Source organism: Electrona antarctica (genome assembly GCF_951216825.1).
Source record: "Electrona antarctica genome assembly, chromosome: 16".
Taxonomy (NCBI): Eukaryota; Metazoa; Chordata; class Actinopteri; order Myctophiformes; family Myctophidae; genus Electrona; species Electrona antarctica.
In genome coordinates this window covers 8,403,865-8,475,953 of record NC_136797.1, presented here as the reverse complement: position 1 = coordinate 8,475,953, position 72,089 = coordinate 8,403,865, and the positions used below count along the sequence as shown (strand labels likewise).

The window sequence follows — 72,089 nt, the reverse complement described above, 5'->3', positions numbered from 1 at the left end:
GACTCTGAACCCCTAATTGCTCTCGATGAGCAGGTTCTTACATGCTTTCCTCCACCATTAGTGTATGGGTGAATGAATGTAATGCTTGTCTAATTTAAAGCACCATGGCGCTAAAATGTATAATTTACACATAGAAATATGCATTTAACCCATTTTGAGAGGGAACCCTTTTTGGTGGTTACATACATCATGTTATAATTTAGCTATTGAAAAATAGCAGATATACAAGCTCATAGCGCGCCACCGAGTGGCGCGCTATGAACTTGTAGGTCTGCTATTTTTGAAAAATCGTTAAAATGTGCCTCATTTCAGAAAATTGTCATGATTTAGAAAATGGGTTAATATCTGTCTCTCCATCTTTTTCTCTAATTGCCAGCCTAACTGTCATGATCTGTGTGCGTGTGTGCATCTGTATGTGTGTTTTCAGATTAAGCAGTCACGTATCCCAAACGCAGGTTTAGGAGTGTTTTACTGTGGACTCTCCAAGATTGCTGCTGGGACTCACTTTGGACCGTATAAAGGAGTCAAGACAGGCAAAAAGGAAGCTGTGGAGAGCGGATACTCCTGGGTGGTGAGTGTGCACATGTGAAATTGTTGCCTATTGGTGGCGCTATAGACCATATAAACTTCTCACGCAACCTTGTATTTGGCTGTTGAACCCCATCTGATAATGTTTTGTGTTTTGAGCTGTTGTAGATTGGTTATTTTTGAGAAAGATTTTTGAGAAAGACTAAAACTAAGGACATTTTCTCTATGATTCTTGTTCTAGTCATTTTTGTGTTTAGTTTTAGTTAACCACAATAACCCAGTCTGCCAAACATTGGAATGGAAAACTAAATGTATTCATTAATCAGATCAGATCTACAATAGGTCACTGCCCAGTGTAGATGTGTAGATATAATGATTTGTCATACAGTATTGCAGGTTAATATAGACAAATCTTTTTCGTTTTTGTCATGTCATGATGTCAGTATATACTTATTATTCATAAATGTCTTTGTTTGTCTTTAGATCCGGAGGAAGAGAGGCCATTATGACTACATCGATGCCAAGGACGAGACTCGGTCCAACTGGATGAGGTGAGACATCATGTTCTGGTTGTAGGCCTAGGCTAAACTCACGCAAGAATCCGAAAGAGCATTGTCTAACTCAGAGATGGATTTACTCTGCTCCACTGTAAGGGCTGATTCCGTTATGAGATAGAACCCGGAATCAACTGCTGAAAAGGCTTTAAATTTACATTCTTGATTGATATAATGGCTGCCGCACCTGGAGGTATCAATCTGTTCTAAACCGTGTTTATCCTGTAGTGTATCTATTTCAGTTCTTTGTATAAATTACATGTAAGTTGTGATATCTCTCCCTCTCCATGACTTCAATCTGTTACTCAGGGACACTTCTACGTCTAGACCATGGGCCGGGATGCGAACTGGGGGACCTTATGTTTCCCAGGCAGCTTCTCTGTGCTGATGCACGTATACCTGTAAAGATACAGGCAAATCCACTGACATGATCTGTGTCCGTGTGTGTGTGTCCGTGTGTGTCCCCGTGTGTCCCCGTGTGTGTGTGTGTGTGTGTGTGTCCGTGTGTGTGTGTGTGTGGCAGGTATGTGAACTGTGCCCGTAACGAGACAGAACAGAACCTGATAGCGTTCCAGCATCGAGGCCGGGTCCTCTACCGCTGCTGTCGTCCTGTGGACCGAGGAGAAGAGCTGCTGGTGTGGTACGGAGACGAGTACGCCAGGGAGCTGGGGGTCGTCTTTGATGAGCTGTGGGACAACAAGTGCTCTGCTACAGGTAACATGGAACTTGTATGTCTCCTTTAGAGGATGGACCAAGCAATAAAGCAAAGATGTGAGAATGTGGAATTACATTAATCTGAAACTGTTGATAAATGTTAATTGTGTCCCCCTTCTGCTTCCTCTCTCTCTCTCTCTCTCTCTCTCTCTCTCTCTCTCTCTCTCTCTCTCTCTCTCTCAGGAGTGAGGTCCAAGTCTTCTCAGACTCAGGTCTTCTCCTGTGCAGAGTGTCCCTACGCCTTCACATCTCAGCTCTTCCTCCATAAACACATCAAGAGGAGCCACAGCGACCTCTACTGGCAAATGGTGAGGAATGGACAGATCTCCACCGCAGCCTGTCAGCCAATAAGCAGCTCTGTAACCAGCCAGAAACAGGGAGACACAAACAAACCAAGACCTTACAGTCAGAAACAGTTTACTGAGACTACAACTCAAACAGCCGATGTAAAAACACATCAACCGCCTTATACAGGAAAGTCAACTCACGCATGCAATCAGGGTGACAAGAGTTTCAGTCACCCAAGTCGCCTGAAGAGACACCAGACTGCCACCCACACTGGAGAAAAGCCTTACGCCTGTACACAATGTGGTAAAAGTTTCAATCGGTTAGGTGGTCTGAAGAAACACAAGCTTCTCCACACTGGAGAAAAGCCTTTCCAATGTGATCAGTGTGACAAAGCTTTCACTCAGGCACATCACCTGACGTATCACAAGCGTCACCACACTGGAGAAAAGCCTTACGCCTGTAATCAGTGCGATAAAAGTTTCAGTCAGTTATCTCATCTGAACAGACACCGGCGTACCCACACTGGAGAAAAGCCTTACGCCTGTAAACAATGTGGTAAAAGTTTCAGAAATTCAGGTGATCTGAAGAGACACCAGCGCCTCCACACTGGAGAAAAGCCTTTCCAATGTGATCAGTGTGACAAAGCTTTCACTGAGGCACATAGCCTGAAGATTCACAAGCGTCGTCTCCACAATGGAGAAAAGCCTTACGCCTGCATTACGTGTTACAAGAGTTTCAGTGTGTTACATGAGCTGAAGACACACCGGCGTACCCACACTGGAGAAAAGCCTTACGCCTGTACACAATGTGGTAAAAGTTTCATTCATTCAGGTGATCTGAACAGACACAAGCGTCTCCACACTGGAGAAAAGCCTTACGCCTGTAAACTGTGCGACAAGAGTTTCAGTCAGATAGGTGGGCTGAAGAGTCACAAGCGTCTCCACACTGGGGAAAAGCCTTTCCAATGTGATCAGTGTGACAAAGGTTTCAGTCAGGCACATACCCTGAACACACACCGGCGTACCCACACTGGAGAAAAGCCTTACGCCTGTAATCAGTGCGATAAAAGTTTCAGTCAGATAGGTGGGCTGAAGAGTCACAAGCGTCTCCACACTGGGGAAAAGCCTTTCCAATGTGATCAGTGTGACAAAGGTTTCAGTCAGGCACATACCCTGAAGATTCACAAGCGTCGTCTCCACACTGGAGAAAAGCCATACGCCTGCAATACGTGTTACAAGAGTTTCAGTGTGTTAAGTCAGCTGAAGACGCACCTGGCTGTCCACACTGGAGAAAAGCCTTACGCCTGCAATACGTGTTACAAGAGTTTCAGTGTTTTAAGTAGTCTGAAGATTCACAAGCGTCTCCACACTGGAGAAAAGCCTTACGCCTGTAAACTGTGCGACAAGAGTTTCAGTGTTTTAAGAAGTCTGAAGATTCACAAGCATCTCCACACTGGAGAAAAGCCTTACGCCTGTAATGAGTGCGATGAAAGTTTCAGTCAGTCAGGTGATCTGAAGAGACACAAGCGTATCCACACTGGAGAAAAGCTTTTCCAATGTGATCAGTGTGACAAAGCTTTCACTGAGGCACATCACCTGAAGATTCACAAGCGTCTCCACACTGGAGAAAAGCCTTTCCAATGTGATCAGTGTGACAAAGCTTTCACTCAGGTACATCACCTGAAGATTCACAAGCGTCTCCACACTGGAGAAAAGCCATACGCCTGTAATCAGATGCGATAAAAGTTTCAATCATTTAGGTAATCTGAAGACTCACCAGCTTGTCCACGCCAAAGAAAAAACGTATAATGTGTAATCAGTGTAATATAAAACCTTTTTCAATCAGTGAAAAGCATATTCACACCGAGGGATAAACACTGTCCACTGTAAACGGTCGATGGTGCCAATGTATTATTGTTTTTTTGCCCACATCTTTCAGAAGCTACACTGGGCAAGATCTCAATTGACTGGGCCAATGGCACTTCTGGAATTTCTTTCTATTCAATAACAGTTGTGTTATAGTCACGGTTTGATAATTTGCTTCATCACTTTACAGATCAGCAGGTTCTCTGAATGCAATATTCATTTCCTGTAATGCTCCTCGGCCTATGGCAGGTGGAATGATAATTGTGTGGTTATAACTGTTCTGTAACAGCTTAGAAAATTAAAATGAATGTAATATAAATGTCTCATAAAAAACAATTAGCAAGGTGTAATTTTACAAAATAGGGCCCCAGATATCTTTACCCAGAAATGACTGATCTATAAGCTTCCTGTGATAACCATCACTGTGCGTGTACCCTTACAAGCAAACCAATCACTGGTTAAATTTGTAAAAAATAAACCTAAACTTAACTAAAACTAGAAGCAAAGTGATGAGGGGGGCATGGTTTAACCACTTAAGCCTGTCCTATATACTCCTTCGTAGGATAAATATAAAGAAATAGCATAGCTACAAGTTCCAGAGCTTGTGTAGGTATTCTATTTAGCAGTTAAATAAAAGGTTTGAGCAACTTTTGACACATTTTGAAAATTGTGATGTTGTCAAACATAAAATGGTGCATTTATATACATTTCCAAATGGATTCAGTCTGAGCAGAAGCAGGCATAAAACCTAAGCCCACTGGACATAACAAATGAATGACCAAGGCCTTTGGTGAACACATGCTTTTTCAAGGCTGCACTTAACCACTTAGAACCTCTATAATTAAATACGGTATAGTACTTAAAGGAGAAACACCAATTTCAGCTTAATTAGTCCTGGTTCCATTTCTGTCTACTTACTCTGCGTCTCCGAGGAGGGCTGTGGACTGGACAGTTCAATATAATGATGGCCCTGTGACTGACACTGTAGTGTCACAAACTTCACATCACTTTGTGGTCCATGGTACAATTGGCTATTCTTTCCAAAATGTAAAAAAAAAAAAGAATTTAGAGAATGATTTGAATTAATGTAAAGCATATGTATACATGCTTGAAAATTAGACATTTTTTGAGCTGTATGAAATACTTGCCATTTCCAAACAATTTGAAATGGCCATCCATGCATTTATTTCGTCACGGTTAGATTACTGCAATGCATTGTATGTCGGCATCACACCAGTCTTCTCTTAGGCGCTTGCAGCAGGTTCAAAACGCAGCTGCTCGCCTCCTTACGCGCACCAGAAAACGCGACCACATCACCCCCATTTTAGCTAGATTGCACTGGCTCCCTGTCAAGTTTCGAATAGATTTTAAGATACTTGTATTTGTTTATAAATCTTTACATGGTCTGGCCCCCTCATACTTATCTGACCTCTTGGATGATTATACTCCAGCTAGACCTTTGAGGTCTGCCGGCCAGCATGCCTTTGACTAGTCTGTTCCCCCTGCATCCAATCTAAGATCCAGAGGTAATCGTACTGTTCCCCCTGCATCCAATCTAAGATCCAGAGGTAATCGTGCCTTCACTGTTGCAGCACCAACTCTCTGGAATAGCCTCCCTTTTTATATTAAAAGTGCTCAGTCCATTGAACTTTTTAAGACTCATCTCTTTTCTATGGCCTTTGATCCTTCCTGATTTTTTTTTTTTGTCATTTGAACTGTTTAATTTCTTGTTGTAACTTGTTTGATGATTTTGTATGCATAACTGTCTCTAGATTGTATTGTGTAAAGCACTTTGGTCAATCTCGATTGTTTTAAATGTGCTATATAAATAAAGCTTGATTTGATTTGAATATAGTGGTTGCAACTGTATTAATTGATTGCACGAGTCCCGTGGTGGGAGTTCTGCTCTGGTTTTGGTGAAATATTAAGTAGTTCCGGTCATTTTGTGGGGGGCACAGGGGGCCACGCATTAAAAGTAATTTAATCCACAAAACTGTTGTGTCCATATCACTACGCCTGACTTGATTGATTGATATAAAAAGGGCCTGTCAGCTCAAACCCACAATGCAATACATTATTGTTTTCAAGAGTGTTGCACACAAATGTCAGTAGCATTACAAAGTTATACAAGAAAACCTACCAATTCCATTTATTTCCAAGTGTGTCTTATGTAACTATCTCCAGCAACGGTAAAATAATTATTTTGGTCAGATCTTGTTGGAGCTGGTCATTTTGAAAGTAGGGCACCCCTGGTCAAAAATACTTGTTACCTTAATGTCAACGAAGTCCACAAACACAATACCAGAGGGAGTTCAACAAACCACGTGCAACCCAGATTTGGCTCGGTGGTGGCTGCGCCCGGGGCGGCTCCCCTATTGGATTCGTCTATAGCTGGAAGCCTGGATGAGACGGGCAGTGACTTGGCCAATCACTGCTGACCCGCCAACTGGAGAGTGTAGTGGCTGAGGGTTGAAACACTCTAAGAAGGTTGGAGACCACCTGATGACCTCTCTTCCCGGCCAAGGCTTCATGCCTTCAGCCATTATAAATGGATTATAATCGCAGCTTTGATGTATTTACAAACTTTAAAAAGTAATAATATTCTATTACTTAGAATGAAGAGTAATATATTATAGTATATGTTATATTACATATTGCCTCCCGCCCAATTGTGTTTAGTCAGCTTCTGGTGTCATATCAGCAACAGCAGTAAGCATCATGACATGCAGCCTAGGATATAGATTTTTCTTATACTGTCTGGTCTAGAGGTTAACTTTATTTAGCAATGATATACAAGTATATCTATAATACATTTTATTGTAAACAATGTAATGCAGATTAAATGCACACAGGTACATTTAATATCTCTGCCAAATCATACTCCGTGACCCTGCTGAATAACTTATCTTTCGAGAGCGGGAGAGAAAACCAGGAATCCTAACAGCTGTATACTATAAAGTAAAGTTTTCCCTAATCTTGAATTTCAGGGTCAAAACGAGGTCTTGTGATTAAAATGGTGTCAGATTTGGAATCCTCATGGTTGACTTGTATGGAAAAGTGTCTTCATAAATCATACATGAGTCTAGGTCATCTGGAGGTCAAATCAATCATCAAAGCATCCTTGCCAGAGGATGGTCACAGAACCACTCATTACTTTGGTTATAATTAATATTGTTTCTTATTTTGGACAGAATTCCAAATATATATATATATATATATATATATAAACATTTCCAACCTTAATTTATGCTCGGAAGGCATTGAGGTTACCCTCATATATAATGATGGTGAGCAGACGATGTTAAACAGAGCAGCAGCAAAATATGAAACCAACATGTAGTCCAGGAAGGAAGTGAGACCAATGTCCATGACATCACTGGCACTAAAATATCTAAAAACACACAAAAGCCCCAGGAAAGTTTTTCTTGTCTCCCAAACATCATTAAAATAAGATCTGGTTGCAAAAGGGGTGTGAATTGGCCCTTTAATATCTAAGGGTCGCACGACAGACAGACAGACTTTTCTGACTGAGCTTGTAGATCGGCTACCCCCCCAAAAAACAAATTGAGAACGAGAACACTTAGTTTTGAGACTTTTGCATCGCAAAGAATATCTTTAATTCGCAAACGATGGAAAAAAATTCAAATATTTTTTGCTCAGTTTATTTTTTTTGCTTGCAAATATATATATGTTTTGCCTGCTGTTATTAGTTTTCATTCCAAATCATTTTTGCTACATTTATATAGCATATACATATATTCTCTCTAAAATCTTTGTTTGGCACAAATGTAAGAAAAAACCATAGCTACGCCACTAGGCTAGTTCAGACTAAATAATTTACATTAAACTAACTGCACATGTAAGGAGAATGAAACCAGCACACTGTATTTGCTTGCTCAATGAATGAATACTTTTATTAAAGAAGTTACAATATTTTGGTCAAAGACCTCCTTCAGGCATCTTCTGACAAGTGGAAACACCACACTTACACATACAGAGGGGTCGACAATGACTAATCCCCCCCCTCCCCACCAACACCTGGTGGAGATCACATTTAAATAATGTCCTCAATCACCGTTCAACTATCAATACAATACATTTTCAATTCAATCATCATCAATCAACTCAACATTAGAAGACAAAAAAATCACAGGCTTTTATCCTGTATGAGTCCTCATGTGAGTTCATAAATTAGTCATTTGTCCACAGCCTTTACCACAAAAGTAGGATAAGAGTTCACGATTATGAAATTATAACCGATATCCGATCTCCAATTATTTGCAGGGTCATATCTGCCGATACCGATTCCGATATTATACAGACACAGAACACAATGCACGGAAACAACAGCTAGCTCTAGGTAACAGCTTCCTACACTACAGAAAAGAACACATTCCAGGACAGACATTAAAAAATAGAAACATTAAGAGCTGAGAGGTAATTGTGTGCTCAATCTCTGTGGTTAAATTCAGAGGCCTACGGGCTATCATGCCTGTTCAAAGCAGCAGTTACGGTTGCACTACATTCCAGTAACGAGTGGTCGTTACTTTGATGTTAACAACGAGGCAATCACGTTCGTGTTGAAAACATATCCTCCGCTCCTCCCCAGTATAACTACTCTAAACTAATTTAGGATGTACAAGAAACCCTCTGACTGTTCTTATGTTTGTTTCCCGTTTGACTAGTACTGCTATTATTATTACGGCTTCTCTCTCTATGCACCGTGCTGCTGCATGCTCAAGCCTGCAGAGTCGAGACACAGCAGTGTGTGAAGGGGGAGGGCTAACAGCTGATGCTCTCAAAGAGACAGGAAGGCTGCATGGCCACTCTGCCAGTAGAAAGCTATTGACGGTCATGTTATTATTGCGTGAACAATATCGGTGTTCAAGCAAAAATACGTTATTTTGAGATCGGACTGATACGGCATAAACAGGCCGATATCGTCCGATTAAAAAATGGCGCTGATTATATTGTCCACCTTTAAGAAGGCTTAAGGCTTTCCCCCTGTATGAGTCCTTATGTGTGCCGTCAGCTTACTACTACTAACACAGCCTTTGCCACACACTTTACAAATATAGGGTTTTTCCCCTGTATGAGTCCTCATGTGTATCGTCAGCTGACTACTACTAACACAGCCTTTACCACAAACTTTACAAATAAAGGGCTTTTCCCCTGTATGAGTCCTCATGTGTAACGTCAGCTGACTACCACTAACACAGCCTTTACCACAAACTTTACAAATAAAGGGCTTTTCCCCTGTATGAGTCCTTATGTGTGTAGTCAGCTGCGGAGAGGGAAGTCTGGAGCACTCTGGTGGAGCTGTTGCCCCTGCAACCCGACTACGGATAAGCGGTTGAAGATGGATGTTATTATTGCGTGAACAATATCGGTGAGAATAATCAGAGTCATTTTGAGATCGGATCGATACAAATATAGGGTTTTTCCCCTGTATGAGTCCTCATGTGTACCATCAGCTGACTACTATGAACACAGCCTTTACCACAAACTGTACAAATATAGGGTTTTTCCCCTGTATGGGTCCGCATGTGTGTTGTCAGATCACTACTCTGACCACATCCTTTACCACAAACTGTACAAATATAGGGCTTTTCCCCTGTATGAGTCCTCATGTGTTGTTTTAAATGGTCCACTCTATTAAAGCCTTTGCCACAAACTGTACAAGAAAAAGGCTTTTCCCCTGTATGAGTCATCATGTGTTGTTTTAGCTCACTCGATCGACTACAGCCTATGCCACAAACTGTACAAGGATAGGGCTTTTCCCCTGTATGAGTCATTATGTGTTTTTTTAGATCACCACTGCTACTACAGCCTAACCCACACTCTGTACAAGAATATGGCCTTTCCCCTGTGTGCATCCTCATGTGAATTTTTAGTTCACCGTGCTGAACACAGCCTTTACCACAAACATTGCAAGTTAAGGGCTTTTCCCCAGTATGAGTCATCATGTGTTTTTTTAGATCGCCCTCTTGCCTCCAGCATTTACCACAAACTGCACAACTAAAGGGTTTTTCCCCTGTATGAATCATTGTGTGCAGCTTCAGGTGTTCCTTTCGAGTAAACATTTTCCCACACTCTGTACAACTAAAGCCTTTGTACCCTGTATGATTCATCATATGTTTTTTTAGCACATCATTTCGACTAAAGCATTTGCCACAAACTATACAAGGAAAGGGCTTTTCCCCAGTATGAGTCATCATGTGTTTTTTTACATCGCCCTCATTCCTCCAGCATTTACCACAAACAGCACAACTAAACGGTTTTTCCCCTGTATGAATCATTGTGTGCTGGTTCAGATTTCCCTTTTGAGTAAACATTTTCCCACACTCTGTGCAACTAAAGCCTTTGTACCCTGTATGAGTCAGCATGTGTTGTTTTAGCACAAACTTCCGACAAAAGCATTTGCCACAAACTGTACAAGGAAAGGGCTTTTCCCCTGTATGAGTCATTAAGTGTTGTTTAAGATGACCACTACCAAAACAGCCTAAGCCACACACTGTACAAGTAAAGGGTCTTTCCCCGGTATGAATCATTGTGTGCAATGTCAACTGATTCTTTTGATTAAACATTTTGCCACAATCTGTACAAGTAAACCTTTTCTTTCCTGTGTGACTCCTCGTGGAGTGGGTTTGTTTGGCCTCCTCCCAATCATCACTGTCCACTGAGAGGGGAGGAGAGAGAAGCTGGTCATCACAATTCAGCTGTGACGTTCCACAGTCCTCAACATCAGGTTGTTGTGCAGTGAAACCATCCTTACACACAGGGAGGTGCAGCAAGTCTGAGAAGAGAGGGGGGGAGAGGGTCACATTTGTGTGTGTGTGTGTGTGTGTGTGTGTGTGTGTGTGTGTGTGTGTGTGTGTGTGTGTTTGCGCGCGCGTGCGCACACGCACGCACGCACGCACACACACACAAGACTGTCACCACTGTAAATAAAACCATACATACCTAGCTGGTACAACTTTACAACAGGTTGCATCCGTGCATCAAACTGTCCACATCCCTCGTCCATCTCTGACTGTTCCTCTGACAATGTTGAATAACCTTCAGAGGCCTTCTCTCTTGATACTGTAGACCCCTCTCCCTTTGGTGGTCTATGGAAATGAACAGTAGAAACAACTTTTAGTTTTCATTCAGTGGGGGTGTCTCGATTTGCCTCATATACGATTAAATTCTCAATTTTAAGGTCACGATTCAATTTAAGCACTATATTATTATTAATTGTTAGGTAACTGAGTCTTAATTTCAATAAGTCCATAAGTTGTATTTGAATAATAACAGTTTACAGTAATCAATTCTACGTGGTTCAGACCTTCAGCAACTGTTCTCAATCTTCACATACATCACAGGCAACACACTTGCATGTGCTCAAATGCGATCTGGCCCTTATTTGAAAACTAAAAGATGTGTCCCAATCAATGACACAAACCTTGCCAGTTCGTACTGTACAGCTCGTACAGTACATACACTAGAATACATTTAGTTAAAAATCCACTTAAACATAGCCCGGATAGCCTTTGCCAAAAATAGCTGATCTAACCGATTCGATTTATAAAGAGGAAAACAATAGAAAAAACCTATCAATTAATAAATACTAGTCCTTCAAATATATGAGCACAAAATAATGTACAGTGTGGGTAATGCGATGTATACATCATATTATTGATGTAGGCCTATGTATCTGGAGGTGTCTGGTGTCAGAGGCACTTGCCTGTCGGGGAAGTAGTACAGGTAGTAAAAGGTGCAATTCTGGGGATATTGCAAAGTGTGGTTGGCTCGAAGCCACAGATGCCTTTGGATATATATGGATGAAAATGGAAGAGCAAAAAGTGTGCAAAATGACATTTACGACCTAGTACGGTTCAATATGGCAAAATGTAAAGTGGGATGTTATAGCGCCACCATGAGGACGACTGATGTAATTATTTATTACATTAATTTTATATAATAATTATTATGAACCTCCCCTCGAAGTGGTGTAACCCTTACGGTTTCTGAAAGAAGAATACTGTAAGTCTATGGAGAAAATGTATTCACTAATCTAACTTATAATTTAAGTTAAATCTAGGTGCGTTCAGAAATGCGCACCGGGAGCACACTGGCCTATTACTTTGTATTGGCTGTGCCTCAGTGTGCCTCTATGTTGAGATGTATTAAAAATGATCATTAATTGTCTGTGTATATAAATATATCATTGTCACTGTATGTATATTTATATATGCTTTTATACTGAAACCGGATGCCGGATGTGCCAATTGTGTTGACGGGTATATAATGAGTAAAATAAACACTCGCTTCTCTCAGCCATGGTCTAAGGAAGCAAACCCACATCTGCTCTCTGAGTCTCCTTATTGTCCCTCCGTAATGCTTCCGGCTAGCTTTGGTTGTTGTTGAATCTGACGCGATACGCTAGCTTTGTTCAACACTCTATCATTCTGAACGCATCCTAAGTATGTCTGTCTGAAGAACTGTCCTCACTGGCCAGGCCATTGCCTCTGCATTTTCACACAGACATTTACCATTACCGTATGAAGGTCTTAACGACCCCCTTTCTCACTTTATCAAACTGTATAGCCCCACGGGGGGCTAAGCCCCCTCAACCTGACCTCTTTGAGACTGCTATCGTCTTTCTTGATGTGATAATGGCTAATGGATAATGGCCATGGGCCATAGTTTCAAGGCAATTCACAAATTAACCTAACAATAGACCTGCCAAAGAAATTCTAATGACGTGTGCTATTCTTCATAATATGCAGAGTAACATTATTGTTAAACATCTGCCTAATTTACAAGAAGTCTAGACTAGAGAATGTAGAAGAGTTCTTATTTGATCAACCATGCCTGTTTTCTCTCCTAATGGTACCAACATCAAGCATGAAATTGTGGACAAAATCTTATCCAACGAGTCAACACTGCTACTTTGTAGCCAAGCGACTGGGTCGGGACCCATTTGTGGGTATCCCTTAATGACTTAATCCCTATATTTGTTGTTGTCAATTATACGCTTTTCATAAATTTAAACCATGATGATTTAAAAATAAATCATGAAAAATAAACAGAAGTACATTTCTAAGCCTATGGCTTGTTTCCATTGGGGTCCTTATACTCAAGTTTAAGAAGTAGTGAACATAGCAGCCCATCTACAAGGGTATTTTCACTCGCTTCATGGGGTGGGAAATGTGTCGTTTTGATTGATTGATTTATTAAAAGTTTGCAGAATTACAGTAGGCCTACATTTCAAGTACATCTCAATACAATAACTGTTAACTGTGAGTGGACGACACCATGAAGCATTACACTTTTTACAATAGGGCCCGCCATTTTCAATTCATCAAAACATTTAGAGACGTACGAATATACACATATATAATTATATATAGTCAAAACAGGAAATCATACTAGGTAAAAAGGTTAAAACGTTTTGGAACCAGCTGCCTGCACTTGTTCTACGTGGCTTATCTACAAGGCACACACCCGGGTCGGGACAAAACGTTTTTTTAAGGTCAACCACGCATTGGTAGTGGTTTACGTTAAAAACGCTTTGTTCCGACCGGACCCTTTGGTGTCATTTGACTCTAGTCTTACCTCGTGTTCAATTCATTCAACGCGATGCAAAATGTGTTTAACAAACCTGTCCTCCTGCAGTGTGTAGAATAGATAGTGTCCAGTCCAGCTGTTTGTTTCTCGGGGATTTTCTAGTAGCCTAGGAAATCTTATCTCTGGAGAGTGGAGACGTACGTGCTCGTGAACTCCAGCTCCAACACAAACTAAAGTAAGCTTCACGCAACAAAGGACCAAAACGCACAACAACAGCTACAGCTCCCCTTTCACTAACCTCAGGTCTAGGCGAGGCTTCCCTCCCCCATCCTCTCCCCTCCCCATCCCCCAACACCACAAAGCACACTCCCACCAACGCAAGGTTGCCATCGATTACAGCACACGCGCACGCGCACGCACACGACACACACACACACACACACACACACACACACACACACACACACACACACACAATTTACAATTTACAATTTACAATTTAGGCATTTAGCAGACGCTCTTAATCCAGAGCGACTTACAATAGGCAAGAACAAAAAGCATGGGAATACATCACATATGTAACAAAATGCATTTATCGCGAAACATGCGTAAGCTAAGACCGTGACTAGAACATATCTATATAATGACACTATACATATAAACTATAACTAGAACATATCTATATAATGACACTATACATATAAACTACACATATGTGCTATACTATGCTGTACATATATACTATGAAGTGCTATGACTACATACAATGCACTTATTGTGCTGTCTACATGACATGCTATAAGTCTGTTTCAAATGCTATATAAGTCTAAGAAGTGCTGTCTAAGGGGGTAGGGTAAGTGCTATGGGCCATGATGGAGTCTGAAAAGGTGGGTTTTCAGACTACGGCGGAAGATCGGGAGTGATGCTGCAGTTCTGATTGCAACGGGAAGTGCATTCCACAGTTTTGGGGCCAGAAGGGAGAAGAGTTTGGGACGTGTGGAGCGTTGTCCCGGCGTTTTTAGTGAGGGTACTTCCAGCTTCCCTGCGTTGGCTGATCTGAGTGCGCGGGAGGGTTTGTAGGGTTCAATCATGCTGGCAAGATATGGGGGAGCCATACCTTTGGTTGCTTTAAATGCCAACATCAGAGTTTTGTATTCTGTGCGGGCAGCGACCGGGAGCCAGTGCAGGGAGCGGAGCAGGGGGGAGACATGTGAGAATTTTGGCTGGTTGAAGACCAAGCGAGCTGCGGCATTTTGGATCAGTTGGAGAGGCTTCAGTGCACATGCCGGTAGGCCACACACACACACACACACACACACACACACACACACACACACACACAAGCATCTTACAGCATCTTGCAATGGGTCTGGTCTTCGCTACAGCACCAAGACACCCATGTACATCTAGCAATCAGGGGTGCCCAAAAGATAGATCGTGATCTACCAGTAAATATTTATAATCTATCACTTGAATTAAGGTGACTTGATTGATTGACATAAAAAGGGCCTGTCAGCTCAAACCAAAGTTATATACAAGAAAACCTACCAATTCCATGTATTTCCTGTTCCAAGTGTGTCTTATGTAACTATCTCCAGCAAAGGTATAATAATTATTTTGGTCAGATCTGGTTGGAGCTGGTCATTTTGAAAGTAGCTAGCTCTGAACTCTCAAGTCAAAAAAGTGTGGGCAGTGGGCACCCCTGGTCAACGAAGTCCACAAACACAATACCAGAGGGAGTTCAACAAACCACGTGCAACCCAGATTTGGCTCGGTGGTGGCTGCGCCCGGGGCGGCTCCCCTATTGGATTCGTCTATAGCTGGAAGCCTGGATGAGACGGGCAGTGACTTGGCCAATCACTGCTGACCCGCCACCTGGAGAGTGTAGTGGCTGAGGGTTGAAACACTCTAAGAAGGTTGGAGACCACCTGATGACCTCTCTTCCAGGCCAAGGCTTCATGCCTTCATCCATTAGAAATGATTATAAATATGTATTTACAAACTTTAAAAAGTAATATATTACTTATTACTTGGAATGAAGAGTAATATTATTTATTTTATGTTATATTACATATTGCCTCCCCCCAAATGTGTTTAGTCAGCTTCAGGTGTCGTAGCAGCAACAGTAGTAAGCATCATGACACGCAGCCTAGGATATAGATTTTTGAGTGGTGCAAACCACTCCAACAACTGGCTTTGTACCCGTGTTTGTTCGTACCAAAAAAACGAGCATGGTTGCTATGGTTAGCAACCATAGTGTACGTGTCCGTGCACAGGTGAGCATGGTTGCTATGGTTAGTGTGTGACGTCACTGACATAGCTGATCAGACTATAAAAGACCTTGCACCACTCAGTTCACACGGGTGTGATTTTATTCTTATACTGTCTGGTCTAGAGCAGTGTTTCCCAACCTTTTTTGTCCCAGGGCACACTTTTCATAGCCTAAAAATCTCGGGGCACACCTAGATATACGGGGGGTATGCATGTGTATGTGTATATATATATATATATATATATAGTAAAACGTCTACCAAACACATTGTACTTTTGACAGAGTAAAACTTCTTTGAACCCAATATACTTTTAAAAACACACATGACAGCACTCATCAAATAACTTTAAAGAGAAAGAAAGGGACATACAGTTTCATCAATTTATTTTTGAAAACTCAATATACAAAATATAGCACACACATGTTCAATTTGTCAATGCATTTGCCACAATACAATGGTCTTAAACTTGAGCACTTTGTATCCAGCGTTGCTGCAAGGAAACATGTCCAGCTTGCCCTTGCCTGCGGCTCCGTATTGTTGGCAAATCTAGAACTTCCTGTTTGAGAGCTAGCAAATTTAAGACATCCGGTTGCTTTCAGAATAAAAGTGTAGATAATTAAATAATTATTACATTACATTATTAGTATTATTATTACATTACAGTTATTGTGAAGACACATTATGTTTCTGTGTAAAAATAAGTAATGAAATAACGTAAAAAAGTTATCTAAATGGATAAATGCCCAAGTCCATGCACTGGAGTGGATGCTGGACAAAAATCCCTTCTATGTATCGACTAGTGTGACATATGCACATGTCCGGGGAGACCTCCTCTACAACACCACACCATCTGCTAAGCAGCAGAGGTGTAAAACAAAAAATTGCACGCCATACAGCGAGGTCAGAGGTAAAAAGAAATATCCCATTTCCAGACTAAAGTGAACTAAAGTGGACGCTGGACAAAAATCCCTGCTATGTATCGACTAGTGTGACATATGCACATGTCCGGGGAGACCTCCTCTACAACACTGCAACGTCTATTGTGTCTGCAATGTCAGGACTGTCTCTAATGCATTCCTCTGACTGAAAAATGAAAATGTTGAAAAAAATGATGAAAAATGAAAAATGATGAATTTTTTTTGAAAAATGTTGAAAATGTCACCCAGCAGCTCAGATTCTGCAACGTCTATTGTGTCTGCAATGTCAGGACTGTCTCTAATGCATTCCTCTGACTGAAAAATTATGAAAATGTTGCAAAATGTTGAAAATGTCACCCAGCAGCTAGAGGTTATCTTGACTTGGAAAATGATACGAGTATATCTCAAATATATTTTATTGTAACAATGTAATGCAGACTAAATGCATATGAATAACTTATCTTTCGAGAGCGGGAGAGAAAACCAGGAATCCTAACAGCTGTATACTATAAAGTAAAGTTTTCCCTCTACTGGATGGCAGGCATCCTGAATTTCAGGGCTAAAATGAGGTCTTATGATTAAAATGGTGTCAGATTTGGAATCCTCATGGTTGACTTGTATGAAAAAGTGTCTTTATAAATCATACATGAGTCTAGGTCATCTGGAAACAATCATCAAAGCATCCTTGCCAGAGGATCACAGAACCACTCATTGCTTTGTTTATAATTCATATTGTTTCTTATTTGGACCAAATTCCCCCTTTAAAAACAAAATATAATTATTATATATATATATATATATATATATATATATAAAAAAGAGAGAGCGAGAGAGACATAAGACAAATAACGTGGCTATTCAACATAAACATTTCAAACCTTAATTTATGCTGGGAAGGCATTGAGGTTACCCTCATATACAATGATGGCGGAGAGCAGCAGCAAACTATGAAACCAACATGTAGTCCAGGAAGGAAGTGAGACCAATGTCTATGACATCACTGGAACTTTTAAAATACAAAAATATCCAAAAAAAAACCCACATAAGCTTGTTTGTCTCCCAAACATCATTAAATTAAGATATGGTTGCAAAGGGGATGAATTGGCCCTTTAATATCTATGGGTCGCACGACAAACAGACTTTTCTGACTGAGCTTGTAGATCGGCTATCCCCCCCAAAAACAAAATCTGAGAGGAAAAACAAAACGAGAACGAGAACACTTAGTTTTGAGAAAGGCTTTTGTATCAACAAAAAATATCTTTAATTCGCAAACCATGGAAAAACATTCAAATATCTTTTTTCGTTTTCAAATATTTTTTGATGGCCGTTTTAACTATTATTTTTTGCTCTGTTTAATTTTTTTTGCCTTGCAGTTTTTAATTCGTTTTCAGTCCAAATTATATTTGCTCCGTTTAGATTTCTTCTCTCTCAAATCTTTTTTTGTTTGGCATCGGATCGATACGGCATAAACAGGCCGATATCGTCCGATTAAAAACATGGCGCTGATTATATTGTGCACCTTTAAGTAGGCTTAAGGCTTTTCCCCTGTATGAGTCCTCATATGCGTCTTCAGCTGACTAGTATGAACACAGCCTTTACCACAAACTGTACAAATATAGGGTGTTTCCCCTGTATGGGTCCTCATGTGTGTTGTCAGCTCACTACTCTGAACACATCCTTTACCACAAACTGTACAAATATAGGGTTTTTCCCCTGTATGAGTCCTCATGTGTACCATCAGCTGACTACTATGAACACAGCCTTTACCAAAAACTGTACAAAGATCGCAACATTTGGCCACACTCTGTACAAGTAGACCTCTTCTTTCCTGTGAGACTTCTCCTGTTGTGGGTTTCTTTGGCCTCCTCCAAATAATCACTGTCCACTGAGAGGGGAGGAGAGAGGAGCTGGTCATCACAATTCAGCTGTGATGTTCCGCAGTCCTCAACATCAGCTTGTTGTGCAGTGAAACCATCCTTACACACAGGGAGGTGCAGCAAGTCTGAGAAGAGAGGGGGGAGAGAGGGTCATCACATTTGTGTATAAAATGTGTGTGTGTGTGTGTGTGTGTGTGTGTGTGTGTGTGTGTGTGTGTGTGTGTGTGTGTGTGTGTGTGTGTGTGTGTGTGTGTGTGTGTGTGTGTGTGTGTGACAAGACTGTCACCACTGTAAATAAAACCATACATACCTAGCTGGTACAACTTTACAACAGGTTGCATCCTCGCAACAAACTGTCCACATTCCACGTCCATCTCTGACCGTTCCTCTGACAACGTTGAATATCCTTCGGAGGCCTTCTCTCTTGATACTGTAGACCCCTCTCCCTTTGGTGGTCTATGGAAATGACCAGTAGATTTATCAATTTTAAGGTCACGATTCAATTTAAGCACTATATTATTATGAATTGTTAGGTAACTGAGTCTTGATTTCAAAAAATAACTTGTATTTGAATAATAACAGTTTACCGTAATCAATTCTACATGGTTCAGACCTTCAGCAACTGTCTCTTGCTTTCATGTTCTCAATCTTCACATAGATCACAGGCAACATACTTGTGCTTGATTGTGCCCAATCAATGACACAAACCTTGCCAGTTCCAACAGCTCGTACAGTACATACACTAGAATACATTTTGTTAAATATCCACTTAAACATAGCCTGGTAAACCCGGATTTAACTGTCTCTGTACCTGTTCCACTGTCTTTCTGTACACCAAAGGCCTTTGCCAAAAATAGCTGATCTAACCGATTCGATCTATAAAGAGGAAAACAATAGAAACAAACCTATCAATGAATAAATACTAGTCCTTCAAATATAAGAGCACCAAATAATGTACAGTGTGGGTAATGCGATATATACATCATAATATTGATGTAGGCCTATGTATGTCTTTGGATATATATGGATGAAAATGGAATTGCTTTTGGCTCTCTGTTGATTCAACCACCCTCGACATGTGATTACAATTTGGGGTGGATTTGACATTCCATTTGTGATTTGTGGCATTTTTTGTAAAATAGGCCCCTCCCTCTACCTTTGGAAGCCGATTACGGTTTCTGCCTGTGGTGTTTTCATTGGATAGGTCCATAGATAATGTGTACCGATTTTTGTGAGATTTGGACAAAATCTGTAGGTGGAAGAGCAAAAAGTGTGCAAAATGACATTTACGATCTAGTACGGTTCAATAGTTATAAGGCAAAATGTAAAGTGGGATGTTATAGCGCCACCATGAGGACGACTGATGTAATTATTTATTACATTCATTTTAATAATTATTATGAACCTCCCCTCGAAGTGGTGTAACCCTTACGGTTTCTGAAAGAAGAATACTGTAAGTCTATGGAGAAAATGTATTCACTAATCTAACTTATAATTTAAGTTAAGTCTAGGTGCGTTCAGAAATGCGCACCGGGAGCACACTCGCCTATTACTTTGTATTGGCTGTGCCTCAGTGTGCCTCTATCATTCCGAACGCACCCTAAGTATGTCTGTCTGAAGAACTGTCCTCACTGGCCAGGCCATTGCCTCTGCATTTTCACACAGACATTTACCATTACCGTATGAAGGTCTTAACGACCCCCTTTCTCACTTTATCAAACTGTATAGCCCCACGGGGGGCTAAGCCCCCTCAACAAGGCAATTCAAACATTAACCTAACAATAGAGCTGCCAATGAATTCTAATGACCTGTTTTTAATATGCACATAATGCAGGAGGCAGCAGGACGTTGACGAGTACGCTGACGGGAAGATGGCCGCAGTCTGCAAATGGTCAATAGGCACACTAGCTATTTCATATAGGCTATTCTACAAACTGGTGTCTACTGTCTACAACTGCAATTCAAGGTAACATTCGTTCTTGCATTGAAGATGAGACCACGACTCCAGATTTAACAACGCAATAGTTGTATGAAATAAAAAATAACAACACTTAGGACTATACCTATCTTGCGCCACCCCTTAACCCTTATCCCTAAACTAATTTGCAATTTTTTACTATAGTTCAAATAGCCGATCTACAAGCTCACAATGTCTCTATGTAGATCGGCTAGTTGAACTATGTGTTTTTCAAAATAGTAAAAAAAAAAAGTCAAATACGTTCAGGGAAAAGGGATAGGGGTGGCGCAAGATGGAGCCCCTAGTGTGCCCCCTCGAAATTTTCGACTGCCCCTTAGTCGTTTCATCCTGGACTCTTGTGTAAAATGAAACCCTCTCCCAAGAGTAACATTATTGTTAAACATCTGCCTAAGAAGTCTAGACTAGAGAATGTAGAAGAGTTCTTATTTGATCAACCATGCCTGTTTTCTCTCCTAATGGTACCAACATCAAGCATGAAATTGTGGACAAAATCTTATCCAACAAGTCAACACTGCTACTTTGTAGCCAAGCGACTGGGTCGGGACCCATTTGTGGGTATCCCTTAATTACTTAATCCCTATATTTGTTGTTGTCAATTATACGCTTTTCATAAATTTAAACCATGATGATTTAAAAAGAAATCATGAAAAATAAACAGAAGTACATTTCTAAGCCTATGGCTTGTTTCCATTGGGGTCCTTATACTCAAGTTTAAGAAGTAGTGAAAATAGCAGCCCATCTACAAGGGTATTTTCACTCGCTTCATGGGGTGGGAAATGTGTCGTTTTGATTGACTGATTTATTAAAAGTTTGCAGAATTACAGTAGGCCTACATTTCAAGTACATCTCAATACAATAACTGTTAACTGTGAGTGGACGATACCATGAAGCATTACACTTGTTTACAATAGGGCCCGCCATTTTCAATTCATCAAAACATTTAGAGACGTAAGAATATACACATATATAATTATATATAGTCAAAACAGGAAATCATACTAGGTAAAAAGGTTAAAACGTTTTGGAACCAGCTGCCTGCACTTGTTCTACGTGGTTTATCTACAAGGCACACACCCGGGTCGGGACAAAACGTTTTTTAAGGTCAACCACACCAATGCATTGGTAGTGGTTTACGTTAAAAACGCTTTGTTCCGACCCGACCCTTTGGTGTGACTTGACTCTAGTCTTACCTCGTGTTCAATTCATTCAACGCGATGCAAAATGTGTTTAACAAACCTGTCCTCCTGCAGTGTGTAGAATAGATTAGTGTCCAGCTGTTTGTTTCTCGGGGATTTTCTAGTAGCCTAGGAAATCTTATCTCTGGAGAGTGGAGACGTAGGCTACGTGCTCGTGAACTCCAGCTCCAACACAAACTAAAGTAAGCTTCACGCAACAAAGGACCAAAAACGCACAACAACAGCTACAGCTCCCCTTTCTTCTTCTTCTTCTTTTTGTAGTTTTACGGCAGTTGGCAACCAAATTATGGTGCATTACCGCCATCTAGTGATCCATCTTCTTGGATCAACCGTACTATGAATCCTTTTCCCTCTATCTCCTCTCCCGATTCCCAAGTTCCCAACCCATATACCCACACACACTCACTCATTCTCTCACACCCCTTTACCTAAACTATATCCTGTCAAACACTCCTGTTTCCCTTAAGAACTCTAATAGAATTTTAACATGTCTTCTTTCCCCCATTCTTAAGAGTCCCTCTAATGTAATATCCTGCACCCCTATGTCCCTCATCTGAGACCTCATCGCCTCCCTCTCTGGCCCATACAGCTCCCCTTTCACTAACCTACCACTGTTTTCTGGCAAATCTAAGCTAGCAAATATAAGACTTCCGGGGGACGATCTCTTCAAAATAAGAGTACCCTCTAGAGTATTGAAAAAAAGATTAATTTGCACATTAAAACGATTAATTAAGCATTTAAACGATGCTATAGGACACACATTATGTTTCTGTGTAAAAATAAGTAATAAGTAATGTTTCTGTGTAAAGATAAGTCATTAAAAAGTTATCTAAATGGATAAATGCTATTCACTGGAGAGCATGGACTTTATAAAGTGGACACTGGACAAAAATCCCTGCTATGTTTCGACTAGTGTAACATATGCACGCGTCCGGGGAGACCTCCTCTACAACACCACACTGTCCACTAAGCAGCAAAGGTGTAAAACAAAAATTGGCACCAGGTCAGATGTAAAAAAACGTCCCTTTTCCAGACTACAGTGGACTAAAGTGGACGCTGGACAAAAATCTCTGCTATGTTTCGACTAGTGTGACATATGCACGCGTCCGGGGAGACCTCCTCTACAACACCACACTGTCCGCTAAGCAGCAGAGGTGTAAAACAAAAATTGGCACCAGGTCACAGGTCAAAAAACTTCAAAAAACGTCCCATTTCCAGACTACAGTGGACTACAGTGGACTAAAGTGGACGCTAGACAAAAATCCCTGCTATGTTTCGACTAGTGTGACATACGCACGCGTCCGGGGAGACCTCCTCTACAACACCACAGTGTCCGCTAAGCAGCAGAGGTGTAAAACAAAAATTGGCACCAGGTCACAGGTCAAAAATGTCAAAAGACTTCCCATTTCCAGACTACAGTGGACTACAGTGGACTAAAGTGGACGCTGGACAAAAATCCCTGCTGTTTCGACTAGTGTGACATACGCACGCGTCCGGGGAGACCTCCTCTACAACACCACACTGTCCGCTAAGCAGCAGAGGTGTAAAACAAAAATTGGCACCAGGTCACAGGTCAAAAAACTTCAAAAAACTTCCCATTTCCAGACTACAGTGGACTAAAGTGGACTAAAGTGGACGCTGGACAAAAATCCCTGCTATGTTTCGACTAGTGTGACATACGCACGCGTCCGGGGAGACCTCCTCTACAACACCACAGTGTCCGCTAAGCAGCAGAGGTGTAAAACAAAAATTGGCACCAGGTCACAGGTCAAAAATGTCAAAAGACTTCCCATTTCCAGACTACAGTGGACTACAGTGGACTAAAGTGGACGCTGGACAAAAATCCCTGCTGTTTCGACTAGTGTGACATACGCACGCGTCCGGGGAGACCTCCTCTACAACACCACACTGTCCGCTAAGCAGCAGAGGTGTAAAACAAAAATTGGCACCAGGTCAGATGTAAAAAAATGTCCCATTTCCAGACTACAGTGGACTAAAGTGGACGCTGGACAAAAATCTCTGCTATGTTTCGACTAGTGTGACATATGCACACGTCCGGGGAGACCTCCTCTACAACACCACACTGTCCGCTAAGCAGCAAAGGTGTAAAACAAAAATTGGCACCAGGTCACAGGTCAAAATGTCAAAAAACTTCCCATTTCCAGACTACAGTGGACTAAAGTGGACGCTGGACAAAAATCTCTGCTATGTTTCGACTAGTGTGACATATGCACACATCCGGGGAGACCTCCTCTACAACACCACACTGTCCGCTAAGCAGCAGAGGTGTAAAACAAAAATTGGCACCAGGTCACAGGTCAAAAAACTTCAAAAAACGTCCCATTTCCAGACTACAGTGGACTAAAGTGGACGCTGGACAAAAATCCCTGCTATGTTTTGACTAGGGTGACATACGCACGCGTCCGGGGAGACCTCCTCTACAACAGCACACTGTCCGCTAAGCAGCAGAGGTGTAAAAAAAAAATTGGCACCAGGTCACAGGTCAAAAAACTTCCCATTTCCAGACTACAGTGGACTAAAGTGGACGCTGGACAAAAATCCCTGCTATGTTTCGACTAGTGTGACATACGCACGCGTCCGGGGAGACCTCCTCTACAACACCACACTGTCCACTAAGCAGCAAAGGTGTAAAACAAAAATTGGCACCAGGTCACAGGTCAAAATGTCAAAAAACTTCCCATTTCCAGACTACAGTGGACTACAGTGGACTAAAGTGGACGCTGGACAAAAATCCCTGCTATGTTTCGACTAGTGTGACATACGCACGCGTCCGGGGAGACCTCCTCTACAACACCACACTGTTCGCTAAGCAGCAGAGGTGTAAAACAAAAATTGGCACCAGGTCAGATGTAAAAACACTTCCCATTTCCAGACTACAGTGGACTAAAGTGGACACTGGACAAAAATCCCTGCTATGTTTCGACTAGTGTGACATATGCACGCGTCCGGGGAGACCTCCTCTACAACACCACACTGTCCACTAAGCAGCAGAGGTGTAAAACAAAAATTGGCACCAGGTCACAGGTCAAAAATGTCAAAAAACTTCCCATTTCCAGACTACAGTGGACTACAGTGGACGCTGGACAAAAATCCCTGCTATGTTTCGACTAGTGTGACATATGCACGCGTCCGGGGAGACCTCCTCTACAACACCACACTGTCCGCTAAGCAGCAGAGGTGTAAAACAACAATTGGCACCAGGTCACAGGTCAAAAAACTTCAAAAAACTTCCCATTTCCAGACTACAGTGGACTACAGTGGACTAAAGTGGACGCTGGACAAAAATCCCTGCTATGTTTCGACTAGTGTGCCATATACACGCGTCCGGGGAGACCTCCTCTACAACAACACACCCTCCGCTAAGCTACTAGTTTGTGTATAAAATCTAATGGGTCATTGTGCATTCTTAAGGCCAAGTCTGGGATGCTATTCACTAGTTGTTGAGTGACACCACGGATTGTTTTGCAATCAAATGTGTGACCTGGATTTTGAAAAAACGCTTGAATGAGAGCTGCTAAATTCCCCGGCATAGATGACAACTGAACCATCGAAGTAGGCGTCAATGGTTTCAATTTATCTTGTACTACTTGTAGATGCAGTATAGATTGTAGAGTTGCATTTAGCCAACAATTATTTTCATTATTTGCAAACCTGCATATACTATTGCAAATTCCTGACTCTGTGCCTCTGATTTGTGGCTTTGTTTTGTCTGGCACACTTGCTGAGCTTTGGTTTTGTAAGAACATCTTTGAATGTGGGGATGGCCGGTGTTGATAAGAGCCCCTAAGTTGTTTTGGCAATTCTGTATGGCGTGCCAATTTTTGTTTTACACCTCTGCTGTTTAGCGGACAGTGTGGTGTTATAGAGGAGGTCTCCCCGGACATGTGCATATGTCACACTAGTCGATACATAGAAGGGATTTTTGTCCAGCATCCACTCCAGTGCATGTACTTGGGCATTTATCCATTTAGATAACTTTTTTACGTTATTTCATTACTTATTTTTACACAGAAACATAATGTGTGTCTTCACAATAACTGTAATGTAATAATAATACTAATAATGTAATGTAATAAGTATTTAATTAATGACGCTTTTATTCTGAAAGCAACCGGATGTCTTAAATTTGCTAGCTCTCAAACAGGAAGTTCTAGATTTGCCAAAAAGACGGAGCCCACTAACCTCGGGTCTAGGCGAGGCTTCCCTCCCCCATCCTCTCCCCTCCCCATCCCCCAACACCACAAATCACACTCCCACCAACGCAAGGTTGCCATCGATTACAGCACGCGCGCACACGCGCACACTCACACACACACACACACACACACACACACACACACACACACACACACACACACACACACACACACACACACACACACACACACACACACACACACACACACAAAAGCATAGCATCTTGCAATGGGTCTGGTCTTCACTACAGCACCAAGACACCCATGTACATCTAGCAATCAGGGGTGCCCAAAAGGTAGATTGTGATCTACCAGTAAATATTTATAATCTATCACTTGAATTAAGGTGACTTGATTGATTGACATAAAAAGGGCCTGTCAGCTCAAACCAAAGTTATATACAAGAAAACCTACCAATTCCATGTATTTCCTGTTCCAAGTGTGTCTTATGTAACTATCTCCAGCAAAGGTATAATAATTATTTTGGTCAGATCTTGTTGGAGCTGGTCATTTTGAAAGTTGCTAGCTCTGAACTCTCAAGTCAAAAAAGTGTGGGCAGTGGGCACCCCTGGTCAACGAAGTCCACAAACACAATACCAGAGGGAGTTCAACAAACCACGTGCAACCCAGATTTGGCTCGGTGGTGGCTGCGCCCCTATTGGATTCGTCTATAGCTGGAAGCCTGGATGAGAGGGGCAATTTGGCCAATCACTGCTGACCCGCCAACTGGAGAGTGTAGTGGCTGAGGGTTGAAACACTCTAAGAAGGTTGGAGACCACCTGATGACCTCTCTTCCAGGCCAAGGCTTCATGCCTTAATCCATTAGAAATGATTATAAAAAGGTATTTACAAACTTTAAAAAGTAATATATTACTTATTACTTGGAATGAAGAGTAATATTATTTATTTTATGTTATATTACATATTGCCTCCCCCCAAATGTGTTTAGTCAGCTTCAGGTGTCGTAGCAGCAACAGCAGTAAGCATCATGACACGCAGCCTAGGATATAGATTTTTGAGTGGTGCAAACCACTCCAACAACTGGCTTTGTACCCGTGTTTGTTCGTACCAAAAAAACGAGCATGGTTGCTATGGTTAGCAACCATAGTGTACGTGTCCGTGCACAGGTGAGCATGGTTGCTATGGTTAGTGTGTGACGTCACTGACATAGCTGATCAGACTATATAAGACCTTGTCTCAGTTCACACAGGTGTGATTTTATTCTTATACTGTCTGGTCTAGAGCAGTGTTTCCCAACCTTTTTTGTCCCAGGACACACTTTTCATAGCCTAAAAATCTCGGGGCACACCTAGATATACGGGCGGTATGCATGTGTATGTATGTATATATATATATATATATATATATATATATATATATATATAGTAAAACGTCTACCAAACACATTATACTTTTGACAGATTAAAACTTCTTTGAACCCAATATACTTTTAAAAACACACATGACAGCACTCATCAAATAACTTTAAAGAGAAAGAAAGGGACAGACAGTTTCATCAATTTATATTTGAAAACTCAATATACAAAATATAGCACACACATGTTCAATTTGTCAATGCATTTGCCACAATACAATGGTCTTAAACTTGAGCACTTTGTATCCAGCGTTGCTGCAAGGAAACATGTCCAGCTTGCCCTTGCCTGCGGCTCCGTCTTTTTGGCAAATCTAGAACTTCCTGTTTGAGAGCTAGCAAATGTAAGACATCCGGTTGCTTTCAGAATAAAAATGTAGATAATTAAATAATTATTACATTATTAGTATTATTATTACATTACAGTTATTGTGAAGACACATTATGTTTCTGTGTAAAAATAAGTAATGAAATAACGTAAAAAGTTATCTAAATGGATAAATGCCCAAGTCCATGCACTGGAGTGCCCAAGTCCATTCACTGGAGTGCATGGACTTTATAAAGTGGATGCTGGACAAAAATCCCTTCTATGTATCGACTAGTGTGACATATGCACATGTCCGGGGAGACCTCCTCTACAACACCACACCGTCCGCTAAGCAGCAGAGGTGTAAAACAAAAATTGGCACGCCATACAGCGAGGTGAAAGGTCACTGTTTTTTTTGGCAAATCTAAGCTAGCAAATCTAAGACTAAAGTAGAGGTTATCTTTACTTGGAAAATGATACGAGTATATCTCAAATATATTTTATTGTAACAATGTAATGCAGACTAAATGCACACAGCTACATTTAATATCTCTGCCAAATCATACTCCGTGACCCTGACTGAATAACTTATCTTTCGAGAGCGGGAGAGAAAACCAGGAATCCTAACAGCTGTATACTATAAAGTAAAGTTTTCCCTCTACTGGATGGCAGGCATCCTGAATTTCAGGGCTAAAATGAGGTCTTATGATTAAAATGGTGTCAGATTTGGAATCCTCATGGTTGACTTGTATGAAAAAGTGTCTTTATAAATCATACATGAGTCTAGGTCATCTGGAAACAATCATCAAAGCATCCTTGCCAGAGGATCACAGAACCACTCATTGCTTTGTTTATAATTCATATTGTTTCTTATTTGGACCGAATTCCCCCTTTAAAATAAATAAATAATTATTATTATATATATATATATATAAAAGAGAGAGAGAGAGAGAGAGAGAGAGAGAGACATGCTATTCAACAAACATTTCAAACCTTAATTTATGCTGGGAAGGCATTGAGGTTACCCTCATATACAATGATGGCGGAGAGCAGCAGCAAACTATGAAACCAACATGTAGTCCAGGAAGGAAGTGAGTCCATGACATAACTGAAACTTTTTAATACAAAAATATCCAAAAAAACCAACACATAAGCTTGTTTGTCTCCCAAACATCATTAAATTAAGATATGGTTGCAAAAGGGATGAATTGGCCCTTTAATATCTATGGGTCGCACGACAGACAGACTTTTCTGACTGAGCTTGTAGATCGGCTATCCCCCCCAAAAACAAAATCTGAGAGGAAAAACAAATCGAGAACTTTTTTCGTTTTCAAATATTTTTTGATGGCCGTTTTAACTATTATTTTTTGCTCTGTTTAATTTTTTTTTGCTTGCAGTTTTTAATTAGTTTTCATTCCAAATTATATTTGCTCCGTTTAGATTTCTTCTCTCTCAAATCTTTTTTTTGTTTGGCACAAATGTCCATAGCTAAGCCACTAGGCTAGTTCAGACTAAATCATTTACATTAAACGAACTGCACCTGTAAGGAGAATGAAACCAGCACACTGCATTTGCTTGCTTAATGAATGAATACTTTTATTAAAGAAGTTAAAATGTTTTGCCCAAATACCTTCTTCAGGCATCTTCTGACAAGTGGAAACACCACACTTACACAATACACATACAGAGGGGTCGACAATGACCAATCCCCCCCCCCCCCCCCCCCCCAACTCAAGGGTAAGGTACACCTGGTGGTGATCACATTTAAATAATGTACTCAATCACCATTCATCTATCAATTCAATACATTTTCAATTCAAACATCATCAATCAACTCAACATTAGAATGCCCCCGCGACCCGACTACGGATAAGCGGTTGAAGATGGATGGCTGGATGTTATTATTGCGTGAACAATATCGGTGAAAATAATCAGTCATTTTGAGATCGGATCGATACGGCCTAAACAGGCAGATATCGTCCGATTAAAAAAATGACGCTGATTATATTGTGCACCTTTAAGAAGGCTTTCCCCCTGTATGAGTCCTCATGTGTTCCGTCAGGTGACTACTACTAACACAGCCTTTACCACAAACTTCACAAATAAAGGGCCTTTCCCCTGTATGGGTCCTCATGTGTGTCGTCAGGTGACTACTCTGAACACATCCTTTACCACAAACCGTACAAGTAAAGGGCTTTTCCCCTGTATGAGTCATCATGTGATTTTTTAAATGGTCCACTCTATTAAAACCTTTGCCACAAACTGTACAAGAAAAAAGCTTTTCCCCTGTATGAGTCCTCATGTGTTGTTTTAGCTCACTCGATCGACTACAGCCTTTGCCACAAACTGTACAAGGATAGGGTTTTTCCCCTCTATGAGTTCTCTTGTGTTGGGTAAGCTGACCACTACTACTACAGCCTAACCCACACTCTGTACAAGAATATGGCCTTTCCCCTGTGTGCATCCTCATGTGTACTTGTAGTTGATACCGATTAATACAGCCTTTACCACAAACTTTGCAAGTAAAGGGCTTTTCCCCAGTATGAGTCCTTATGTGTTTTTTTAGATCGCCCTCTTGCCTCCAGCATTTACCACAAACTGCACAACTAAAGGGTTTTTCCCCTGTATGAATCATTGTATGCAGCTTCAGGTGTTCCTTTCGAGTAAACGTTTTCCCACACTCTGTGCAACTAAAGCCTTTGTACCCTGTATGAGTCATCATGTGTCGTTTAAGCTGATCACTACTAAAACAGCCTAAGCCACAAACTGTACAAGTAAAGGGTCTTTCCCCGGTATGAATCATCAAGTGTTGTTTAAGCTGACCACTACTAAAACAGCCTAAGCCACAAACTGTACAAGTAAAGGGTCTTTCCCCGGTATGAATCATTGTGTGCAATGTCAACTGAATCTTTTCTTTAAACATTTTGCCACACTCTGTACAAGTAAACCTCTTCTTTCCCGTGGGACTCCTCGTGGAGTGAGTCATCATGTGTTGTTTTAGCACAAACTTCCGACTAAAGCATTTGCCACAAACTGTACAAGGAAAGGGCTTTTCCCCTGTATGAGTCATTAAGTGTCGTTTAAGCTGACCACTACCAAAACAGCCTAAGCCACAAACTGTACAAGTAAAGGGTCTTTCCCCGGTATGAATCATTGTGTGCAATGTCAACTCCATCTTTTGATTAAACATTTTGCCACAATCTGTACAAGTAAACCTTTTCTTTCCTGTGAGACTTCTCCTGTGGTGGGTTTCTTTGGCCTCCTCCAAATCATCACTGTCCACTGAGAGGGGAGGAGAGAGGAGCTGGTCATCACAATTCAGCTGTGATGTTCCACAGTCCTCAACATCAGCTTGTTGTGCAGTGAAACCCTCCTTACACACAGGGAGGTGCAGCAAGTCTGAGAAGAGAGGGGGGAGAGAGGGTCATCACATTTGTGTATGTGTGTGTAAAAAATGGTGCATTTATATAGCGCCTTTATCCAAGGCGCTTTACATAGATTGTGCATTACATTCACCCATTCACACACACACACACTCATACACCGATTGCGGCGGAAGCCATGCAAGGTACCAACCAGCACATCGGGAGCAATTTGGGGTTCAGTGTCTTGCCCAAGGACACTTCGACATGTAGACAGGAGGAGCCGGGATTCGAACCGCCGACCCATGGATCATTGGACGACCTGCTCTACCTCCTGAGCCACAGCCGCCCTGTGTGTGTGTGTGTGTGTGCGCGTGCGTGCGTGCGTGCGTGCGTGCGTGCGTGCGTGCGCATGCGACAAGACTGTCACCACTGTAAATAAAACCATACATACCTAGCTGGTACAACTTTACAACAGGTTGCATCCGCGCATCAAACCGTCCAGATCCCTCGTCCATCTCTGACTGTCCTATCCTTCGGAGGCCTTCTCTCTTGATACTGTAGACCCCTCTCCCTTTGGTGGTCTATGGAAATGACCAGTAGATCTCTTGATACTGTAGACCCCTCTCCCTTTGGTGGTCTATGGAAATGACCAGTAGAAACAACTTTTAGTTTTCATTCAGTGGGGGTGTCTCGATTTGCCTCATATACACGATTCAATTCTCAATTTTAAGGTCACGATTCAATTTAATCACTATATTATTATAAATTGTTAGGCAACCGAGTCTTGATTTCAATAAGTAACTTTTATTTGAATAATAACAGTTTATCGTAATCAATTCTACATTCAGTTTCAGGTTCAGACCTTCAGCACCTGTCTCTTGCCTTCATGTTCTCAATCTTCACATACATCACAGGCAACATACTTCTTGTGCTCAAATGCGATCTGAAAACTAAAAGATGTGTCCCAATCAATGACACACACCTTGCGAGTTCCAACAGCTCATATACAAAGTGCATACACTAGAATACAGTTTGTTAAATAACCACTTAAAAATAGCCTGGTAAACCATCCTGGTCAGTGGTCGAGTGAAAATGTGAAGGATGATTTAACGACTAACTTAAAGCGTTAGTCTCTGTATTTGGACCGCTCTCTTTCCGTCTATACACCCAAATCATTTGCCAAAAATAGCGGATCTAAAAGCTTACACTCTTGTGGATCTGCTATTTTTGGCCCCACGGCTGGGGTTCAAGTGGTTAATATAATGTACAAAATCTGTACATGTACACAGTGAGATTTGTTTTTCTACCTACACATACGTCATGTCCTATATTCAACATACATGGGCCATTCGAGCTGCAAGCGGAGCCTGTAGCACCACCGTTGCCCAGGTGGAGCCTGCAGAACCATTGCGGCTCAATAATCCTACTGATAACTACTGAATGAAGTGTCTGTTGCAACGCACAGGTTCTGGATGGACCTAGTGAGAGCAAAACTGTGGAATGCACTCCCCGTTGCAATCAGAACTGCAGCATCACTCCCAATCTTCCGCCGTAGTCTGAAGACCCACCTTTTCAGACTCCATCATGGCCCATAGCACTTATCCTACCGGCCCGCAAAAACGTTATTTTTATTTACTATAAAGACGAGAGGCTGGTCTGCATTCGAGAGTAACATAGCTATAAATGCAACGCATTAGAGCTATGGGTCAGAGCTAGGGGCTCAGAGTGCTTCCACTAAGGAAAGTAGGCTTTCTAATGACACAGCCCGCCTTTGTATTGAAGCAAAAACGTTATTTATATGTTTTATCGCTCCCCGTTTGCAAGGCCCTAAAGACGAGCGGCTGGTCTGCAGGTCTGCATTCATACGAGCCCCGGGAAGTCATCGGTAACATAGCTCTAAATGAAACGGCATTAGAGCTATGGCCCAGAGGCAGCTGAGCTAGGACTAGCCCAAACATTTAGACTCTCGTAGAGGTTTTTTTCGATTCTGACGAATCTCTCGTCAGAATCGAAAAAAACCTCTACGAGAGTCTAAATGTTTGGGCTAAGCTAGGACATGTGTAGATTACACATGGATTTATGGCATATTTACAAGGAGCTACGGCTAGCTAGCTTGAACAAGGCATCAACCACTACGATGAAATGTGTTCTATGAGCAGGGCCTGGCTGGAAACAAGTTCTTGAGCTTAGCCCAGATACCCTGGGTAAATATAGATTTCATTTCATTTCATTTCAGCTCTTAGCTAAGCTCGCGTGTTCAATTCAACAAACATGATAACATCTGTTTACTACTAACCTGCAGTGTGTGTATATCAGTGTCCAGCAGTTAATTTGTTTTGTTCCTCGGAGAGTTTCTAGTAGTGTCTCAAGTTATCTCTCTCTGGAAGACGTTGCTCGTGAACTCTGCATGCATGCGCTCGCTAGCTTCGCGCAACAAATGAAACAGCTCCATAGGCACCACTTTCACCAAAACGGAAACGCACAATAGCTCCTCCTCTCTCACCGACGTCGCCTCTGATTGGCCGATTGCAGAGTGCACGCACACGCACGCACACACACACACACACACACACACACACACGCACACACACACACACACACACACACACACACACACACACACACACACACACACACACACACACACACACGCACACACACACACACGCACACACGCACGTTAAGTGCAGTTTTAGGAGGAATGCTCTCTGCTGTCAGGAACGCTGCTATAAGCAAGACCGGGTCTTTTTTTCCCAACCATTGACAAAGCTAGGAACATCTTTGAATGCAGATTGTGGCCCCTAGATGTGTCACATAAGTTGTGGCCCCTAGATGTGTCAGTGTCACACATGTTTTTGGGTTTTACTTATTGCTGTCTGTCTGAATACCCCCCAAAAAAGCAACAAAAAAAAGCATTAAAATGTTGACATATTATTGCTTGTAGCAGCTTTAAGGCTATGGGACTCTTGGCTTCCTGCCCTTGCATGAAATGCTTGCAGACCAGCTTCTCCACTGTAGCGAAAATATTAAGAAACTGGCCCCTGTAAATTAAGTCGGAGTTCCCACACACCACCACTTTCTTCCCATACTGTACTGTACCGTTTTTTCCCTTTTTTATTGTCTTTATATGATGGTTTCCTGTTTTTTTGTGTAGGCCTATATATACACACACATGAGAACATTTAGAGAAGTACAAAATATTTAAGTATGCTTAATCATATGGTTCGTCCACAAAGTACGTTTTTGTATTGACTTGTGCTTTCGTTTGAAATGTATTCTACATACTGTGACGTAAACCCAGATGAGTTCAATAAACATTTTTGTGGAAACCGGTTGCACAAAAAAAAACTGTTAAGTTATATAATTAAAAAACCTGAATGATCTTAACTCAAAAATACAAATTCATGAATTGAAGCATTTCAGTTAAATTAAAATACTTTAAAATCCTTACTACTACTATACTACGTACTATAACTAAGAATGTTATGTTCATTGCACATAGGTTGCAATATTGATTTAACTTAAATTATGTAGGATATAAATTATTCAAATAATTATTCCACAAAAATAAAATAAGCAAAGACCATATTACTTTCTTTGTAAATGTATTCAGCCATGAACTTTGGTTTAATAATTCCCAGAATCCCTCGCCTTTCAGCAACATACAGAATGTGTGTTTTTTTTCATGAACATTTTTTACTTTCACATCACATTTGTGAAAATAATGATTAATGAACAAGCACCACATTGTTTGTCTACTAATGTCCTGGGACATTACATTTTCACATAAACATGACAAAGTACGTCATCATTCCGTTTAACAAAACGCATTGAACATGAACAGTATCAGGGGTGATGCACACCCAGATTAGACACACCAACGGACCGACATGCGGAAACAACGGACATGCGGTTCGAACATGCGCTGCTCCCGTGCGTGCGGTTAGGGTTTGAGGTAGGTTGTCGGTCTAATGACAGTCGGACCAATAGTATGTCACTCTAAGCTAAAGCCCGTATTAGGGTCAATATTTCAATGAATCACATATACACTCCATGGTTTGACGAGATGATTGTTGCTAATCGGATGGAAGAATATCAAACCATGGAGTGATTCATTGACCCTATTACACAGAAACTAAGTACATCATTGGTTTGATATTGTTGCTATCAGGAGGAAGCTTCATATATATCCAAAACACCAAACGGTTGCTTTTTATTAGAAAACTGTTCTAAAAAGCATTTTAAAATAGTGAAGATAGCTGATCTACAAGCTCACAGCGCGGATGTGACAAGTTGTGAGCTTGTACATCGGCTATTTTCACTACTTTTGCGTGACACTTTCCTATGAAGAAAATATGGCCTTAAAACGTAAAAGTTTGGAAAATGAAGATACAAGGAATCCGCCCGACAGCAACAATACGTTACACACATTATACACAGACTGACTGCTCAGCAGAACAGTGACTTCAAATGGAACGTGCCTAAAAGGCAACAAAGCTTAAAAACATAAAAGGTGCACCAAATACAAACACGTTTATACCCATACAGTATGCTGCAGCCTATGCTCCACCTACTGTAAGAGCCTACAGGAATAAGTGAAGACGTGCATAAATAGTGCGCACACATACAGACCGGATTCCATGTCAAATTGGTTTGGGGTACTTTGATGAATTTTGTCTTTTCATATTGTACTCCCATCAATGCGTATGTAACAGACTGTACTGCATGAGTATATACTTTGTGTGTACTTGGTGTATGAACAGTGTGTAAACAGTGTGTTTATATAAAAGTATATCAAATAAAGCACACTGACAGACAGTACAGCAAATATTATAAACATAGTAACAGTAAACTACTGCTAAAGATAAAGTGCTTCGTGTAGAACTATTTAGAAGCCCTTTTACACGGTCAGCTGATCTGAGAATAACAGTTAAGGCTAAAGATAAGGTGCCTATGAACTATTGGAAGTTGGGAACCAACTTTATGCTGTCAGTTGATCTTTGTAAAACTCTGAAGGCAATTGGAAAAACACCAAAAGATGCAAATGAAGAAAAAACACCAAAAGAGGCAAATGAAGAAAAGTAAAAAATGAAAATAAAATTACAGCAAAACTTCATGTTGCTTTAACCTATTCTGGGTGGGAACCCCTTTTGGGGTTTCAAGCATTATGTTGTACTTTAGCTGTTGAAAAATAGCAGATCTACAAGCTTGTAGATCTGCTATTTTTAGAAAAATCGTGAAAATGTGTTGCAAATATTTGAATATATATTCTTTCAGAGCGAACGTTTTTTAACTCAAATCTTTGCTTACGAGGGGTTACTGGAATAACATATTTTCAGATGGGGGTCGGTGGCCAATTACATTCATTACTCATTTGTGGGGTCCTTGACATGAAATATTGAGCACCACCGATACAGAAACATGAGGTATTTCAGAAAACTGTCAGGATTTCGACGTCGAAGAGAAAATGTATTCTACTTCCAGCTGCTCTTTCAAGGATTGAACCTTGGGCGGCAGCGCACTTCTACCCAGGTTGAGCATCACCTGTTGTATGAAGTGGTATGTATTTTTCATGCGTATCGGGTAGTCCAGATGCAGGGCATAAATCAGACCGAAAAGAAGACAGAAGGCTTGAGGCAGGTCGGCCACCTCCATCACCACACTCCCTTCCAAGATGATCCCCACTTTGGATGGGCCGGGCTGGGGACTTTTAGAATCGATGATGAGGATTCCCACTGGTGTCTCACTGTATTCAGAAGATTCACTTACATCCTAACAGAAACAAAAAAAACAAGGACAGGACATTATCATACCGTTAGATAATGCTGTTCAAATATATAATCTAAAGAATTGCACAATATAAACGGCACATTAATTATTAAAAGGACTATAATAACTTGAAACAAGCAACTTGAAACATTAATTCACGCTTTTATTTCGTCTAGATTAGACTACTGTAATGCCTTATACTCTGGCATCGACCAGTCCTTGGGCAGACGACTGCAGCTAGTCCAAAATGCTGCCGCACGCCTCCTCACAGGCACAAAAAAGCACGACCATATCTCCCCTATCGTGGCCTCACTCCACTGGCTACCTGTCAAATTTAGGATTGATTTAAAAAAAATTATAATTGCTTTTAAATCCCTCAATGGACTGGACCCATCTTACTTGGCAGAACTACTTCAACACCATAAGCCGGTCAGAGCCCTGAGGTCAGCGCACCTCTCACTATTGACCCCCTAAACAGCCCTACTTAAAACCAGGGGAGACCGTGCTTTTACTGTGGCTGCCCCTATAGGCTCTGGAATAGCCTTCCTCTCCACATCAGATCCGCCCAGTCCATTGAGACTTTTAAGTCTCTGCTTAAAACCCATTTTTTCGACCTAGCTTTTAATCAAAACCTAGTTTAATTTTCAACCTTTTATTTTGAGCACCTCTTACCGTAGTGTCTATTATATTCATATGTACCAACTTGACATTGATGTATTGATTTTATTTGATTGTATTGCTATTGCTATATGTTTTGTTTTTTTTACTTGTACAGCACTTTGGTCGATGACAGTCGTTTGTGCTTTATAAATAGTTTGATTTGATTTGATTTGATATTACCGATAATAAATGTACTTTTTCATGAAATGACAAATATGGTTCTACAACTTGGTATCTAAGATAATCATCTGATATTTTTCGTCTTAAAAACACCTGCAGCATTTACAACAAATTAAGTTACTTACGGAGCAAAACTTGAAGAAGACAGTCGGATCGTCCCCCAAGATGACTGGCAGTCCGCGAAGACAAAGAGACCTGACAGCTGTTGGCTCTGTGGCCTGGAAGGCAGGTGGGTAGGCAGGCAGTAGGCAGGACATGGCAGGGCAGGCAGTAGGCAGGACATGACAGGGCAGGCAGGCAGTAGGCAGGACATGGGAGGGCAGGCAGGGTTGGTAGGCAGGACATGACAGGGCAGGCAGGCAGTAGGCAGGACATGGGAGGGCAGGCAGTAGGTAGGGTGGGCAGGCAGTAGGCAGAGCAGGCAGGCAGTGGTCAGGGAGACAGACAGGATTTTCACAAAACAGAGAAAACCTATCCAAAACAAACTGATATGTCTTAATCATTTCACCCAAAGGTTTTATTTAAAAAAGAAATCACACCTGTGTGACCTGTGTGAAGTGAGGGGCGCTAATATATTGTTATATATATTGCTATATATTGTTGATTAATTGCGACAGCAGGTTGCATTTACTATGACATCAGGGATCTGGGGGCGTTCCCATGTATGGGGAGTTTGAGTGACTGACGGGAAATGTACGCTTTCATGGGGGTGGGGAAATGATAAGGATAGAGGAGATATGAGAATAGTTTACATGAGAAGTCTGAAGTTTTCAAATGAAAAAGGAAAGGAACAGAGATCGAGGGAAGAGAGGAAGTAGACTAGTGTAGACAACTCACCTTGGTCTGAAGTAAAAGCTCAGTCAGACGTTTCTTGGTCCCGAAGAGGTCGATCAGCCTCGAGGACAGCTGGTCCAGCGCTCCAAAGAAGTCTTCTTTGAGATTTCTCCCTACCAGCCTGGAAAACTCGCACCAAATCTGAAACATAAAACATACTGTATGAGCCCATGGATAAAAATCTGTAACCCTCAGATACTAGATTTACAACTGATAGTAAATTGGCAAAAGCAAAAACCAGTACTTAATTAAAAGGGGACCACTTCACCAATTTTCAACCTATCTTCATATAATTGGTCCTCACTAATGTTCATGATAAAATGCCACAATTTTCTTCTACTCAGTCTGTGCCTCATGGAAGGGCTGTGGGCAGTTCAGAAACCTGTCCACCAGTGACATCGGACCAACATTATGAAGATAAGTTGAAAAGTGATGCAGTGGTCCTTTAACCGAAATGTATTTTGTGCCATGCATAAATGCATTTTGAACATTATATTTCAAAAACACAAGGCCACACAGTCTTATTTATTTAGTAAACATTCAAAACTTGTGTACAAAGACGCTAACGCACACCAAAGTCCTTGTAGCGGTGCCGGCCCACAGGAGAGAACTGCAGAGGGAATCTTGAAAAACATTAAAAAGAAACTTACCTGGCTTTCTGTGAAGAGAGCTGGCCATCGCTGTAACACCTGGCTGATTTCAGGCTTGTCTTTGATGATTTCTTTTCTCCTGAAAGCAAATGTGATGTCCATCTGTTTCTTAACGAGGTACCCATTTGGGTTTTGCGTCATCATTTCACCGAACAGAGCCTGGCGAATTTCTTCCATTTTGGGGTCGTGCTTCTTTTCATAGTGGGGCAGGAAATTTAGCTCCCCTTTCCTTGCCTTCTTGATGCCTTTGTGGGGAGGTTCACGGTCCTCTCCACCGTATCTCCCACGTTTACCGCCATTGACGGACACATCAATCCGACCAGTCCGTCGCAATTCTGATCTGTAATTTCCCATCTTATAGTCCAGACTGAACGTCCATGACATCCAGCTAAACTTTCCAAGACACGGGTGTCTTTCCAGTAAGGCCTTTGCAACCGCCTTGCGGTCCTTTTGCCCGGGGTACGGATCAAACGCATACATGGTCTGAGCCAGTTTATGCAGGATTTTGTGTTTCAGCTCCCTCTGCACTTTGAGGCAGGTTTGATCCTCCATGTACTGCAGGTTACCTTCTCTGAGTCTATACTCAACATCCACACCAAAATAGGGAATCTGAAATACCTCTGGCCACGCCGAGCTTCTAACTAGAGGGGAGTTGGACCAGATATCTCCGTCTGCCTGGCTGTACGCGTCCTCTGCAGTGATTGGATTATCGAAGGCAGGTTCTTCCTTGGTTGGATAATTTAAAACAGGTACTGCATCGATTGAAATATTTAAAACAGGGCCTGCACTGGTTGGATTATTGAAAACAGGGCCTGCACTGGTTGGATTATTGAAAACAGGGCCTGCACTGGTTGGATTATTGAAAACAGGGCCTGCGCTGGTTGGTTTATTGAAAACAGGGCCTGCGCTGGTTGGATTATTTAAAACAGGTCCTGCACTGGTTGGATTATTTAAAACAGGGCCTGCGCTGGTTGGATTATTTAAAACAGGGCCTGCGCTGGTTGTTGGTATTCTTTCCATCTGAAGTGTCGGTATTCTTTCCAGCTGAAGGGTTGGTATTCTTTCCAGGTGAAGTATAGGGATGACGCGCATGTGGGGGGTGCTGGTCGTGGGCCCCCGTGAAGAATTTCTGGAGTTCAGGCAGTCAAATGCGTTTCTGGTGGGGGGGGCGGGGTTAGGGTTGACGATTACAAAAACTCGTCTCTGACCTATTGGATTATATAAAGCGGGCACTGCAGTGGTTGGACTTGGATGATCTAAAACAGGCTGTGCAGTGGTTGGATTATCTAAAACAGGCTGTGCAGTGGTTGGATGATCTAAAACAGGCAGTGCAGTGGTTGGATGATCTAAAACAGGTTGTGCAGTGGTTGGATGATCTAAAACAGGCTGTGCAGTGGTTGGATGATCTAAAACAGGTTGTGCAGTGGTTGGATGATCTAAAACAGGTTGTGCAGTGGTTGGATGATCTAAAACAGGCTGTGCAGTGGTTGGATGATCTAAAACCGGTTGTGCAGTGGTTGGATGATCTAAAACAGGCTGTGCAGTGGTTGGATGATCTAAAACAGGCTGTGCAGTGGTTGGATGATCAAAAACAGGTTGTGCAGTGGCTGGATGATCAAAAACAGGTTGTGCACTGGTTGGATGATCAAAAACAGGCTGTGCAGTGGTTGGATGATATAAAACAGGCTGTGCACTGGTTGGATGATCAAAAACAGGCTGTGCAGTGGTTGGATGATCAAAAACAGGCTGTGCACTTGTTGGATGATCAAAAACAGGCTGTGCAGTGGTTGGATGATCAAAAACAGGTTGTGCAGTTGCCGTTGGTATCGTTACCAGCTCAAGTATAGGGATGACGTGGATGGTCGGCTTCCCTGGGAGCTCTTTGAGATCGTCGAGGTTGCACAGTCCCCAACCGGGATCGTCGTATTGCAAGGAGAAGTTGTTGTTCAATCGGAGAATGCCTTTGAGCCAGCCAATTAAATCTTCAACTGTGTCGGGTCCCGGTGTCATTGTCAGCTTCCGTATATCTCCCGCAGAGAGATACATCCTCATGGTAAATGGGTCTCGTACAGGCATCTGCGGGGGAACAGGGTCTCGTACGGGCATCTGTGGGGGAACAGGGTCTCGTACAGGCATCTGAGGGGGGACAAATAAGTAATTTAGCACAGGGTTTCTCAAAGTGAGGTCTGGGGGTCCAACAAAACATTATTTAACATAACGGCACACTCAGTTCAATCCCATTTTCTATTTAGGATATTAAAAGTAGCAGATCTGCCAGCTCACAATGCGTCACTAAGCTTATAGATTGGCTTGTAACAGTTTCAATAATTTACAAAATAAATGTGTACAGTACATATTTGAGTAGGGGTCCCGCAGCCAGATACATCCTTGACATGAAAAATCACACCCGTGTGAATTGAGTGGTGCAACTCCGTGTGGGGGTCCCCGGGGAGCCCGCGGAGGTTCCAGACCCACAGGGTGCCAGCCCGGTTCCGGCGAGCCACCCTGTGTCCGAAACCGTCGAGACAGTTACCGTGTGGGGGTCCCCGGAACATCCAGACCCCCAGGAATGCGCCCAGGGGGCCGGGCCCGGGCCGTTTACGGCAAGCCGCCTCGCGTCCGAAATGGTTGAGTAATGGTGAAAACCAAACAAGCTATTTTCGTGCATGGACAGACAGACAGACAGACAGACCGACCCAGGGACACACATAGCTGTGTAATGGAGTGGTTGCTCCACTCAAAAAAAGATGATTTAGCAAATAAATTGTTTCAGTGCTACCACGAGTTGTCGTTGCACCATGTATGCAGATAATGGGAAAACATCAATCAACTCTGACATCCTCACCACACAGGGACTGTAGAGTTGGTAAGATCTTAAATGCTCACAGTACCATTGAAAAATACTAGTATGAGGCCGAGTACTGGTTCTTATATGTCTGTCAGCAATACCCAAGATGGTGCATCTGTCAGGATTAGTGATTCACCGAATATTCGGCCGCAGAAAATATTCGGCAGAAAATGGCTAAAAATGCATTTTCGGCCTATTCGGTTTCGGCCCGAATAGGCAGAAAATATATCACCGAATAGTGTATACAATTAATGCATTCAAAAGAGCTGAATAAATGTTTTATGGACCCATAATAGTGATTATTATTTAAGTTAAGTTTTGCCATAACCATTTATTTTGCCATAAATCAGGTAGCTTTAAGGTACGGCCATGACAGCAAAGGTAGGAAAAAAATATATAATATTAATCATATTCGGATATTCGGTTTTCGGCCGACTGTTTCCTATATTCGGTTTCAGCCAAGAATTTCCCTTTCGGTGCATCCCTAGTCAGGATGCAATAATGGACAGAGACTTGACTTCCAGTATTCCACAGTATTTATATTCAGCAGTAACAAACAGAATTAATCTATAATTAGATACTGGTAATTTGACAAACAAATAATAAATACCACTCCATCACAATGAGTAGGATTATGCAAACTATATCATGGTAATAAATCACACCATATACTGTATTGGTTGTGTTCAATTTTTCACTTTGAACACAAGTGCATAATTAACATCCTCCAAAGATATCATCTGCTTTGTAGGGAACTGAATTGTCAGATATAATTGAAGGGATGACCCCTGGTGGCCACATAAAGGGGACAGAATCATATTTGGATCAGTAAAAACAACTGCCTGGAATGAATGCTATGAATTGGTCACTTTACTGGTGCCAAAAAACGGCGATACAAAATACTTCACTCAAAGAAGTAATTAACAAACCACCACAGTGGTTGCACACCGGCCGCGTTTTTCGGAAAACCGATGGAGAAAAGCCACTTAAAAATCCGAATCCGCGCTAGGTGTGTGGAGAGTGGAGACCTCTCCAGAGTCCGGACACGTATTGTGAGCATTATACCATGACGTTAGTATATCTTCATGCATCTCTTACACAACGTGGATCACTCATTACAGGGCATAAAACCTGACAATATCAACATATTCATTCATGCATTCACTTACTTTCGTCATTGACTCAAAGCCTGTGAAAAATATACTGGAGCTTAGTTCAGATGATACAAACGGCGGTAATATACTCAAAATAGTTTCAATTTACAACTTCACTTGGAACAAAAGGGGTCGAGCACATTCTCGCGGGCTCAGGGCTGAGGCACGTAACGTGACTACGTCACTTCTTGTAACTATGGTAACCTGTCCCAAGCATTAAAGGTACATACACCCATATGTAGTCTGGGCTCCTGGCCACTTTTAACAACCATGCTGTCATTTTATTTTGCAGACAAACATAATGTCTGTGTTATGGCCCCTACAGGCTGTAGGAGTTTTAAAGTTGTCAGCAAGTCATCAGATCGTTATGTATTTCACACTACAGGAGTCTTTAATATATATATATTATCTGTGTCTTTCACACCAAACGATCGATAGCCGACTAGGCATCACACACTGCAAGAGTTCACTCAAATGCGATCCAGACCTGATACCTATAGGCTATTTGTTTTTATTCCAATTGATTTTGACATCTCACGCACGTGCAGGATGCTGTGATACAAGCGTGAGACCGACACAGGACGCCTCTCTCACTTTCTCTGCGTGCACGCCACAGGAATAGCCAGGCTACACAGGGCGAAATGTTTGTGATAGCGTATAGCCTACGTGTGCTATAGCGAGACAGGACGTCAAATCTAGATTTTTATTAAATAACTCTGTCTCTGCACGCACGCACACGCACGCACACACAGTTAATGGACATGCCCTTTTCACACCATAACGATTCACACTTTCGATCCTGGATCCTCTCTCACCTCCTGCACCTGCCCATCATGGGACTCTTCGTCTCAGAGTTGAAAGAATCCATCACATTACCGTAATTTCCGGACTATAAAGCGCACCTGAATATAAGCCGCACCAGCTAAATTTAGGGAAAAGATTATTTAATATTTGAGTCATTATAATACTGATGCTAGATAAAACCAGGCTTGTTTCCATTCCATGCCAGCTTGGAAAATCAACAATGGTGGACATTGTAAACAAAGTGGAAATGCAAATTTGGAACTGAAGACTGAAGAAGAGGAGGAATTATACAAAATAGGGTGACATTGATGACATCACGATGAGGACAAAATCAGTTGAGCCGTTCCTGAGAGCAATTTCCATTAAAGCTGAAAATTGGTTATTTGTGGGGATAGAAAACGCATATGGGAGCCCCAAAAACATAAAAGAAATGTCCTTTAACATTTCAACAAACAAGTTGCATATTTACATAACTTATTCAAGTGTTACCATTTAGTGCAATAGTACGGAACATTTACTGTGCTGTGTAAACTGTACTGTATCACATAGCGTTTCAGACACACAAACTTTCATGTTTAACAGCATTCGAAACGTGTACACTGTGCAGAAATAAACGGTGCGTTCCCAGCGCACGTCCCGGCAGTGATCTACAGTATAGCCTTTATTTATTTAACCTTTATTTAACCAGTAAAATCACATTGAGACTATAGTCTCTTTTACGGCACTGGCCAAGAGAAGAGGCAAATAAATGTTACACAGCTCTGCCAGTAACAACAAATACAGGACATGACAAAGACAAACATATGACATCCGTAATACCAAAAACCTACTACCAGGGAGGCTCAGAGAGAGTTAAGTAGCTAACCAAATACAGACTAATAAAAAGACTAATAAGAACAATACATCATGAAACCACTAAGCTAATATAAAACTAAGATCACAGCATTTAAGTCAAAGCAGGAGCAATGGCTGGAGAGTGTGCCCAAGGCAATCCTCTTAAAAGTCACTAGGGGGATCAAAGAAGACAATTTTAATCTGGTCTGTAGATCGTTCCATGCCCAGGGCCCAAAAAAGGCAAGTTCTTTTTTTCCCTGCCTCAGATTTGGTATTGGGTACGACGTAGCGCATCCAGGCGTTCGATCTGAGGTTAAGCGAATTTTGGACTAGTTCAAATGTTGAACAAATGTAAGAATGTAAGCCTAGTACCATAACAAAAAACAAAGCTTACAGCGCTTGACGAGGCAATATCAATGGCTAAATTAAATGTGCCTGTAACACGGCAGCAGGCCTAAAGGTGCAGTAACACGGCTGCTTAAAATATAACCAGCCTACCAGAAAAGTCATTAATCCTCGTCTTCATCTTTTAGGCTAAGGTGCAGTAACACGGCTGTAACAAGAAAAGTCAGTCATTCATCCTCATCTTCGTCTTCTTCCTGCGTACTAAAACCACCAAAGTCCTCTTCTTCAGGGTCGGAAACGAACAGCCTCAGGGTGGCTTCGTCAGCCACTCTCCCAGTCTCTCCTTCGTTGTCGCTCTCAAAACCAAAGAACTCCTCTTCGTCAGTGTCGGAATCGAACATCCTCTTTAGGGCCTCGTCAGCCGTGGCGGCGTCCTCCTCTTCATCACGCAGCAGTCCAGCCTTTCGAAACCCATTGGAGATCGTGGATGTTCTTCTCCACGCTGTCAGGATCCACTGGCAGACTTGCGCAAAAGTTGCTTTTCGCATGCGACCAGTTTTGGTGAATTTCTCGCCGCTAGTCATCCACGCCTCCCACTGAACGCGTAGTGCCACTTTGAACGCACGATTCACACTGATGTCGAGTGGCTGCAGATGCTTCGTTGTGCCCCCAGGTATCACAGCTGGAATTGAGTTTGTGCCCTTGATGGCTGCTTTCACAGAATCTGTTATATGGGCCCTCATGCTGTCCAAAACGAGCAATGCTTTATTTTGGCGAAAGAATCCTCCGGGTCGCTTCCCGTAGCACTCATTCAGCCACTCCTTCATTACGCTTTCCATCATCCACCCTTTCCTGTTGACTTTAACGGAGATGCCGTTCGGGATCTTTTCTTTTGGCATAGTCATCCGCCTAAAAATCACCATTGGCGGAAGCTTTAATCCGGATGCTGTGCAGCCCAGAACACAAGTGAAATTCGTTCTCTCATGGCCAGTGGTTCTCAACGTGATGGTCGATTCACCTTTCTTGTTAACAGTCCTAGTGAGAGGCAGGTCAAACGTCAAAGGCACTTCATCCATATTTATGATCTCGTCCGGTCCGATGGAATATTCGTCTATCTTTCTGTGTGTGAATTCGCAGAAGTTTGTTATTTTTTCCTCGTAGTCGGGAGGGAGTTGCTGACACACGCGCCCTGATGGACAGTCCTTTTCGTTTCATAAATCTGAGACACCAGGATGGTCCACCTCTAAAATCTTCAATCTTCATTTCGGTGGCGACTGTTTTGGCTTTCAGTCGGATCTGCACGGTGGAAACACCACGGCCGTCTGCTGTTCAGCCAATCTGTGTTCAGCCAATCTTCAAGAAAGTCTTCAAGTTCGGGCCATCTGCTTTTATTACCTCTGAAAGCTTTTTTTGCCTTTTTGCATTGAGCCAGTTCTTCACGCTGGCGTCTCCAACGTCTCACCATTGATTCATTGATGCCAAGGGTACGTGCAGCAGCTCTATTTCCTTCTTTGACAGCCAGATCGAGTGCCTTTAACTTAAAAGCTGCATCATATGCATTTCTTCGTTTGTTTTCCATAATGAGGGTTTGTGCATGAAAGCTTCCTTTGCGCAAACTGTCTCGCTCTCGTAATGTCTGTCTTGCTCTTGTTCTGTCTCTCGTACTGCATTTGGTTCCACTTTTTCTTTCGTTGTTCGCGCAAACTGCCTGTCTCACTCTTTCCTGCTGGAGCCCGCCGCTTAAAGGTGGGGGACGTGGACCGGCCATAGATTTAGAAGGTCCCCTAGTGGCCGTTAGCTGTAAAAATCCATAGATTAGCCTCACCGCTGTATAGGCTGCAGGGTTTAAAGCATGGGTAAAAAGTAGCGGCTTATAGCCCGGAAATTAGGGTACATACCTCTTGTTGTTGAGCGCCACGACTGCTTGCCAAACAGAATCTGCAGGACTTCTCAACGCTGAAGCTCTCGAGGAATCCTGCAAGAGAGTGGGCACCAAGATTATCAGCGGCAACAAATAAGACTGTGGCTTTCACACTTGCACCAAGTTTCTCCAGGTAAACACTGTCCTACTCCAATACCTTTAGATCAAAGATAAGAGGTTGCAGAACTTTATCATAACCACACAATGTGGATGTATTACTCAGTAGGGCAAGCTGGATTGAGTTGAGGGTTGACCTATATTTTGCAGATATGTTCAGAATGACCCCAGTATACTGCACACATCTTATGTTTCAGCTTTGATGTCTCTACACACAGAGAAATAACAGGGCGGTTCTGTACCCCAAAAGGTACAAATGGCTTGTCACCCCCGGAGTACCCTAGTAGTAGTGATCGACCGATAATCGGTCACGGCCGATTATTGGCTTCGATATTCATGTTTTTTATTAATATCGGTATCGGTGGTAAAAGATAATAATCGGAAAAAAACGGCCGATTATTTTATTTTTCCTCATGCGCAAATATTGGCGCAACAACCTCTCTCACTAAAAATGTGCCGACCAAAAGATACTTAGATTGATTGAAAACAGACATCATGAGCCAATGAAACGAATGAATCCTCTGCGAGTGCGTCTTAAGGAGAGCGTCTGCAGTGCTGGGCAGTGGGCACAGAAAAAAAACAACACTGCATGTGCACAGAGCTGGGGACACCCTGCCGCTTTGTCGTGGAGCAACTGGCTGTTTTACAAGTAAGAGACACAATGATATAACCCTTCACAGCGTGCTTACACTTAACATATTATTATCTCGGAAATAATTAACTGTCTGTCTCGCTTTCTCTCTCTCAAAGAGACATGTGGAAAACTTTCCGACAGCCATGAGCCATCACATTCCGCCTTAAACACTCACCAGTTCAACTTCTCCAAGAAGCAACACGGAGCTTGTTTTTCAGGTAATCCGTTCGTTGTAATGTAACACATGTAAAATATAATATAGCATTATGTGACTGACTGCTGACTCGCTTTCAAATGTTTTATCTCGTCTCACAGGAGGGGAAGCCACGGTGTGCTGCAGTTCTACCGTCATCAACGGAGTGAAAGAAGGACATTCTTCTTCCACGGCTGTTTTTAAAGTAAGATAACTTGACTGAACTGCTTTGTTTATAAAAGCATGATTATCATCGACGCGTACATGAAATGTGCGGCCGGTCGAGCTTCTAGTCAACTGTGCAACAAGTAAACATTACTGGGGGCAGCCATTTTGCCCAAAATCAGACGAGGGAGCACAATTGTATGGGTCACGAGATTCAATGTAACACCGTTACATAGAACGTAGCCATGTAGTGTTACATATAAAATGTGACCTTATATAAATGTGCTACCCCAGGTAGCGCATTTATATAAGGGTAACATTTTCTATGTAACACTATGGCTACATTATTTGCAACGGTGATACACGAATCCCTGACCCATGCTGAAATCACAGTATTTGTATTTAGCATTTTTGGACATTTAGGCTGCCCCACAATATCTCAAAGACATATTTTAGTACTTTACATTTATAGTATGGTATAAATTAATTAAAATATAGTGAAATTAAAAATAGCCAATCTACAAGCTCACAATGTTTTAATTAGGCTTGTAGAGGGCCATTATCAGTATTATTATGTACTTGTTCATTATTACAAAAATAATCATTGACTCTCTCAACCTCCTGTTATTGTAGATGGCTCCTCCGGGACGGCGTATAAGTGTAGTCTGGGACTATTTCACTAAATCAGCAACAGGCACAACAATCTGCAATACTTGCAACGAAAACCCCAGCACAGGATCAGCTTTAAAAAGGAATCAGAATACGACAAACCTCTGGAACCATCTTCAAAACAGTCACAAGCCACTGCACAGTGAAGCTAAAAAGAAGGAAGAGGAAAATCAAAAGCAGAGACGGGCTGCTGCTGAAACTGAAAGTACCCCTTCTCGTTCTCAGCCTACCATTGAGGGCATGTTTGATAACCAAAGAAAGTGGGATAATTCGGATAACAGATCTAAAGAATATGACAAATTAATTATAGAGATGATGGTGACTGACAACCAACCATTCACCATGGTGTCTGATCCTGGCTTTAGGCGCTTAATGGCAAGAGCTGAACCCAGATACCTACTGAAAACCGACAAGTATTATCGTACATCTATGCTGCCATCTCTTAATGAAAAGCTACACGCTAAGGTTAAAGCACTGATCCAACCAGAGAATGCTGGTCACTCACTCGCCTTCACTACAGACTGCTGGTCTGGGGCAACTGAGTCACTGATGAGCCTAACATGTCACTTCATTGATCAGACATGGAGCAGAAAGCAGGTGGTTCTCAACACAAAGGTGATGGTGGGGTCCCACACACATCTTTATATTAAAGAAGTGTTCCTGGGCATGCTTGACTCCTGGGGTATCGACCAAGACCGTGTACTGCTCGTTCTGCGAGACAACGGAGCCAATATTGTAAAGGCAATGAAGGTTGCTGAACTGCCTGCCTGGAGGAGGAGGAGGAGGGTTACTGAACACAATGTTGTTGTTCTTGCATCTTGCTTTTGAAAAGCAATAAATGTTTTCCAATACATTTAAAGGAATTCTTGTGTTGAAAGTTATGTAATATATATATATTTTTTTAACTTATATTAATATCGGTTCATCATATCGGTAATCGGGCTTTTTGACTCTTCACAAATCGGTCATCGGTCATATCGGCCAAAATCCATATCGGTCGATCACTACCTAGTAGAGTACAGAAATGTACCTTTGGTATTGGTACATTGGTGTACCCTTCTTGGTTGTACCTCTAAATAACATTCCTGTACCCCTAGTGACAACTTTGTACCTTTGCCTATATCACTAAAAGAACATATCTGTACCCCTATAGTGACAACATTGTACCTCAAAAAGAGCATTTATGTACCCCTATACGGACAACATTGTACCTCTAAAACAACATTTATGTACCCCTATAGTGACAACATTGTACCTCTAAAATAACATTTCTGTACCCCTTTAGTGACAACATTGTACCTCTAAAAGAACATTTATGTACCCCTATACAGACAACATTGTACCTCTAAAAGAACATTTATGTACCCCTATAGTGACAACATTGTACCTCTAAAAGAATATTTCTGTACCCCTATAGTGACGACATTGTACCTCTAAAATAATATTTCTGTACCCCTATAGTGACAACATTGTACCTCTAAAATAACATTTCTTTACCCCTATAGTGACAACATTGTACCTCTAAAATAGCAATTCTGTACCCCTACTGGCAACAATGTACCTTTATGTACAAATACAAAATGGATTCAGAAACATGAACAACATTCAATAACTTTTTATTTGTCCCAAAGTGCAAGTCAATAACTTATGGTTGTGCAACAACCTAGTGCAAAAATGGTACTTAATACCTTGAGGTAGGTGCAACATGTACTTGAGTACAACATTAAGTGCAAACATGAATGAATTAGTACAATTCCCACAGCGCTTATGGGCGACTCACACGGTCGCAACAGATTGATGCATGCTTGTTGTATGAGATGTATAGCTGATGCAAGCTCGCAATGCATTTCCAATGGGAGTCACATGGTTTGACACAACATTTGTGTTGTATGAGGGGGAGGGGGGCAGTCGAAACACAGCCGAAAGCCATACAACAGCTTGTAGTCCAAAATGTTGTATCAAACCATGTGACTTCCATTGGAAATGCATTGGGGCGGCCAGGACACTTACATCTTGCTTACATCTAGCATGCATCAATGTTGTATGCTAGATCGAAAGGTGTGAGTGAGGCCTTACACAACACAAGATCAACAGTCTTGCATTGCTGAAACGCTGGGGGAAATTGTACTAAATTCTGTGACATCTGGCTATTCTGCACACGAACAACCTAGTGCACTTGTGAATAATACTCTTAAAGGACCACTTCACCACTTTTCAACTTCTCTTCCTATAATTGGTCCTAACTAATGTTCATGATAAAATACCACCATTTTTCCCTACTCAGTCTGTGTCTCATAGGAAACCCGTCCACCAGTGACATCATCGATGGTGAATCCAAGCTAATAGAAACGGCAGACTTTCTTTTCCTGAAAAGTTGCAATTCAAAAATTGAAGCCACCATTCTCACGATAATAAAAATCTTGTTTAAAAACAAATCTGCCTAATGATGATGTCACTGGTGGACGGGTGTCCGAACTGCCCAAAGCCCTCCTATGAGACACAAAATGTAGGACAAAATGGTGGTGTTTTATCATGAACATTAGTGAGGACCAATTATAGGAAGAGAAGTTGAAAAGTGGTGAAGTGGTCCTTTAAGGTTCTGTGCAACATGTACTCGAGTACAACATTTAGTGCACACATGTAAAACTATATAAAAAAATAAAATACAACATGAATGAGTACAATTCCCCCAGCACTTATACAACACAAGACTGATGCATCGAGCCTGTTGAGCCGTTCATTAACAGTCTTGCATTGCTGAAACGCTGGGGGAAATTGTACTCAATTCTGTGATATCTGGCTATTCTGCACACAAACAACCTAGTGCAAAATACTCAGAGCACTTGTGAATAATACTCTTAAGGTTCTGTGCAACATGTACTTGAGTACAACATTTAGTGAACACATGTAAAACTATATAAAAAAAATAAAATACATACAACATGAATGAGTACAATTCCCCCAGCACTTATACAACACAAGACTGATGCATCGAGCCTGTTGAGCTGTTCATTAACAGTCTTGCATTGCTGAAACGCTGGGGGAAATTGTACTCAATTCTGTGACATCTGGCTATTCTTCACACAAACAACCTAGTGCAAAATACTCAGAGCACTTGTGAATAATACTCTTAAGGTTTTGTGCAACATGTACTTGAGTACAACATGAATGAGTACAATTCCCCCAGCAATTATAAAACACAAGACTGACGCATCGAGCCTGTTTAGCTGTTCATTAACAGTCTTGCATTGCTGAAACGCTGGGGGAAATTGTACTCAATTCCGTGACAACATCCAGCTAGTCTACAAATTCCTTTCAAAAGATCTATACAAAATGTTTAAAAGCAACATACAAATTATCGTCCACTGAATATGTGTCAAGCGATGTGTGGTCCAATTCGTCTCCAGGTTTGAGCAACATCCAGTCACTGTCTACTTTTACATGATAGGCATGAAAATGTGAGTCAAAAGGACAATGGAAGCAACATTTTACTGCCAAGCACCCACATGGTATCAATGTTAAGAATGTATTTGATCTGTACAAATACAGGAATTCTTTCAACATGTAAAAGGTCTAATGTCAGTACATCTCCAACTGCATACTTGATGTTGTCTAAAGTTACTGCAGAGACACGTTGACTGACTTTGTCCTCCAATTCTGTAGCTCTGAAGTTAAACTTATCATTTGTTTTTAGAGCAGTCTGAAGAGTAATGGGTAGAGACAAAAATGGTGTGCTGACACTTTTACCAGGCACCTTTTCATAATCCCCCAACATGTTGGCAGCTGAAAATTCCCAACATTGCTTGAACTGGTGACGATTGCTTAGTGTCATAGCTATGTTTACAAAGTTTCGAGTGTTCTTAGCCAGGTTCTTAAAATATTGATGTTTTCCTTCAAATCTCATACACCAAAGAGAACGGAGGGGACCATACATTAACATAAGTCTTGGATAATGTATAAGAAAATGACATTTAGGTGACATTTCCAAATTCCGCTTTCATCTCAGAAAGGAATTCATGAATAAGTAACGGCAGACATGCTAGGTCATCTTTCCGCACCTTAGCTGCCATGACAACATCTGCAATACTTCGCAATAATAAGAACACATGCCAGTAACTGCTGCCAGGAGGAACACGGTGCCCCATTAGAAAAGGCAATAATCTGAAAAGACACCATTTTTGAGTAGCAGATCCTACAATGCCTGAAGTTTGGAGTCGTTCAGACAAAGGCACAGGCTTATTAGCCTTGTCATTCTGACCTATACTGATTTTTTTAAGCTCTTCATTTAGCTCAGTTATACTGATATGCTTTTTTCTCTGCGCCTCGCAAATAACATGCTTCATTGTCAGTGGAACAACTCCCTCCAACATATCATGCATGATGTCTGGGGGCAAAGACTTGGTCACATCAAAATAACCTAGTGAATCAAAATAACTATTGCCTTTTACACCATACACAGCTACATTGTTCTTGTTCTGCTGGACACACTGGAGATGATATTTGTGGACTTTCTGAAGCCACCTATCATATGAGCAGAGAGATTGTCAGCTGAAAAGGTTGCTAAAGCAGCATAAACTGTGTGCTCTGTTCCACGGACACTTACAATAAAGCCTTCAGTTGAAAGCTGTTTTAGGTCATCTAGCATTCGTTCTAAGATGGCATTCCAATATTTGGTCAGGGTTGAATATTGAACTAACATGGCTAAGTGAATGTGGCCGAGTTGAGATCGATACTTTCCACTCACATTTCCAATAGTGTAGTAAAATCCACATCGTTTATGCTTCCCTCTCTTGGCACCAAGAGGATTGACTACTTCATATTCATCTTCAAACAGATGGATTCTTAAAGCATCAGGATGCTCTCTAAAAACAGAATGCTCCTTAAAATAAAGACCATCTCTATAATCTGTCAGAAGCTCTTCATCTATGACCTGGTTATTTTCAGATAGTATTTGATCCCAGACATCATCATGAGCACAGTACTTCTTTAAAACTTCAGCAATGGGAACATAGGAAAATGATCCAACTTTTTGGCCAGAAGAGCCTCTCAATGTGTAGTGTACAGGTTTTGTATAGTTCAACTTAGATTTACAGTGTTCTTGAATCATGTGTGGAGAACGGACTGCTTCATAAGCGTTATCAAAGAAATCTGATGAGTGGAAAACCTGTTGAAGTTCGGGGCAATTTGAAATATCAAAACCACCTTTTTCCAGATGATAAGAAATAAATGAATCATAATTATCTTTGAAAAAACTAAACAGAAATTTGACATCATTTGTAATGTCTTGTTGGAGTGACACATTCAGAAGGTTTTTCTCTCTGCATTTAAGGACAAAGCCAAACCGATTATCTTTGAAATCCTCAAGTAGTTGATCTAAATTTGGCCTGGAATCAAATTCATCAGAAGCTATTGGTTCATTCTCCACACGTTGGTGTTCATCAGAAGCAATTAATTCATTCTCCACACATTGGTGTTCATCAGAAGTACTTGGTTCATTCTCCACACTTGGGTGCTCTACTGCAGGCTCTGCATAGACATTATCAATAGGCCTAGATCTAAATCTTGATTTGTGTTTTCTGTACACATGTCGTCTATAAGAAGGGAATTTGGTAAATGTTGACTGACAGTCACCTAAACCACATGTGATACTAAAATTTGGTTGATGTGCATGAACAAGTCCAATATGTATAATTAACTTTGAGAGAGTAAAAACCTTTCTAGTGCATTTTGGGCACTGGTAAAGACAATGCATTGTGATCTAGTACAGACGGTTGTGATATAGTACAGACGGTTAATTATTTGCAGTGCACAGAGCGTTAATCACACGCAGTATGGTTGTTGGAATGGCCTTGTCTCCCTCTTCCTTGATATTGACGATGCGCAGCTGAAGGAAAGTCAGAGTTTTTTTCAGACCTGGTGGGTATGCAAGGTTGAAAACAAAATACATACAGAAGGCTGTTATGAAGGCTTCATCAAGGCTTCTGCACTGGCACACGTCCGCACCGTCAACTTTCACCACACACCGCACCCGTCCAGCGATGGCCATCTTCCAGTCCTGGTCCATGACTTGTATGGTTGGATTGGGCGTAGCAGCATCCCCCTACATAAAGCAAAACATGCAAAATGAATATTTTCCAACATGTGTCAAAACTTGTTACATTAACCACTTTGCACCGAATCGTTATTTTTTCTGGGGACATTTGCCAAAAATATTGGCTCTACAAGCTCACGACTGACGCATTGTGAGCTTAGAAATTTGGTCAAGGGGAGGCAGACCAGACCAAATAAACTTTAACATGAAGTCAACATATTATTACCAAAGCTAATGTGTAAACAAACACCACATCATATACACATTGGAGAGGGTCACTGCTAAGGGTTCCTTGGCTTGAAAAAAAGACCCCTAGTTTACATTTTGTAACTTCGTGGCATTTATATAGAAAGAACAGATTTGTCATTTATGTTAAACACAATACATCTGGGTGGGGAAAGTGAAAAGGCAGCGGTTGCCTCTCTCTCATTACCACCACTGAACAAGGCCCTTAATCCAAACCGCTCCAGTGGAGCTGCTCAGTGGCTAGAAGGTCAGACTGTGGTTGTACCGGGCAGCTTCCAGCTATGAAAGTGTGTGACAAGAAGTACGGCTCCACAATTATATATATTTTTTTGTAGTAGGATCGGATGACCCATACAATTGACATGGGCTGCATACAGTGGAAGAGAGCAGTGGTTCCCAAATGCTGTGCCTAGAGGAGTACGCTGCTCACACAGGCTGTGTGGCTGCTCTAAACTGTTTACATGGTGATAGAACTGAAAAGCAGTGCAACACTGTGCAGGACAATCCAGATGCTCACCTCTCCCATCATGATGAAGACTTCAATTTTCTCTTTGAAGATGGACGGCAGTATGATCAGCCCGGCCCTGAAGTCGATTTCTGCAATGCAGTAAACATAGCAAGAGTCACCAATCACATCAAGTGGGGATGCACACCAACGGACCGACATGCGGAAACCACGGTCAGAAATGCGGTCGAACATGCACTGCGCCCATTCTTGTGGTTAGGTTAGGGTTTGAGGTAGGTTGTCGGTCTAATGACAGTCGGACCAATAGTATGTCTAAACTAAAGCCTGTAGCCTGTAGTGCTCACTACCTGGTAGATCTTCAGCCAGGGCATCCTGTCTTGCGGTGTTGAAGACTTCTGCGTGGGATTTTCCTGCACGTTTTAGAACTTCTGGCAAAATACCAGCGAAGCCCTCCCTGAAGCGATCACACAGACTGCTTGTGGCTGGATGGATTCGATCAACCTCATCAGAAAACTGTAGAAAACACAAGTATGATTCATATTCAGCAAATGCCAACTATTATATACACTCAATCTCACAGTCACAATATTTGAAATTACTACATAGATGGGTTTTCAACAGGGGGTCTGAGACCCCTAGGAGGTACTCATGAGTTACATGAGGTTGTTTTCATTTTGTTGCTATACCTCTGCACCCAATGTAAAGAGTAAAAGCGCTATACAAGTTTGAGATATCATGTCATGGGGAAAATGTACAGAAAATAGCAAATCTACAAGCTCACATCACAATGCGTTGCTGCGATATGCTGTGAGTTTGTAGATCTATTTTTGGCAAAGAGGTTTGGTTTTGATTTAAAAAAGGAATCAAAATGTTAAGATTTGCTAGCCATTGGGCTTGAAAACATATTTTTGTAACCAAATAAAGTTAATGACCCCTGATAGATTGATAATGCTGCAACATTCAGCTGTGCACTATACTTACTCCACCAGGAGCCCTTAGGAAGGGATATCTTTGGAGTAGATCCTCCAAAGACATCCCATCCATGATTTCACGCCGTCTCCAGGAGAAGGTTCGCACCATGAGATCTTTCACAGTTGGGAGATCTGGATGTGTCTTCTGGTATTCACTATGAAGAACGGCAACATGGGCCTTCACAGAAGTGGCATCCTCTCCGACAACCAGTATTTCCTGTGGAAAAAGCATAGACAGATGTGGATGAGTTGTACAGTGTACCGCCTGCTCCCAAGTATGCAAAGCCATTTTGTTATCGTTGGATGAGATTTTGTTCACAATTCCATGCTGTATTTATGTGGTAACCATACAAGAAATAACAGGCAAATGTAAAGAGTCAATTTGGTTACCAACTCTCCATCATTTAGCTAGGTTCAACCTGGAACACCCTCACCCTCAAAATATATAGATATGACAAATGACTTACAGATGTTTGATTAGCTGCTCGTCTATGCAGACTAGGTGTAGAGGGAGGTTGGGGCTTCTTTGCGTGGCCATACTTCTCTTTCATCTTTCGGACCTCGGTATTGCTGACCAGTGGGGCACGTTCATTTTTGCATTTTCTTTTTAGGGACGCATGCCAGGTTGTCTGGATAAAATGAAACACATTTGGCTATTAACCCCTTTTGGTGTTTTAAGCAATATGTTATACTTTAGCTATTGAAATATAGCAGATCTACAAGCTCACAGCTCTGTTCCGCGCTATGAACTTGTAGATCTGCCATTTTTGAAAAATCATGAAAATGTGGTGCAAATCTTTGAATATATTCTTTCATAGCGAAAGTTTTTACTCAAATCGTTGCTTCTGGGGGCGTCCCTGGGACAACATATTTTCAGATGGGGGTCCACGGCCAAATACAGATTATTCTGGCGATCCTCGACATGAAATATTGAGCACCACTGATATAGAACCATAGGTATTTCAGAAAACTGTCATGATTTAGAAGATTTTTTTAAAATTTCGATGTCAGGTCTAAATGGGTTAATAGTCGCATGTACATACACACACACACACACACACACACACACACACACACACACACACACACACACACACACACACACACACACACACACACACACACACACACACACACACACACACACACACACACATAAATCACTGAAGATTGAAGAGAATAAAACAACTTACATAGCCATTCCCCTCTGCATCTCTAAGATGCGGGTATTTCACAACCACTGACTTGGCAACCTGAACATACTCCGCTGGGGTTGGATACCTAGCCCAAAAGGCAAGAACAAATTCAAACTCTTGGTTTCTTAAAAGATCAGCTAACAATGTATGAATGCCAAGTACTAAAGTTATAGTAATGGTTAACAGTTGATACTTACATGTTGTGTGACATTAGTTGTTCATACAGCACACTGGTAATTTTGTGGCGTATTCTCGGCACTATGAGACGCGGGTCCCTGGCATCGAGCACCGTCTGAACATCATGGGGAAAGGTTGGACAGATGCCGATATGGTGTAGTCTCACACGGGCTGGTTCAACACTCCCACAGGCTGGTTCAGCACTGCAATGGAACAAGCAGATTTTCTTTTGTTAGTTTTATATTCTAGAGTGAATTTGTTCTGTGACGGTGTCTCCCAGTCTCTCCAGCTATTTTCAGGTTCTCTTTTTTTTGTAGGAGGGATATACAGTAGGCTGACAGGAAATGCGGAGAGAGATGGGGGGGGGTGGACATGCAGTAAAGGCCGCCAGGACCGGGGGTCGAACCTGCGGCACACTGCCAGTCAGGTGCCTGGACCGCTGATTCACCCAATATGTTGGCATACCCATTTAACCCAGTCAGGACAGGAACCCCTTTTGGTGTTGTTATGTTATAAACTTTAGCTATTGAAAACAAGCTTGTAGATCTGCCATTTTTGAAAAATTGTGAAACTGTGGCACAAATCATTGAATTCAACTCAAATCTTTGCTTCTGGTGGGGTCCCTGGAACTACACATTTTCAGATGGGGGCCCGCAGCCAAATACAGTTAATTCTGGGGGTCGTTGACATCAAAAGGGTTGAGCACCACTGACATAGAAACATAGGTTTTTCAGAAAACTGTTCAGCCTCAGATCTAAATGGGTTAAGCAGCATACAGTGACTGTGTAAGCACAACTATCTTATGGAGATGCACTTGCCTTGAAACCGTGGAAAGCTGAGATTGGGAGGCTTCTTCAGGCTCAATTGGCTGTAAACAAATCTCTGTCTCACCCTCCTTGTATTTTTCTACAAATTGTCTAAATTTAATTTGTTTTTTGAATGATCCAGCGAAGAGGAAGCCGATCATTTGTTCAGTTAGTCCACAGTCCACCGTTTCTCCGTCCACTTCATTCTCTGAGGGACACACACACACACACACACACACACACACACACACACACACACACACACACACACACACACACACACACACACACACACACACACACACACACACACACACACACACACACACACACACACACACACACACACACACACACACAATAGCTGATTTAATTAAATGCATCATATGACAAATTGTAAACATTGTATTTATTCACTTAATTAAAGCCATTTAAACACCTCCACACACTAACCGTTTCCCCACATAAGAACAAATTGTCCAGGTAGTTCAGTCTAGACAGACCAGACAGCACTGACAGGTTTCAGAGGCAAGCCCTGGTTATTTAAAGACTTGGTGAAATGGAAAAATACGTTTTTCACATTTATCCCCGTCATAATAGGAGATGAAGGAAAAAAAGCAGATAAAGAATGCATGTTGCAAGTTGAAATATATTAACAAAGCTCCCAACAGTGACACAGACACACGCACTGTGTGTGGGGAGGTTTTTTCCGATTACATTATGAAATATATACAAGGCCTAGCGAGGTCCATTGTACAGATATTGCAGGTAATCATTTCTTAACATAATTGCAGTGAAAAGCTATGGTAACAGCCTAACAGGGTGCTTCCATCTTTGTTTACCCCACATGAACGTGCAGAATGTAAGGGAAGCGATAGGGTTCACACACACCAGCGACCATATTTACAATATGAAAACTGTCGCCCACTTAGACAATGTAGGTTACACACGCTGGAATTAATCATGGAACCTGCAGGCATCATTAGGTGCATGTAATTCATTGTATATGTGGTGGACGTTCGTGGTTGTGCTAATAATAAACGGACATGCTGCTGCTGCTGATACTGCTGCTTAACGACGACACTGTTTGTGAACTTGTAACTAGATGTACTAGTGTAGTTCTGCATCTGTTGCATCCTCCTGTGTGAAAGCAGCATAACGTTGTGGCAGGATACGAACGTCTGTAACTGTTCTTTGAACGCGTTCGGGTACAACACAATTTGTTGGCAACCGAATGCATTACTGTGGTGGTGAGTGATTGCGTGGTGGCCCGCCGAACAATACGGACGCAAACCAGAATATCATGATACAACCCCGAAATAAAGACAGTGGAATGACGCTTTAAATATTATAAATGGACATGCTACTGCCGGTCTACTCCCGCGCGCAAGGAAACAAACCACAGTAACAGAAAAACAGACGTTTTGGCGCGTATCCGCCATTTCAGTTTCCCCCCTCCTAAACATGAAAGTGATATTAATATGATATATTACCGAATAAAGTAGTTGAAATCAATACATTATGCACATTTAACAACCCTGTCCGTCATTTCAAATCCAACCGCTATCATTTAAGGGGTTTTATTGATTAAAATGAACAAAATAACTCATTGGACTGTTTGTTCACGCCACCTGGGACAGCCAAAAACGAGATGTTGATGCTCAACATTTTATTTATATATGTTCCTAAACATGAAACTGCTTACTGTAAGTTAGTGCAAACATTAAATAAAGATACTTACCGGTAAACCTTTTTGCCTCGCCTTCTGAAACGTCTATTCCAGCTTCCGTGACTAGTTTGTGAATCAGTTCCTCTGTAGACAAGGTGGACAGCTTTCGTACTCCGTCTACTACTACTCCTCCTCCTCCTAATATGAATAGTGCCGCCATATTTCTGTGTTAGTTTGGTTGTCCGTCCGTCTGGCCGCCGCCCGGCTACAACGACCCAAACTCCCACTAACTAGCTACCGAGCCAAACTTCCCAAAGTCCCGACACAAACTTAAATTCACCGCGTAAAATAATGCCGCATGGCTGTCGGCTCCCAGACTGCTGTTCTTCAGGAGTTCAGTGGTGAAGATGCACTGTGATTGGCCAGTACAGCAGACAGCTGACTTGCATTCAGCCAATCGCTGACCATTTTGCTTCAAAGGCGGGTCTACAAGCTCAGAATGGGTACAAATATGTACCTAGGGGTCCAAAAACTAATTTGTACCATTAAAGGTCTACAGTTTTGTACCATATGGGCCATTTTAGTACCGTATATGGTACTCTACCAATGCACGGGGTACATTTATGACAAAAGTACCGTAAAGGGCACAAATATAGTCAGGTAATTTTTTTGTGTGTATGTCTACATACAATGCTATTTATGTTGCATGAATTGAGCCAAGATGCATACGCCTGTAAGGTCGTCGAGGCTAGGGCAAGTGCTACGGCAAGTGCTATGGGCTAAGATCCCCCCCCTGTTTTTCTCCTCCGGCCAGTGGGAGGCGAGCCTTGAGTCACGTGACTTTAGTAAGGAAGGAAGTACTAGTGTGCACACTACATAGTAGAGACAACAACTATAATAATAATAATAAGCAATATAAATATGGTCTGCTGCTGCTGCGACAGAGACAACAAGAGAGAAAGCATTCGGTGCCTGCTAAATTGGACCCGTGAAGACCTCAAGTGTGGAGCGTTTTTAAGCGAAGGTACTCTCCATTAACAGGTAATCAAGTCGTATCCATAACTATGGTCAGCGTATACTCACCAGTGTCACCACCACCCACCACATCCCGATCCCGATCAACATGCTGCCATGGCTCCAACTCCTCTTCCTCACACTCCATGAAAAACTCAGTGGCCAAACTGGCCATGTTGCTGCACGCACGCACACACACACACACACACACACACACACACACACACACACACACACACACACACACACACACACACACACACACACACACACACACACACACACACACACACACACACACACACACACACACAAAACATTTAAAACACAGATGGCAGGAAACATTATATCTTGATAGCAGATTGTTTTATGTTTTCCTTAATTTTTTCTCCCAATTTAGTCATTGTGCCAATTCCCAATTGCGCGCGCACCATGGGGCCCTGCAGCCCCCAGGCCAAGGGGCCCTGCAGCCCCTAGGCCAAGGGGCCCATGAAGCCCCTAGGCCAAGGGGCCCATGAAGCCCCCAGGCCAAGGGGCCCTGCAGCCCCCAGGCCAAGGGGCCCATGAAGCCCCCAGGCCATGGGGCCCTGCAGCCCCCAGGCCTAGGGGCCCTGCAGCCCCTAGGCCCATGAAGCCCCTAGGCCAAGGGGCCCATGAAGCCCCCAGGCCAAGGGGCCCTGCAGCCCCCAGGCCAAGGGGCCCTGCAGCCCCCAGGCCAAGGGGCCCTGCAGCCCCCAGGCCAAGGGGCCCATGAAGCCCCCAGGCAAAGGGGCCCATGAAGCCCCCAGGCCAAGGGGCCCTGCAGCCCCCAGGCCAAGGGGCCCATGAAGCCCCCAGGCCAAGGGGCCCTGCAGCCCCCAGGCCAAGGGGCCCTGCAGCCCCCAGGCCAAGGGGCCCTGCAGCCCCCAGGCCAAGGGGCCCATGAAGCCCCCAGGCCAAGGGGCCCTGCAGCCCCCAGGCCAAGGGGCCCTGCAGCCCCCAGGCCAAGGGGCCCTGCAGCCCCCAGGCCAAGGGGCCCATGAAGCCCCCAGGCCAAGGGGCCCTGCAGCCCCCAGGCCAAGGGGCCCTGCAGCCCCCAGGCCAAGGGGCCCTGCAGCCCCCAGGCCAAGGGGCCCATGAAGCCCCCAGGCCAAGGGGCCCTGCAGCCCCCAGGCCAAGGGGCCCATGAAGCCCCCAGGCCAAGGGGCCCATGAAACCCCCAGGCCAAGGGGCCCTGCAGCCCCCAGGCCAAGGGGCCCATGAAGCCCCCAGGCCAAGGGGCCCTGCAGCCCCCAGGCCAAGGGGCCCTGCAGCCCCCAGGCCAAGGGGCCCTGCAGCCCCCAGGCCAAGGGGCCCTGCAGCCCCAAGGACAAGGGGCCCATGAAGCCCCAAGGACAAGGGGCCCATGAAGCCCCCAGGCCAAGGGGCCCTGCAGCCCCCAGGCCAAGGGGCCCTGCAGCCCCCAGGCCAAGGGGCCCTGCAGCCCCCAGGCCAAGGGGCCCATGAAGCCCCTTGGGGGGCTTATGCTGTCAGCAGCATAACAGAGCTCAGCTGTAGACTATTTTGTCACGTTCGCGCAAATGAAAGACTGGATTATTATTTCATGTCAGCATGCAAGTACAACTATCAGAGGATGTAGCCCAGGTAAAGTAATCCGTCACTCTACAAGTTTAACTAAAGTGTTTACCATCTGGCCAAAGTCATTTGATTAGCCTGCAGGCTGCAGCTTTTTTGATTGATCATTTTATTAGACAATAAGATGCAAAACAGTACAGGGTACAGTAACGCACCTTGCCATCCGGGTCCCATGCATGCATTCACAACAACTCCTACAGACATAAGCCTTTTTAATCATTGTCACATGAAACTATAGTCTATACCGTCATATGCATACATCTGTTCAGATTCTGTTGGGCGCATTATCAAAACATTATAAAGTAGCCGGCGTATGTGTGTCAGATTGTGAAAACCAGTAGGACGCCTGAGGGCCCGCCGCCCGTCTAGAGTTTGAATGGACAGGTATCAGTCAAAACTCAAAAGGGAGACATCTAAGAGGAAGGATGGATGAGGAAGGATCAACATATGGAATGTCAGAACAGGTTTTTATGTCATATATATCCATATATGGAGATCTAAGGGTTTGAGGTCAGATCTAGAGTTTCTGGCCAATATTGATAACATCAGGGATCTCCATATATGGGCTTAATTGCGACAGCAGGGCGCATTTATTATGACATCAGGGATCTACATCACTGATTGATTGATTGAAAATTGTATTAACAGTTTGCAGAATTACAGTACATTTCAAGCACAAACTCAATACAAAGGCTGTTAACTGTGAGTGGACGACCCAATTAAGCATTACACTTGTTTACAACAGGGTCCACCATGTTCAATTCATCAAAATGATGATGATATCACTACTCACTAGGCACCATATATGGGTGCTTTCCCCATGTATGGGGATTTTGAGTGAGTGACTGACTGACGTATGATTGATTTCATAGTAAATGCGACTTGCGGTCGCAAATAATAATAAAATGATTGAAAGAAATAACTAGTGTATTGTCTGCTAGCGTGCTGCTTGCTTATGTTATGGATATACATAGTGTTGACTTTGTCATCAGTAATTCAAGAATAAATACTTGCACATGCACAAATAAATTGCATTAAACCATGCTGCAGAGCAGGTCTTGCCGCAACCCTATCGATGTTTGGAATTAAGCGATAACACTCACAACCAGTTGATATGGGACACTGGACACCAGGACCCATTTGTGGGTCGCCGACACATTTTGTGTCACAAATATCCCTTTATTTTTGGTTTGTCATGGTCATGTGACATGTCTTGGTTTTTTCATGAATTAAACCCAAATTCAATGATTAAATGAAATCGTGAATAAATACCATTTTAAATCAAAGAAATTCCATAAATTGGAAAATTCAGTTCAGTTCAGAGAGGATAAACCCAAGAAAGTCTATGGCGTGTTTCCATTGGGGTCCTTGTACTCAAGTTTAAGAAGTATAGTGAAAATAGCCCATCTACATTAAGGAAAGGTATTTTACTATATTTTCACTCGCTTGGGTTCTGGGGTGGGATATTTCTCTTTTGGGTCTCGACGTGGAAAAAAGGCCAACAAGCCACAGGCTTTCTTGGGTTTCGCAGACTTGGTATTAAACTGTACACGTTGAATCCCAAATGTTAATACATATTCAAGTTAAAACGTTTTGGAACCAGCACGCCGAGTGGAATAGCAAGCGAGTGGCGACACAATTTGATCTCACCGCAAAGCGGGTGGCCTATGGGCTACCAAACATTGGAACTATCCCATTGAGATAGAACGAGCACTTCCATTATTACATTTACAATGGGAGTCAACGCTAGTGTCGTCACTCTCATAGTACTAGCAATGAGCTACGGCTAGCTCTTAGCTAAGCTCGTGTTCAACTCAAAAAATCTCTGTTGTGATTACTAACCTGCAGTGTGTGTGGATCAGTGTCCAGCAGTTTGTTTTGTTTCTCGGGGAGTTTCTAGTGTTACTAAGTTTAAGTTATCTCTCTCTGGAAGTTGCTCGTGAACTCTGCATGCATACGCTCCAACACAAACTAACAACAAGCTGGAATTAAAGCTTCGCGCAACAAAGAAAACATCACCATTCACCAACACTTTCACCACCAAAACGGCAACAAGCCAACAACTCGGCAAGGCAGTGATGGCACAATAGCTCCTCCTCTCTCTCCGACGCCGCCTCTGATTGGCCGATTGCGGCATGCGCGCGCGGGCTACCCAGAGTGTAGAGTAGGATAGTAGCGACACGCTTTGATCTCGCGCAAAGCGGGTGCCTATGGGCTATAGTTCCAAACATTGCTCCTATGGCTGGAACTGTCCCATTGAGATAGCACTTCCGCATTCCTTTGTAACAATGGGAGTCAACGCTAGTGTCGCCACTCTCTTACTAGATTACTCTGGGGACTGCCCCCCATAATTCCCATAACGCAGCAACAGTGATCATGGGCTGTAGCCTGTAGGGATGTATACATTCCAATCTATAGCTGGGTCCCAATTCGTTAAAATCGTGCACTTGGTGACAAGTTTTTGATTTTTGGCATGGTGTTGTTAGGTATGGGCATAAGGTTTTCAAAAACCATCGCAAACGAGTTGGGCGTGCCCCCTAGTGGTTCGTTTGCAATGAATCTAATATTAAATGGGCCAGTGCGTCTCTCTGTGTCCCTTTATTCCTATGGAGTTCTGTGTCAGCGAGTGTTTGGATGTCAGACTAGGCCAGCTTATCGAGGTCTGTGTCAGGCATGCCCAAATATGGAGTGTTGTGTTGTGAGGTCAGAACAGGCCAGCTCCATATATGGACCCTGGGCAGGCGAATTTGAAGTCAGTGGGGCTAACTGTTCTAGTCGAGTTACGTGGATTACAGACATAGGCCTACACAGACTTGGTGCAATTATAGTTAGATAGGCCTATAGCATTAATTCCTCCAAGAATGATTAACACATTGCTGAACACATTCTTGTAGACTGCAGTCTGCATTCATAATGTTTCACCATTTATGCTTTTAGTGTCTTCCCACCATGTGAAAACATATGTTACCAGTAACACCAGTATTAGTAGGGTTAGGGACACGTTTACCACCTGGCTAAATAAACAGCAGGCAGCCCTAACAGTGTTGTACTGTGCCGCGGCACACAGGTTGGGAAACACTGCTAGCACAATGATTCCAAAACCGTAGGCGCCCTCTAGCGGCCTGGATGTGAAACAGCAACCACGCTGAAACCATAGCACCAAATGCAAAGGCATTGAAAATGTCTGTTACATTATGTGAAAATGAAAGGAATGAGTGACACTACTCAATAAACTCCTCAGTGAACTCAATGAAAATTAAAAAATAAATAAAAATAGAATGAAATGAAAATGGTTGAAAATCACTGCTAGAGCCAAAAAGCTCTTCTCTTATGGGGGTCCTTGGCATATATTTTCAAATGGGGGGTCCGCAGGCTAATGAGTATCATTTTGGGGGTCCTTGACATGAAAAAGTTTGGGAACTCCTGGCCTAGGACATTCCTGTATTAATTCACAGAGGCTTTTATGGGGTTACTTGATTGGAGTCGTCCTGAAAAGTCCAAAAAGGAGTAGGAAGAAGTCCAAATGTATCTAATCCAATTCCTCTGCAATTTATGTACAATGTCTGTATACTATTTAGGTCTATAAACATAAACCAAAAAATAATTTACAAACCAAATCTATCATCCAAACAAAAATGCAATGAACAAAAACCTTAATAACAGTAATCCATCTAAACACACAATTATGTTAATGCCCTTAAATATCCCTGAACCTCATACAATTTCCATATACATTTTTTAATTGGTTTGTGCTTGAGTTTTCACATACTGTTCCACAGTTTAACACAGATTGAAATACAAAGTTTCCATTGTAGTCTGTAGTTTTTAAATGTAACTTCCCCCTGAAAACGAAAGGGCACCATTTTGAATATTTCCTAACATTTGGTTATTCCTATAGCTGTATAGATAGTATAATAATATTGAGGGCTACTAGGTCCTACAGTATGAGGAGTGATTCCATGGTATAGAAACAGTCAATCTAGAAATATTTAAAAATCTAAGAATAATTTATTTACTGTGTGGCATTAGTGGGAATAACCTCATCACTTAAAAAACAAGCTTTATATACACATTTAGATACTCTAGTGTACTTTATACTGAACTTGTGTGTTGATTTGTACAATACAATACAATACAATACAATACAATACAATACAATACAATACAATACATGCACTTTGGTCTAGTATAGAGGTCCTCGAGGCTCGTCCCACTGGGAGGAGACCCCGGGGTAGACCAAGGCGCAGTTGGAGGAATCACATCGACTCACTGGCCTTGGAACGCCTCGGGATCCCCCAGGAGGAAGTTACTGATGTTGTTACTGGAGTTAGTCGGGCAGCCAACAGGCTTCTTTTGTTTAAAGTGGGAAATTTGGTGTATAGTCTTTTTTATTGGCCTAAAATATTGTCTATATACACATTCATGAATCCACTTGCTGACTGGCTGTCAGTACTGAGCAATTTTTTATAGGGGTTTATATGTGACCCTACCATTAACATCCTGTATAAGGGAAAAATGTCAAACTTTCCTTATGCTCCTTGGGCAATTTTTTTTTGTTTTTTTTGTGCAAAACTAATGCTTGGAATGGATTCAGAATCATGACAACCCCCTAGTTTGACATGTCACATGCTACTTAAAGCATAAGGAAAGTTTGACATTATTTTTACTTATATAGGATGTTAATGGTAGGGTCACAAGAAACCCCTATATTTAAAAAAAAATCACACCCGTGTGAACTGAGTGGTCTTACCATGACGTAATGAAATCATGTCTGACGTAATGAAACCACACCCGGGTGAACAGGGTGAACATAGCAACCATGCTCATTTTTTCTGCACTAATGTCTGACGTAATGAAATCACACCCGGGTGAACAGGGTGAACATAGCAACCATGCTCATTTTTTCTGCACAACAAAGCCAGTTGTAGGAGTGGTTTACACCACTCAGATTATATATGGTCATATTATTGTGTTTGTTTTGGCTTGTTTTTCTTGATTTGGCTTTAAGAGTTGGCTTGTTTTTGGAGGTGGGTTGGCTTATTTCTCTCACACAATGTGGCAACACTGAAGTCAAAACAAAAACAAAGACAACGTTGACATTTTTTATTAAAAATAAAACGCATGAGTTTTCCTGATGTCATAAACGGTCAGAATCAGCTTAGTGTTCTAAAAGAGTGACAATGTTACGTTACAATGGAAGTCAATGAGAGCCTATTTTTATTTCTAATATGTACTATTAAACTGCACAACGGAGCGAAATAATCCATGGAACGGACTAGTTTGCTCATAAGAAGGTAAGAAAACAAACCCTCTTTCTGAGGTCCACACATGCTGTACAGCAAATATATTTATTGACACTGCTTAAACATTTTGACCAGCATTGCAAGCGTGACCAGTATCCTACCTTAGTAACCGTCGCTAACGTGGTATTGGCCAACAACGGGCTTGGGTGGGACTTAGCGAAGAGCTAATTAGAATAAAAACAGCATTAGAAAAGCACCTCGACAATGATAAATTAAAAAGACCCAAAAAGGTCACTAACTGTACCTAAAATCTGTTCCCCCCCTGCATGAGTCACTACTTTGACTATACGACATACTGTACAGATAAAGAAGGCTTAAGGCTTTTCCCCTGTATGAGTCCTCATGTGTGCCGTCAGCCGACTACTACTAACACAGCCTTTACCACAAACTGTACAAATATAGGGTTTTTCCCCTGTATGAGTCCTCATGTGTGTCGTCAGCCGACTACTACTAACAAAGCCTTTACCACACACTTTACAAATATAGGGTTTTTCCCCTGTATGAGTCCTCATGTGTATCGTCAGCTGACTACTCTGACCACATCCTTTACCACAAACTGTACAAATATAGGGCTTTTCCCCTGTATGAGTCCTCATGTGTATCGTCAGCTCACTACTCTGAACACATCCTTTACCACAAACTGTACAAATATAGGGCTTTTCCCCTGTATGAGTCCTCATGTGTGTCCTCAGCTCACTACTCTGAACACATCCTTTACCACAAACTGTACAAATATAGGGCTTTTCCCCTGTATGAGTCCTCATGTGTGTCTTTAGCTCACTACTCTGAACACATCCTTTACCACAAACTGTACAAATATAGGGCTTTTCCCCTGTATGGATCCTCATGTGAGTTCTTAGATGTGTCATTTGCGTACAGCCTGTACCACAAACTGTACAAATATAGGGCTTTTCCCCTGTATGAGTCCTCATGTGTGCCGTCAGCTGACCACTATGAACACAGCCTTTACCACAAACTGTACAAATATAGGGCTTTTCCCCTGTATGGGTCCTCATGTGAGTTATTAGATGAACCATTTGCGTACAGCCTTTACCACAAACTGTACAAGTAAAGGGCTTTTCCCCTGTATGTGTCCTCATGTGACGTTTTAAATAATCTGCTCTATTAAAGCCATTGCCACAAACCGTACAAGAAAAAGGCTTTCCCCCTGTATGAGTCCTCATGTGTAGTTTTAGCTCAACCGACGAACTAAAGCCTTTGCCACAAACTGTACAAGGATAGGGCTTTTCCCCTGTATGGGTCCTCATGTGTCGGGTAAGCTGACCACTAGTACTACAGCCTAACCCACACTCTGTACAAGAATATGGCCTTTCCCCTGTGTGCATCCTCATGTGAACTTTAAGTTCACTGTGCTGAACACATCCTTTACCACAAACTGTACAAATATAGGGCTTTTCCCCTGTATGGATCCTCATGTGAGTTCTTAGATGTGTCATTTGTGTACAGCCTGTACCACAAACTGCACAACCAAAGGGTTTTTCCCCTGTATGAATCATTGTGTGCGTCTTCAGGTGTTCCTTTCGAGTAAACATTTTGCCACACTCTGTACAAGTAAACCTCTTCTTTCTTGTGTGACTCCCCGTGGAGTGAGTCATCATGTGTCGTTTTAGCACAGATTTTCGACTAAAGCATTTGCCACAAACTGTACAAGTAAAGGGTCTTTCCCCGGTATGAATCACTGTGTGCAATGTCAACTGATTCTTTTGATTAAACATTTTGCCACAATCTGTACAAGTAAACCTTTTCTTTCCTGTGTGACTCCTCGTGGAGTGGGTTTGTTTGGCCTGCTCCCAATCATCACTGTCCACTGAGAGGGGAGGAGAGAGGAGCTGGTCATCACAATTCAGCTGTGATGTTCCACAGTCCTCAACATCAGGTTGTTGTGCAGTGAAACCATCCTTACACACAGGGAGGTGCAGCAAGTCTGAGAAGAGAGGGGGGGAGAGGGTCACATTTGTGTGTGTGTGTGTGTGTGTGTGTGTGTGTGTGTGTGTGTGTGTGTGTGTGTGTGTGTGTGTGTGTGTGTGTGTGTGTGTGTGTGTGTGTGCGCGTGCGTGCGTGCGTGTGACAAGACTGTCACCACTGTAAATAAAACCATACATACCTAGCTGGTACAACTTTACAACAGGTTGCATCCGTGCATCAAACTGTCCACATCCCTCGTCCATCTCTGACCGTTCCTCTGACAACGTTGAATATCCTTCGGAGGCCTTCTCTCTTGATACTGTAGACCCCTCTCCCTTTGGTGGTCTATGGAAATGACCAGTAGAAACAACTTTTAGTTTTCATTCAGTGGGGGTGTCTCGATTTGCCTCATATACGATTAAATTCTCAATTTTAAGGTCACGATTAAATTTAAGCACTATATTATTATTAATTGTTAGGTAACTGAGTCTTGATTTCAATAAGTCAATAAGTTGTATTTGAATAATAACAGTTTACAGTAATCAATTCTACGTGGTTCAGACCTTCAGCAACTGTTCTCAATCTTCACATACATAACATGCAACACACTTGCACGTGCTCAAATGCGATCTGGCCCTTATTTGAAAACTAAAAGATGTGTCCCAATCAATGACACAAACCTTGCCAGTTCGTACTGTACAGCTCGTACAGTACATACACTAGAATACATTTAGTTAAATATCCACTTAAACATAGCCAGGATAGCCTTTGCCAAAAATAGCTGATCTAACCGATTCGATTTATAAAGAGGAAAACAATAGAAAAAACCTATCAATTAATAAATACTAGTCCTTCAAATATATGAGCACCAAATAATGTACAGTGTGGGTAATGCGATATATACATCATATTATTGATGTAGGCCTATGTATCTGGAGGTGTCTGGTGTCAGAGGCACTTGCCTGTCGGGGAAATAGTACAGGTAGTAAAGGTGCAATTCTGGGGATATTGCAAAGTGTGGTTGGCTCGAAGCCACAGATGCCTTTGGATATATATGGATGAAAATGGAAGAGCAAAAAGTGTGCAAAATGACATTTACGACCTAGTACGGTTCAATAGTTATATGGCAAAATGTAAAGTGGGATGTTATAGCGCCACCATGAGGACGACTGATGTAATTATTTATTACATTAATTTTATATAATAATTATTATGAACCTCCCCTCGAAGTGGTGTAACCCTTACGGTTTCTGAAAGAAGAATACTGTAAGTCTATGGAGAAAATGTATTCACTAATCTAATTTATAATTTAAGTTAAATCTAGGTGCGTTCAGAAATGCACACCGGGAGCACACTCTATTACTTTGTATTGGCTGTGCCTCAGTGTGCCTCTATCATTCTGAACGCACCCTAAGTATGTCTGTCTGAAGAACTGTCCTCACTGGCCAGGCCATTGCCTCTGCATTTTCACACAGACATTTACCATTACCGTATGAAGGTCTTAACGACCCCCTTTCTCACTTTATCAAACTGTATAGCCCCACAGGGGGCTAAGCCCCCTCAACCTGACCTCTTTGAGACTGCTATCGTCTTTCTTGATGTGATAATGGCTAATGGATAATGGCCATGGGCCATAGTTTCAAGGCAATTCACACATTAACCTAACAATAGACCTGCCAATGAATTCTAATGACGTGTGCTATTCTTCATATGCAGACCGCGGCCATCTTACCATATAAGTTAATGGCAAGGTGCTACCTAGGTGCAACTTCCCATTAGCAGCCCATTCATCCAAACAGAAAAGTCCTATCTTATTGTATTAAACAACGT

The 72,089-nt window shown here is 42.2% G+C and overlaps 2 protein-coding genes and 3 long non-coding RNA genes across 6 annotated transcripts in view; all 5 read right to left on the bottom strand.

The window, feature by feature from the left end:
• Positions 1 to 17,402: 17,402 nt before the first annotated feature.
• Positions 17,403 to 22,038, bottom strand: LOC306939210. The gene is made up of 3 exons (XR_013791853.1): positions 21,783 to 22,038; positions 18,879 to 19,024; positions 17,403 to 18,693 (listed from the first exon to the last, which is right to left on the bottom strand). It is a non-coding gene; the product is annotated as an uncharacterized lncRNA (long non-coding RNA).
• A 7,327-nt stretch (positions 22,039 to 29,365) lies between these two features.
• LOC306939211 lies at positions 29,366 to 33,432 on the bottom strand. The gene is made up of 3 exons (XR_013791854.1): positions 33,300 to 33,432; positions 31,455 to 31,640; positions 29,366 to 31,037 (listed from the first exon to the last, which is right to left on the bottom strand). It is a non-coding gene; the product is annotated as an uncharacterized lncRNA (long non-coding RNA).
• A 1,227-nt stretch (positions 33,433 to 34,659) lies between these two features.
• On the bottom strand, positions 34,660 to 65,048 carry LOC306939723 (uncharacterized protein). 2 transcript variants are annotated; one of them, XM_079524410.1, is made up of 7 exons: positions 64,873 to 65,048; positions 61,486 to 61,595; positions 46,980 to 47,056; positions 39,097 to 41,232; positions 38,450 to 38,587; positions 37,738 to 37,830; positions 34,660 to 36,775 (listed from the first exon to the last, which is right to left on the bottom strand). In XM_079524410.1, the coding sequence occupies exons 2-7, from the start codon at positions 61,589 to 61,591 to the stop codon at positions 36,446 to 36,448; spliced, it is 2,880 nt and encodes a 959-aa protein (XP_079380536.1). In that variant the 5' UTR covers positions 61,592 to 61,595; positions 64,873 to 65,048; the 3' UTR covers positions 34,660 to 36,445. The 2 variants fall into 2 exon arrangements, with proteins under 2 accessions (XP_079380536.1, XP_079380537.1); XM_079524411.1 differs by lacking the exons at positions 46,980 to 47,056; positions 61,486 to 61,595; positions 64,873 to 65,048 and adding an exon at positions 43,114 to 43,236.
• Positions 54,572 to 57,105, bottom strand: LOC306940230 (uncharacterized protein; the record flags this gene model as incomplete). The annotated part of the gene is made up of 5 exons (XM_079525254.1): positions 54,572 to 54,880; positions 55,635 to 55,714; positions 55,931 to 56,096; positions 56,565 to 56,771; positions 57,022 to 57,105. The coding sequence occupies 5 exons, from the start codon at positions 57,103 to 57,105 to the stop codon at positions 54,572 to 54,574; spliced, it is 846 nt and encodes a 281-aa protein (XP_079381380.1).
• Positions 65,049 to 69,011: 3,963 nt separating the features above from the next.
• LOC306939537 overlaps positions 69,012 to 72,089 on the bottom strand; it is a 4,921-nt gene continuing 1,843 nt past the window's right edge. The window contains exons 2-3 of the long non-coding RNA XR_013791873.1: positions 70,459 to 70,604; positions 69,012 to 70,278 (exon numbers count right to left, since the gene is read on the bottom strand). This is a non-coding gene — a long non-coding RNA (uncharacterized lncRNA). The remainder of the gene's footprint in view (positions 70,279 to 70,458; positions 70,605 to 72,089) is intronic.

Excerpts from the sequence above, each read along its gene's own strand:
- LOC306939723 (XM_079524410.1), bottom strand. The coding sequence starts at position 61,591 with ATGGCCAGTTTGGCCACTGAGTTTTTCATGGAGTGTGAGGAAGAGGAG. Across the intron at positions 41,233-46,979 it reads GTGGCGCTCAACAACAAGAG|ATGCCTGTACGAGACCCTGT; the intron begins GTATGTACCCTA and ends GTCCCCCCTCAG. Across the intron at positions 37,831-38,449 it reads AGCTTTTACTTCAGACCAAG|GCCACAGAGCCAACAGCTGT; the intron begins GTGAGTTGTCTA and ends CCTGCCTTCCAG.